Here is a 72,089-nt window from a genome sequence, read left to right as displayed (position 1 = left end):
GACTGCCAGGCAGAGAGGAGGAGTGAATTGTCCCTTGCTCAAGACTTTTATTCTATTCAGGCCTTCAGTGGATTGGATGTGGCCCACCTACACTGAGGAGGGCGATCTGCTTTGCTCAGTCTACTGACTCAAATGTTAATTTCATGCAGAAACACCCTCACGGGAACACAAAGAATAATGTTTAACCAAATATCTGGTACCCTTTGGACAGTTAAACTGACATATAAAATTAACCATCACAGTATATTCCAAGTATTGCTAAACTAAACTATGGGACATAGTTATACTAATGTCTGTCTGTCTGTCTGTCTGTCTGTCTATCTATCTATCTATCTATCTATCTATCTATCTATCTGCTATAAAATGGTTTATTTCAGATTCAAATTTAACTGGGCATTATTATTTTTATCTACTAAATCTGGCAACCCCAAATCTATAGGGAAACAAATTCAATTCACTGTCTAGATATTTGGACTATGTGTCATCTGGCTAAATTAATTTCATTTTCATATATTAATAGATGCTTGGCTTTTGTGTAAAGTGCTTCCTTCCTTTCTTCCCTTGCTTGTAAGTGTTTGGCTGATACAAAGATTTTTCTTGCCATCCCTCCAACCCTCAAGGACCCAACGGCCAGAAGTTCTGGGTAATTCATTTATTTACTTTCCATGGAGAGGGCATTGATAAAAGGGGTCAAAATGTGTGCCTTGGCTTTCAAACAGCTCAAAGTGTAAAAAAGCTAAAAATGACAAAACTAACTCATTCCTTGACACACTTTCCAATCCGAGAGTCACACAGCTCTGGCCGTAAGGAACCATGCTAGAAAACCTACTCTTAGGGAACATGCTCATAATTTTTCATAACAAATAATAATGTGGACAAAAGAAACAGATACCCTCCCATATAGCAAATCAAATCCACAAATGCTGGGGTTTGAGGTATAAGATGCCCGTAGACTTGGTCAAGAAGAAATCAGTAAAAATAGAAGGAATTTGTGCAACAATAAAAAGTTGCAATTTAAAAAGGCAACAGGGGGCTTGATGTCATTTTTAGTCTGATATACCTACACGGAAACTTTACCAATCCATGTTAGCTGGAGGTTAGATCTCCAGCTAAAGTTTCATGTTGAGTTCTTTTTTTTTTTTTTTTTTTTTTGAGACAGAGTCTTGCTCTGTCGCCCAGGCTGGGGTGCAGTGGCCGGATCTCAGCTCACTGCAAGCTCCGCCTCCCGGGTTCACGCCGTTCTCCTGCCTCAGCCACCCGAGTAGCTGAGACTACAGGTGCCCACTAGTAACTGACTTCTTATAGCACAACTACATAATTAATGATAATACAAACATTAATGACACATATTTATTTTACATTTATTGGGTACAAGTGTGTTAGAATTCCTGGGGTGCTCATGAAGATTCCCTTTTTTCTTTTCTTTTTTTTTTCTGATAGAGTCTTGCTCTGTAGCCCAGGCTGGAGTGTAATGGGACGATCTCAGCTCAGTGCAACCTCTGCCTCCCAGGTTCAAGCGATTCTTCTGCCCCAACCTTCTGAGTAGCTGAACCCCATGGGTTCCCACCACCATGCCCAGATAATTTTTTTTAGTAGAGACGGGGTTTCACGATGTCGGCCAGGCTGGTCTTGAACTCCTGACCTCAAGTGATCCACCTGTCTCGGCTTCCCAATACGGTGGGATTACAGGTGTGAGTCACCGCGCCCAGAAGAAGATTCCCCCTTTCTAAAAGTGACCCCAGAACTCAGGAGTGGGCTGTGCATAGACTGAGTCACCCAATCCCCTGGCCATAGCTGATGGGTCTAGAGGCAGACACCTGACCCACACTGGACCCATTAGAGCACTTCTCTAAGATTTTTATTGTATTTATTTTTTTTCTCTAATTTTTTTTTTTTTTTTTTTTGAGACGGAGTCTTGCTCTGTCACCCAGGCTGGAGTGCAGTGGCCGGATCTTAGCTCACTGCAAGCTCCGCCTCCCGGGTTTACGCCATTCTCCGGCCTCAGCCTCCCGAGTAGCTGGGACTACAGGCGCCCGCCACCTCGCCCGGCTAGTTTTTTGTATTTCTTAATAGAGACGGGGTTTCACCGTGTTAGCCAGGATGGTCTCGATCTCCTGACCTCGTGATCCGCCCGTCTCGGCCTCCCAAAGTGCTGGGATTACAGGCTTGAGCCACCGCGCCCGGCCTTTCTCTAATATTTTAAAAGAGGAACTAAGAGAACACAGTCTATATTCTTTGGGGCTAGAAACCTGGTATGTGTGACCTGGGGGTCCTCAAGCTACATGGGAGGATCCTAGCTGCAGCAGAATGACTCCACATGCAGAAATAGTGATAGAGCAGGAACATGTGTCCTGTTGAATTTCAGCCTCTGGCTCCAGGCTTCTCTGAGGCCCAGCAGTCCCTGTACTTCCTACTGCTGTGTGTGAGCAACTGTGTGTGTTTATCTAATGTACTCTTTTTTCTTTTTTGCCTTTGTTAGAAAAGCACCGTGGGCTGGGCATGGTGGCTGACGCCTATAATCTCAGCTCTTTGGGAAGCCAAGGTGAAAGGATCACTTGAGGCCAGGAGTTTAAGACCAGCCTGGACAACATAGGGAGCCCTCAACTCTACAGAAAAGAAAAAAAAATGGCCAGGTATGGGGGCATGTGCCTGTAGTCCCCAGTACTTGGGAGGCTGAGGTGGGAGGATCTCTTGGGCCCAGGAAGTCAAGGTGGCAGTGAGCTATGACCGTGCCATTGCATTCCAGTCTGTGTAACAGAGTAAGACCCTGTTTCAGAGAAAAAAAAAAAAAAGTTAATGAATTAATTAAAAATAAAAATAGAAACATATTGAATAGACTAGCATTGTGGCTCATATACTGTGCTGCTGCTATGGGGTCTGTACAGATGTGTAGAATGGGTCCTGGCTCTTAAGGAACTAACCGTCCTGTGCGTTAACTGGAGGATAAGGTGCAAGGTTATAAATGCTGCAAGAGCATTCAAGAGCTATAAGAAAACGAAAGTGGGAGCAGTCCCTTCTAGCAAGAGGGTTTAGGGACAACTTCTTGTCCAACATGGGTTTTGCGCTTGCCTCTGAGGTAAGATAAGATTTGATCATGTGGCAATTGGGAGAGAAGTCTCTGGAGCTAGAGAAAATAATACAAGCAAAGATTTAGTGGCAGACAAAATGGGGTATGTGGGGAAAACAGACATGCTGGCAGGTCAAGGCATTTAGATTTTGTTTGGTGGCCAGGAGACATCTGAAGATTTCCTTCCTTCCTTTCCTTCCTTCCTTGACAGAATCTCGCTCTGCTGCCCAGGCTGGAGTGCAGCGGTGCAATCATAGCTCACTGCAGCCTTAAACCCCTGGGCACAAGTGATCCTCTTGCCTCAGCCTCCCAAGTAGCTGGGACTACAGGCATGCACCACCATGCCCAGCTAATTAAAAAAAAAAAATTATTTTGGGGAGGGGCAGAGATGGGGTCTCACTATGTTGCCCATCTGGCCTTGAACTCCTGGCCTCGAGTGATCTTCCCCTTGGCCTCCCAGAGCACTGGGACTATAGGTGTGAGCCATCATGCCTGGCCTACCTGAAGATTTTTAAGCAAGGGAGGAATGTGGTCTTTGAGATAATAAATCCAACAGTGCACTGGAGCGAGGAGAGAATGGGGTCATGCGGTCAGGAGGTTATGACGGTGTTCCAGGCTGAAAATAAATATTCTAACCAAGAGAAGGCTGGCAGGGAGATAGAAAATGAGGCAAACCCTTACTTCAGATAATCACAATATTTTCAGTGAAGACAGATATCTGAGGAGAAGAGGGCAGAAATGGGCTGGGAACTCAGAGCAATGTGAAGGAGCCAGAGATGCCTAAGCACTGCCATGAGTTATTGAAACTTTCATGGAAGTTAAAATAGGCCAGGCACAGTGGCTCATGCCTGTAATCCCAGCACTTTGGGAGGCCAAGGTGGGCAGATCACTTGAGGTCCATAGTTCGAGACCACCCTGGCCTCGAAACACAAAATTAGCGGGGTGCAGTGGCGGGCACCTGTTGTCCCAGTTACTCAAGTTGAGGCGGGAGAATCGCTTGAACCCCAGAGGCAGAGTTTGCAGTGAGCCGAGATCGCACCACTGCACTCCAGCCTGGGTGACAGAGCAAGACTCTGTCTCAAAAATAAAATGAAATAATTAAATAAGAACTGGAAGTAAACCCAGCCACCAGGAAGGAACCTCTGTCGGTGAGCTCCCAGCAGAGGAGACAAAGTAGAAGGGGCAGGTTACCTAGAGTGGGGTCCACATAAGGTTTGGGAAGGAGAAAGTGTGAAAGATGAAGCAGGGAGGCAGGAGGGAGAGCCTTACAGAAACGAGGGAGGCAGGGGTGGAGGTTGGGACTCACCAGGGAAGGGCGGGATGGCTCAGAGGCGGAAGTCTCTAGGCTGGGTGAGCGCACAAATAAAGACTGGAGACATAGAGGAAATAGTGAGAGGGGAGTGATGAGATCTCTGGTTAAGCAAGAGGAAGACAGCGTGAGACAGTGCAGGGCAGAGGAGAATTTCAGGAATTTAGAGCGTGGGGCTGGAGCAGCTCTGCCTGGTCATCTGTTTGTGTCTTGATGATGTGGAATGAGTGGAGATAAAGGTCTCTAGACCTGTGGAGGCTGAAGAACTGCAAGGAAAGGAAATGAATGGATGTTTCTAGAATGGAGAGGGGAAAGACCGAGACCTCTGAAGAAGATCCTAGAGCATGTTGAGCAGGAAGGATTGGGAAAGGAGAGTGAACAGAATGGTGTGGACATCCATGGAGGCTGCTGAGAGTTGATGAAAGAAATAGTTGGAAAAAGGGACGGGGACTCAGAACAAGGAGAGGCCCCTAGGAAGGTGGAGAGCGAGAGGAATGTCATGCCAGGGGAGGAGGGAGCTATTGTCCAGCACATAAAGTAGATTTTGATTAAAGTGAAGTGTTATAGAAAGGAACAGGGATGGTTTACTTCCCAGGATAAACCGAGGAGAGCTCAGACTGAGCTGAGAGAAGCAAGAATACAGACAAAAATGAGTGCAATTGATCATTTTCCACGGTAAGTTTAATGAAGTGAGGGGTGGGTCAGAACTCACACAAGTGATGAGGACACAGAGATATATGACGATGGTTTCTCCCCAAATTCTCTTTAAAAGATTGTTTCTGGGCAGCTGAGTTGACTCATGCCTGTAATCCTAATACTTTGGGAGGATTGCTTAGGAGTTTGAGACCAGCCTGGGCAACATGGCAAAACCCTGTCTCTACAAAAAAAAATACCAAATTAGCCAGGTTTGGTGGTGCTTGCCTGTAGTCTCAGTTATTTGGGAGGCTGAGGCAAGAGGATCACTTGAGCCCAGGAGTTCAAGACCACAGTGAGCTGATAGTGTCACTGCACTGCAGCCTGGGTGACAGAGCAGGACCCTGTCTCAAAAATTGTTTTTTAATTAAAAAAATAATAAAACAGGCCAGGCGCGATGGTTCATGCCTGTTATCCTAACACTTTAGGAGGCCAACACAGGCAGATTGCCTGAGCTCAGGAGTTCGAGACCAGCCTGGGCAACATGGTAAAACCCCATCTCTACTAAAATACAAAAAATGAGCTGGGCATGGTGGCACACACCTGTAGTCCCAGCTGCTCGGGAGGCTGAGGCAGGAGAATTGCTTGAACCCAGGAGGCAGAGACTGCAGTGAGCCGAGTTGGTGCCACTGCACTCCAGCCTGGGTGACAGAGCAAGACTCTGTCTCCAAAATAATAATAATAATAATAAAAAAACCTTGTTTCCAAGTATAGTATCTCCCCTCCCATCTTGCATCCTTTGTTTGGCAAATCATGTGTGTGTGTGCATGTGTGTGTGTGCTTATGCATATGTGTGCACATACCTGTGTGTGTTCATGTGAGGTCACAAAGGCTCACCTGACTTTTTGACCTTTGGTGTTTGGGTATAGAGGGCCTGTGTCCCCTTTTTCCATCACTGCAGTGGACAGTTGAGTATTAAAGACTCCGAAGTAAATAAATCCCTTCCCTAACTCTCTTACTCCCTCTTCTGGAATGGGGAAAAAGACAAAGGGATGCCAGGACCTACTGTGAGTTGAAAGTGGAAGCAAAGGTTATCTGAGGGTGGTGTTCTGAGATAAGCCTGTTTTCCACTGGGGGCGTGTCTTTCCCAAAGCCTCAACATCTGAAGATTGTCACCTCTTTTGTTTTTTCCTTGCCTTGAGGGTATATGGTAACCCTGCTAAGCTCATTCGCAACCTCACGTGGCAGCACTTTGGGGGCCCTGGCACCCCAGCTCCAGTGCCCGGATGCAAGGAGTCCTGTTTGGTGAGGCTGGAGTCTTACATAGAACAGAATTAGGTACGGGTTCCAGAACTGCACCCAGAGTCCACGAAGGTGCCCACTCTTCAGATCTCTGGGCATTCGCCACCTGTGCTCCTAACGGGGCACAAGCAGGTGCCATAATTAGAGTCATCAGCTCACTTCCTGGAAACTCGGTGTCCTTCCTTGGATTGCACTGTGGCGGCCACACACCCCATCTGTGATGATTCACGTTAGCACAGTGGCCGGTGCAGAATTTAGCAGGTGGGCAATATTATTATTACAGATTCAATAAGTTTCCATGGGAAGCAGGAGGAACGCAGTATGTGTGGGGTCACTCAGTCCTTGGGCAGAACAAGAACAGAACAGAGACCAGGAGGGCCAGGCGTGGGGGCTCATGCCTATAATCCCAGCACTTTGGGAGACCGAGGTGGGTGGATTGCCTGAGCTCAGGAGTTCTAGACCAGCCTCGGCAACATGGTGAAACCCCACCTTTACTAAAAATACAAAAAATTTGCCAGGCATGGTGGCGCACACATGTAGTCCCAGCTACTTGGGAGGCTGAGACATGAGAATCGCTTGAACCAAGTGGAAGGAGGTTGCAGTGAGCCGAGATCATGCCACTGCACTCCAGCCTGGGGGAAGAGCAAGACTCCACCTCACCAAAAAAAAACCATAGACCAGGAGTACCAGAGCAGCCAGGAGAGCTTGAGTCCTTGGGGAGGAAGGGGAGCTTCACAAAGCTGGACAAAGTCCGCAGGTTTGCTCTGGACACGCAGCACTTCTATAACGAGGTCCTCCGGGCCTTGCTTTTCTTCCCTTTTCTTTTTTTTTCTTTTTTTTTTTTTTTTTGAGACAAGGTCTCGCTTTGTAACCCAGGCTGGAGTGCAGTTGCACAATCACGGCTCACTGCTACCTCCACCTCCCAGGTTCAAGTGATTCTCCTGCCTCAGCCTCCCAAGTAGCTGGGATTACAGGCATGCCACAATGCCCAGCTAATTTTTTTTTTTTTTTTTTGTATTTTTAGTAGAGACAGGGTTTCACCGTGTTGGCCAGGCTGGTGTGGAACTCCTGACCTCAGGTGATCCACCCACCTCCCAAAGTGCTGGGATTACAGGCATGAGCCACCACGCCCAGCCTGCTTTTCAAAGTGTTGTTTGCGCCAAGCCCTGGCATCCTCTCGGAGCTGATTAGAAATGCTGACTCCCAGACCGGGAGCTGGTCCCGGCTACTCGGGAGGCTGAGGCAGGAGAATGGCTTGAACCCAGGAGGCAGAGGTTGCAGTGAGCTGAGATTACACCATTGCCCTCCAACCTGGGCAAGAGAGTGAGACGCCAACTCAAAAACAAAACAAAACAAAACAAACAAACAAACAGAAAAAGCTGACTCCCAGGCCCCAGCCAGCCCTCCTGAATCAGAATCTGCGTTTTAAACAAGGTGTACATTGGAGTTTGAGAAGCTTTGCTTTTGGGAGCTATGGAAGCCTACAGCAGACTTCCAACAAAGGTGAGAAGAAACGTGCAATTCTCCTGCTGCTTCCGGGGAGTTAGTAAGAGGAGGTGATAGTCAAAAAGAAACCTCTGGGCTGGCTGCCACTACTTGGAAACATTTCATAGACCGCTGTCTGGTAAGGCCACTAATATGGCAAAAGAGTGGGACTGACCCTTTAGAACACCTTTACTAGTGACCAGTGATTGGAGGCCTCAGACAAAACAGAGAAACACTTTAGGGAAGCAAATTAATGTCCTAGCCCAGGTCTGCCCTGAATAGGCACATGTTTGCAAAGTGCCTAGTGCTGCACTCATGAGTGTGTGTGCGTGTGTGTGCGTGTGTGAACAGTCCTCCCCCTAACATGCACGGCCAGAGACAATGTCTGCTTTCTTTTATAAACAGAAGCCATGTGTCTGCATAAAAGAGGAATACTATTTTATTAAGATCTCACTTGAGAATACAAAAACTTCTCTTTTTCTTTTTTTTTTTTTTTTTTGAGACGGAGTCTCGCTGTGTCACCCAGGCTGGAGTGCAGTGGCGCGATCTCGGCTCACTGCAAGCTCCGCCTCCCGGGTTTACGCCATTCTCCTGCCTCAGCCTCCGAGTAGCTGGGACTACAGGCGCCCGCCACCACGCCCGGCTAGTTTTTTGTATTTTTAGTAGAGACGGGGTTTCACCATGTTAGCCAGGATGGTCTCGATCTCCTGACTTCGTGATCCACCCGCCTCGGCCTCCCAAAGTACTGGGATTACAGGCTTGAGCCACCGTGCCCGGCCTAAAAACTTCTCTCTTAAAGAAAAAGCCATTTCCAAAAATCAAGAATTTCTTTTTTTTTTTTTTTTTTTGAGACAGTCTCGGTCTGTCGCCCAGGCTGGAGTGCAGTGGCACCATCGCGGCTCACTGCAACCTCCACCTCCTGGGTTCAAGTGATTCTCCTGCCTCAGCCTCCCAAGTAGCTGGGATTACACGCCTGGCTAATTTTTCGTATTTTTAGTAGAGATGGGGTTTTGCCATGTTGACCAGGCTGGTCTTGAACTCCTGACTTCAGGTGATCTGCCCGCCTCGGCCTCCCAAAGTGCTAGGATCACAGGCGTGAACCACCGCGCCCTGCCAAGAATTTCTTCTTACTGTGAAATATGACTGCTTCCTCTGAATTCATCTCTCTCTTTCTCTTTGCCCTTTCCCCAATAGACTTCCTTTCTCTCTCTCTCTCTCTTTTTTTTTTTTTTTTTAACAGAGAACATGAGTTTCTAGTTGACAAAATCTGTGCTCAGCTCCTTCACTGAACATTGCTCTGAGCCAACACATGTCAGCGAGAGGACGTGGTGACACAAACCTGTGGTTGCACCCAGAAACAAACAAGGTGGGGACAGCAGCCCCAGTTCTCCAGAATGACCTCTTCCCTCGGAATCCCACTCCAGGAAGAGAGTCCAGCAGGCGCCCCTGAGCTTGGGGCTGGTCCTGTGCGCTGTCAGCAGAGACCCCTGTCCATCAGCACTCTGCATGGGTCTGTCCTGCTTCAGTGGGGAACGTTCCTCAGATAGAGAACTGAGTGCAATGCAGGGATGCCATCGGAGTTGGCCAGGAACAGCCTGGCTTTGTCATATGGGGGGGGCACGGATGGGCATGCAGTGCTCAGGGTGGACACCACACACAAAGGTTAACACTGAGCTCAGAGGAACAAATCGCGGGGAGAGAATGTGCCAGTGGTGCTTTCTCCAAGACACCTCTGACCTGGAAATGCAAACCACCGCTGATTCCCCCGCCCAGCTCCTCTGTCAGAATGACCCCGTGGGGTTGCAGATGACTTAACAGTTATATTTAGCAAGTCATGGGAGGGATGGGCCAGTTCCAGCCAGCTAGCCTGCCTTCGGAGGCCCTGGATTCCTTTGTCCTTCCCCTCTGCCTCCCCTCCTAGTTCTTCCCACTGGCCGGCTCTTAACCCCTTCATGGCTTGAGGACTCCCCTCAAATATGGGCAAAGCAGATAGAATGTAAGGGAGGCCACCCGAGTACCCCGGCCCCCAAACTTCTCACTCAGCTGCCTGGAATTCTGCTTTACAAACTCCCTTTCTTCAGTCCCAAACTTTTTTTTTCTTTTTTTTCATCATTAAGTGTTTCCTAATAAAATTATGCAAGTACCCTTGGGAAGGGGATGACTCAAGCTTCTCTTTGATCAGCTCACAGACTCCGCAGAATGGGCACAGTCGGGGCTTTGGAGGGGACAGGATTGACTTACAGAGAAAATGGAAGATGGTTACGCCCCCCAGATCAGTAAAACAAAGCAAGTGATGCAAAAGGGCAAAAGGCACGGAACAAGACACAGAGGAGTTGTCTCTGGCTGGTTCTGCCAGCCCTGAATGAAACTGACAGAATAATGGAAAACCTACGTATTGATTTAATCAAAATCTGTGAGAGGAGGAGTGTAGGTGGGAGCTGGTGTAGACGAAACACTCTAGATCTTCATCTTCCATACGAGAAAGATATTGAAAACTGAAATACTGAGAGAGCTTGAAATATTCAGACAACTGGATATGCTTGTATTTTAAAAATAAGGAGTAAGGCGGGGCATGGTGACTCATGCCTGTAATCCCAGCACTTTGGGAGGCCAAGGCAGGTAGATCACTTGAGGTCAGGAATTTGAGACCAGCCTGGCCAACATGGAGAAACTCTGTCTCCACTAAAAATACAAAAATTAGCTGGGTGTGGTGAAGGGCGCCTGTAATCCCAGCTACTCAGAAAGCTGAGGCACCAGAATCACTTGAGCCCAGGAGGCGGGAGGCGGAGGTTGCAGTGAGCTGAGATCGCACCACTGCACTCCAGCCTGGGCCACCGAGTGAGATTCTGACTCAAAGGAGAAGAAAAAAGACACTGAGTTTGGGGGTGGCTTTTTATGCAGCATTATTGTGGCAATGGCTAACTGACATACTGCCTGACCGCACAGCTATGTTCTTGAATGCTGCCATATTGTCAATATGAAATTGGAAGGGGAATAAAAGAAAAATAAAAATAAACGTAAAAATAGAAAAGATTTTTTTTCTTAAAGGAGCAAATAGCAGGAAAAAAACAAAAAGGAGGAGAATTAGAAGTGAAGAGGAATGCACTAGGAACCCTTTTTCTTTACAATTCTAGGAGTATTTAGCTTCGAAACTATTTTAAAAAGAATTAAAAAGAGGTCAATGCCTCTTATTTCAGATTTCTACATAGAGTTCTCAGCTGGGTTTTCCTTGTTTTTTTTTTTTTTTTTTTTTTTTTTGAGACGGAGTCTCGCCCTGTTGCCCAGGCTGGAGTACAGTGGTGCGATCTCGGCTCACTACAACCTCCACCTACCAGGTTCCAGCGATTCTCCTGCCTCAGCGTCCCTCAGCTGGGTTTTTCTAAAGCCTGTGCCATTCAGAGGCCCAGCACTTTGCTGAATAAGTTGAACGAGATCCACCACACCCTTGAGAGGACAGCAGAAAGCACTGCCAGGGTCTTTCCCAAGAAGCAGGACTCATAAAGCTGGTCTTTTTTGTGATGAACCCAGTAGCTTTAAGCAGAGAACCAGCTTTGTGAAATGTATTTAAAAAACAAAAAAAAAGTAGGACCAAGAAGACAGAATTCTTTGTCCTGGTTTGGTTTGAAAGGGGGCAAACCTGGGTGAATCCACAGGTCTTGAAGCCGCAGGTTTGTCTGTGTGGGGGGTTGCGGGGAAGAACTTGTAAACGGGCAATTCCAGTGGAAGAATTTGCACACCCTTTACCTCCCAGGGCTTTATAGTTTCCACGCTCGCTGATCTGTTGTGCAGAGAAACCACACAAACAGATAGATCTGGCCTTCCTGTAATTCCTGTCCTTGTGACTGTACTCTTAGGGGGCTCAGCCTGCCATATGCAGTGGGCACTGCTTAGCTGATGTTCAGATGGCAGGGTCCATGCCAGATAGGAGCCCCAGTGCAGCATGGCCCCTTTCCACAGGTGTCTGGGAATCTGGGCTCCTATAGCGCCTGTCCCATGGGTAAGCCGGGCTGGACGGTGGAAACCCACTTCCCTGGTTTCTGTGTGTAGTTTTCTTCTCTTCATTGCATCAAAACCTGGAACTCAGCTGCTAGCATTCCTAAACTATAACTCAGACATCACCATTTCACAGTGGCATTGTACCCAACTCACAGGCGTAATGCCTGGGAGAAAAATGGACTGAAATGCAGTGTATGGGTGGGATTTGCAAAATGAGATCATGCAAAGCACTTAAAGCCTTTCCCCATGTAGTCAGCACTCAGCATTAAAATAAAGCAACACAATAGCATGCAGCTGTAATCCCAGCTACTCGGGAGGCTAAGTCCAGGAGTTCGAGACCAGCCTGGGCAACATATCGAGACCACGTCTGTAAATAAATTGCCAGGTGCGATGGCTTGTGCCTGAATAATGAATATTAGTCATAACTATAATAATTATTATCACCTACTTTGATCAGGAAATATGCTAGGAACTGAGATAAATTTACATGTATTCTCCTACCAAAGTACAAACTTTTCATTTTTAAATTAAAAAATAGTTTAATAAAACCATTGTTGGATGATAAATCTCTGAATTCCAGCTTTGTAATAGTATGTGTAAAACAAAACAGTGAATCCTACTCAGCAGGTTTGAAGGGAGACTTGCATTCTTTTCTTTTTCTTTCTTTCTTTCAAGACAAGGTTTTGCTCTGTCATCTAGGCCGGAGTGCTGTGGTGTGATCATAGCTCACTGCAGCCTCAAACCCCTGGGCTCAAGCAATCCTCCCATTTTGGCCTCCCAAAGTGTTGGGATTAAAAGCATGAGCCATTATGTCCAGCCAACTTGCTAACTTTCTACAACTTTTTCAGTCTTTGCCCTCCAGCTAATTAGATGTGATCATTGCCAGTCTTTTAAGACAATACAATATTGTACTGGTGAACTTACTGCACTTTTTATAATTATTCCCCCAAGTGCTGGATATTTAGGTGGTTTCTTACTTTTCTTACTATTTAGAATACTGGATGAGCATCTTTGTTCAAAAGCTCTTTTCTATCTTTAAAATTATTTCCTTACTTTAGAGTCACAATCACGGAAATGTTAAAGGGGAATGAAGATTTTTAAAGGCTCTTGAATTTCATTCCTTAAGAATTTGAAAGTTCCCATTTTATTGAACTCTTGCTAGCATCAAATATTTTCATTTAAAAAATAATTTTAGGCCAGGCATGGTGGCTCACGCCTGAAATACCAGCACTTTGGGAGGCTGAGGCGGGTGGATCACTTGAGGTCAGGAGTTCGAGACCAGCCTGGCCAACATGGCAAAACCCCTCTCTACTAAAAATAATGAAAATTAGCCAGATGTGGTGGCACATGCCTGTAATCCCAGCTACTCAGGAGGCTGAGGCAAGAGAATTGCTTGAACCCAGGAGCCGGAGGTTGCAGTGAGCTGAGATCATGCCACTGCACCCCAGCCTGGGTGACAGAGTGAAACCCTGTCTCAAACAAACAAACAAAAAATAATTTTAATTACTTAAAATACTTAAATGGCATTTTCTTTCAGCTTGTACTTCCTGGATTACTAGCGAGATTGAACCTTGTCTTACTTGCCTGCTAATTAGTAGGATGTCTGTGTTTGCGATTTTTCTTCTGGTCATATCCTTAAGGCAATTATGCATATTTAGGACCAAATGTGATAAATATAAATACCGAATATCCTGATTATCAAAAAAATCACACTTTAATTACTTGGAGTTTGTTGCAATTTTTTAACTCCTGGGAGAAAGTGGTAAACTGTAAACTATAATCTAACAACATGAATGAAGCTCATGGAAATGACGTGGAGGCAAAGAAGCCAGACAAAGAAGTGCACATGCTGTAGGGTTTCGTTCAGATGAGCTCCAAGGACAGGCCAAACAAATATCCGTGACAGAGCTCCAGGCAGTAGCTCCCGAATGAGGGCATTGATTGGGGGGTGGGGGTGGGGGTGGGGCAAAAGGAAGCAGTTTGGGAGGCTGGAAATATTGTACGTCTTGATCTATATATACATGTATACACACACATGCACACTCACATACATATTTTTAAGTCCCCCTAAGATGAGAACATTTTACATTTTACTGGGTCTCTATTCTCTCTGTATGTGCATATGTATGTATGACATGTACATGAACATATACATAAACTTTTTCTCTCGTAAACTTACTTTAATAGCTTCCATGAGGCTTCCTAGGGTCAAAACTCTGAGGATCCAACGATGGCCCAGGGGTTGTCAGTTCCACTGCAGAGTCTGGGGAAGAGGCAGCAGAGTGTCCCCCTCCCCCAGCTCCATGTGAGAAACCAAGAGAACAAAAGTCCATTGTGAACACAGAGGGGAAAAAATGCTAGATTTCACCAGGCTCTGAACTAGGAAGTATTATAAGGTCTACAAGACTCCAGTACTGGAAGACTACAGATAATATGGCCCAAGATCTGGAGCTATTGTTAAGTCAGAAGAGACCAGAAATGGTAGGGAAGAGAGTTAGGCAGCTGTGCTGACATTTTGTCAGAAACCAAGATGTTTATGAAAGATCTCAGGTTGGTCTTCAAGGACACCTCCTGAAAAGAAACAAACGATACCCTGACACTCCTCTGAGATGTGAGAATTAATGTTTAGAAGGTGACCCTGTGTCCCTGCAAGACTGCACTAGAAGAAAAGATCCATCTGGCTGGATCTAGACAGGGAACGTAATATAAATACATTAAAGCGTTTTCATTGATAAGTATTGACTCGGATTAACCTGAGTGTTCTGTTGGCAAGGCAGCCAGAAGGCACCCCTCCATAGGCATTTGGATTACCAAGCTCTGTGTCTACACTCCCTTATCCATCATTAGTGTCACATTCAGCAGATGCTTCACACCTGAGCCTCCTTACCTCCATGTAAAATGAGGGGTTTGGACTACATGACCTCTCAGGTTTTCTCAATCCCTTACTGTATTAGTCAGTTCTGACACTGCTCTAAAGATACTACCTGAGGCCAGGCATGCTGGCTCATGCCTGTAATCCCAGCACTTTGGGAGGCCGAGGTGGGCGGATCACTTGAGATCAGAAGTTCGAGACCAGCCTGGCCAACATGGTGAAACTCTGTCTCTACTACAAATACAAAAATTAGCCAGGTGTGGTGGCAGTCACCTGTTATCCCAGCTACTTGTGAGGCTGAGGTAGGAGAATCGCTTAAACCTGGGAGGCAGAGGTTGCAGTGAGCCAAGATTGTGCCACTACACTCCAGCCTGGGCAACAGAGTGAGACTCTGTCTCAAAAAAAAAAACAAAAACAAAATGAAGATACTACCCAAGACTGGGTAATGTATAAAGGAAAGAAGTTTAATTGACTCCAGTTCCACATGACTGGGGAGGCCTCAGGAAACTTACAATCATGGTAGAAGGCAAAGGGGAAGCAGACCTTCTTCACAAGGCTACAGTAGGAGAGAGAAGTGCATTTGTCAGCAGAGAAGAAACTACCATTTATAAAACCATCGGATCTCATGAGAATTCACTCAATATCACGAGAACAGCATGGGGGAAACCGCCCTCATAATCCAATCACTTTCCACCTGGTCTCTCTCAAAACACCTGGGGATTACAATTCAAAATGAGATTTGGGTGGGGCCACAAAGCAAAACCATATCACTTACCATTCTATTATTTTATGCAACACAAAGACCAGGATGTGGTGTGTCAGGGACTGCAGTGTGTTTTACAGCTGTGATCCAGGACCACTTGAGCCCAGGAGGTTAAGGTTGCAGTGAGCCATGAATGCACCATTGCACTCCAGTCTGGGTGACAGAGCCAGACTTTGTCTCAAAAAAAAGAGGTTGGGGGGAGCAAAAGACTCCTCTACTTTCAGATTCCCCTAAATATACATGAGATTCTATTGTTCTCACTTCCCAGGTTTTGATCATGAAAGTATAGCAGGGTGCAAGGACCCCATTAAGAGATAGGCAGCATCTTACTCCTTTGTTGCCTAGCTCTCTTCCCCTAGCCTAGAAAACCATTATCCGGCCTCCCCGGGTATAGGGTATCTATTCCCTCTTCAGCCTGTTTATGACCTTAATTTTATGATTCCTTAATGATTTCCTTTTGACACTTAAAACCAAGCTCTTGGAACTAAAAACCACTTTTACCATAAAAAATCTTTCAATTAAGAATGGGGATTTCTATTCATTATCCATGGAATACATGCACCCCAGGAATGGGTCACTGATTTAGTTTCCTAAGGCTGCTGTAACAAATCACCACAAATTTAGTGACTTCAAACAACACACAGTTATTATCTTGCAGTTCTGGAGGTTAAAAGGCCAACACAGGTCTCTCTGCGCTAAAGTCACAGAGCCAGCTGGGCTGTGTTTCCTCTGGAGGCGCTGGGGGAGAATCCTCTTCCTTGACTTTTGCATCCTCTAGAGGTCGTCTGCATTCCTTGGCTCCGGGCCCCTTTCTCTGTCTCCAAAGCCAGTAGCATACAGCCGTGTCTCACACACTCTGCCATCCCTCTGGTTCTTTCTCTTCTGCCTCCCACTTCTAAGGACCCTTATGAAGGCTGTGGGCTCACCAAGATGATCCAGGATAATCTCCTCATCTCAAGATCAGCTGATGTGCAAGTTTAATTCAATCTGTAACTTTCCCTGTCCTCTGTCATGCAGCCAAATGTGTTCATGGATTCTAGAAATTGGGACATGAGTATCTTTGGAAGGAGACATAATTCTGCATACCAAAGTGATACCCAACTTTAGCTGATTGGCACAATCCATACCTCCGGCTACGGTCACTGGTGTAAAGTCACAGACTTAGAGCCGGAGCCCGGTAAAGATTCGCTGGCATAGTCACGGGCATGTAGCCTAACCCACTTCAATCAGAGTGAATGTGAACTCTAGCTGAGAGTGTGGGGGCAGAACCACGTTCCTTCTTTCTCTAGACCTGAGCTGTCCAGGACAGTAGCAAACAGCCACATGAGGCTATTGAGCACTTAAAATGTGGGCACTGTGGGCCAGGCATGGTAGCTCACCCCTGTAATCTCAGGACTTTGGGAGGCTGAGGTGGGCAGATCACCTGAGGTCAGGAGTTCGAGATCAGCCTGGTCAACATGGTGAAACCTCGTCTCTACTAAAAAAATAATAATACAGAAATGAACCAGGCTTAGTGGTGGGCACTTGTAATCCCAGTTACTTGGGAGACTGAGGCAGGAGAATCGCTTGAATCTGGGAGGCAAAGATTGTAGTGGGCCGAGATCATGCCACTACACTCCAACCTGGGTGACAGAGCGAGACTCCATCTCAAAAAAAAAAAAAAAAAAAAAAAGTGAGCAGCGTGAATCAAGATGGCCTGTGGGCATAAAACACATACCTAATTTTTTGGAGGGGGAGGGGACAGTGCTTTGCTCTGCCAGCTAGGCTGGAGTACAATGGCATGATCACAGCTCACTGCATCCTCAGTTTCTCAGGCTCAAGTGAATCTCTTGCCTCAACCTCCTGAGTAGCTGGAGCTACAGGCATGCATCACCATGCCTTTCTAATTTATTGTATTATTTGCTGTAGAGATGCAGTCTCACTCTGTAGTCTCAAACTCCTGGGCTAAAGCAATCCTCCTGCCTCGGCCTCCCAAATTGCTGGGATTATAGGTGTGAGCCACTGTGCCTGGCCCACACTGAATTTTGAAGACTTGGTACAAAAGAAAAGGAATGTAAAATATCTCATTAATTTTTATATTGATTATACATTGAAATAATATTTTATATACATTGGGTTAAATAAAAGGTATTTTTAGGATTAATTTTACCTTCTTACTTTTTTTTTCCTCCTGAGACAGAATCTCTCTCACCCAGGCTGGAGCGCAGTGGCACGATCCCGGCTCACTGCAACCTCTGCCTCCTGGGCTCAAGTGATTCTCCTGCCTCAGCCTCTTCAGTAACTGGGATTACATCTTCTTACTTTTCAAGAATGTGACTATTAGAAAATTTAACATCACACACAGGGCTTATGCTATGGTTTGAATGTGCCCCCTCCAAAACTCAGGTGTTACCAATGTGATAGTATTAAGAGTTGGGCTCTTTAAGAAGTGATCAGGGGTCGGGCACTGTGGCTCCCACCTGTAATCCCAGCACTTTGGAAGGCTGAGGTGGGCGGATCACTTGAGGTCAGGAGTTCAAGACCCGCCTGGCCAACATGGCAAAACTGTACCTCTACTGAAAAAATACAAAACAATTAGCCAGGTGTGGTGGCACATGCCTGTAAGCCCAGCTACTGCAGAGGCTGAAGCAGGAGAATTGCTTGAACCCAGGAGGCGGAGGTTGCAGTGAGCCGAGATTGTATCACTATACTCCAGCCTGGGCAACAGCGAGACTCTGTCTCAAAAAAGAAAAAAAAAAAAAAAGTGATTAGGCCAGAAAGTCTCCTTATTTGTGGGATTAAGGCCCTTTTAAAAGAAGCTTCACCCTCCTTTAAGAGGAGGGTTTAGTTAGCTCGTTAGCTTGCTCTGTTCTGCCTCTGCCTGATGAGGACTCCGTGTTCCTCCCCTTTGGAGAAGGCCATCTTCACTATACAACGGAACCTAGCAGCGCCTTGATCTGAGACCTCCCAGCCTCCAGAACTGTCAGAAAATAAAGTTCTGCTCTTTATCAATTTCCCAGTCTGTGGTACTGTGTTACAGCAGCCACAAGATGGATGAAGACAGCTTACACTGTGTTTCTCTGGAGGGCACTGTTCTAGATGGTGTAGTGAATAGATATGAAGTGTGGAGCTACTATAGCAATTATTTTTATCCATATGTGGGAAGTCAGTTTAGGATGAAGGTGAGACCAAAGAAGGCAGAGAGAAAAAGAAATCAGCTTCCTTAAATTAAAAAAAAAAAAAAATATATATATATATTTTTTTAGGCTGGTCGTGGTGGCTCACACTTATAATCCCAGCACTTTGGGAGCTGAGGCAGGCAGAACTGAGGTCAGGAGATCGAGACCAGCCTGACCAACATGGAGAAACCCCATCTCTACTAAAACTACAAAATTAGCCAGGTGGGTGGCACATGCCTGTAATCCCAGCTACTCAGGAGGCTGAGGCAGGAGAATCGCTTGAACTTGGGAGGCGGAGGTTGCGGTGAGCCGAGATAGTGCCATTGCACTCTAGCCTGGGCATAAAGAGAGAAACTCCATCTCAAAAAAAAAAAAAAATTATTTTAGAGAGACAGAGTCTTGCTCTGCCACCCAGGCTGGAGTGCGGTGGTGCCATCATAGCTTGCCGTAGCCTTGAACCCCAGCCCCAGACATAGACAAACCATCTCCAGAGCGCTTGGCTAGAGATTCCCTTTCCTAGGGAATCATAGGTTGTTCTGATAAACACCTAATTAGAAAGCTTTCTGCTTTTCTTTCTCTATAATCAGAGGAAAGCAGTAGGTGCCTGGTCCACATGGGGGCTCAAAGATAGTTGTTTCTGTCTGCCTATCCATGGTTCTGTCTCTGCCATCAAGTAACTGGGATGCTCACATTGAGTCCAGTCATTTCAGCAAAAGTCTCTCGCTGCTCTGTTCCCTTCTTTACATCCTGTACGTGTACCTGCCTTAGACATCCAGTTTTTCTATTTATGCCCACTGCTTTGAGATGACACAAGTTGGGGGGAAAGCTGGGTTTTACAGTCAACTCAGCTGTTTTCCTGTACATCACCTTCTCAGATAAAAAACACTTCACTTCTGGGTGCGGTGGCTCACGTCTTTAATCCCAGCACTTTGGGAGGCCGAGGTGGGTGGATCACTTGAGGCCAGGAGTTCAAGACCAGCCTGGCCAACATGGTGAAACCCCGTCTCTACTAAAAATACAAAATTAGCTGGGCATGGTGGTGTATGCCTGTAATCCCAGCTACTCGGGAGGCTAAGGCAAAAGAATCGCTTGAACCTGGGAGGCAGAGGCTGCAGCGAGCTGAGATCGTGCCACTGCACTCCAGCCTGGGTGACAGAGCGAGACTCTGTCTCAAAAAAAAAAAAAAAAAAGAAAAAAAAAAAAAGCATACCCCTAATTATGGTTCCTAACCACAGGAGTTATAGGGGCTGGGAAGTTCCAAGGAAGAACTATGAAACAAGATGTGAAATAGGATTTTTCCCATCAGGCTGGAATTGTGGCTGAGGCTGACAGCTGAGGACAAGAGTTGCTGATACCATGAGAAGTTGCTAATAACTGGGAACTAGAAGCATTCCTCACAGCTTACCAAGAAGCGGAAGAACGGGCTCTGCTACCATCACCCTCCTCACTGTGGATTCTATTAGAGAACACTGGGGTGGGGCTCTGGGCTCATAATGAGGGGAGAATCTCTCCCCATCCACCAAGGAAAGAAATGCTTCCCTTTCATGAACCCCAGTGAAGATAGGGTTCTTCTCAGAGAATAGCTTACAGGAAATGAGGGTGCCCACAGAGGCTGTTATTGGGCACCTCATTTCCCGGTTGGACATTGACTTAAGTCACAGATTTACTTGCTGACAGCCGCTGTGCTGGTGTGAGCAGGAACAAGGGAGTTGGGAAGAGGTGGCTGGACTCCGGGAAGGGGTAGGGAAGGGGTAGGCAAGGAGCAGCCGCAGTCCCAGCACTGGGAAGGGAAGGTAGCACCGCCACCCCCCATACAGCATCAGTTTTGTTGGGGGTGGCTTTGTGGTGCCAACTCAGCTGGGCTGAACTAGGCTCCTGTCATTCCCTTTCTTATACGTTTCTGGTTAGGGTTGGCCACAGGAGGAATTTGCATGAGATTTGGATCATGGAAGCTCAGCAGCACCTGTGTTTTTGTCTCAGAAAGTCCAGGTAGGTCAGGTTTTAGCAGACGCCATGGGTCCATTGTTGGTGTGGGAAGCAATCTGGCCTAAAGCCCCAGCTCCCACAGGATCACTTCCTTCAGCTTTTCTGAATCCTGGGCCTGGTACAACTATGGCTCTGGGCAAGACAGCAACCTCTCCTGCAGATAGTCTGTGGGCCCGGAGTTGGAGGCTCTGAGATGGGAAGGGGCTGACGTGGATGCCAGTGAGACACAGACAGAGGTCCAGCTGCCTGCCTCTCTCCCAATTTGTGTTCCCCTTTCCTTCCCATCCCCTGCCCTGTGACTTTGAGCTTGGCACCAGGCACAGGAGAAACAGCTGGACTGAGACTGCTTTATGGCTCTCTCGAGTTGAATCCCTACAAGAAATACCTTGTTCTATCTGCATCACACTTAGCAGTTCTGCTTCTTGGACTCAGTGCTGATTGATACCTCCAGATTACATGGAGAAACTTGGTACGGTAAAAAGAACACAGTCAGATACATGTTCTAATTTCATTGTTTGGCTGGGTGTGGTGGCTCATGCCTGTAATCCCAGCACTTTGGGAGGCCAAGGCAGAGAATCACTTGTGTCCAGGAGTTCAAGGCCAGCCTGGGCAACATAGTGAGATCCCATCTTCACAAAACTTTTTTTTTTTTTTGAGACAGAGTCTTGCTCTGTCACCCAGGCTGGAGTGCAAATGTGCAATCTTGGCTCACTGCAACCTCCACCTCTCGGGTTCAAGTGATTCTCCTACCTCAGCCTCCCAAGCAGCTGGGATTACAGGCATGTGCCACCATGCCCAGCTAGTTTTGTTTTTGTATTTTTATTAGAGATGGGGTTTCGCCATGTTGTCCAGGCTGGTCTCGAATTCCTAACCTCAGGTGATCCACCCGCCTTGGCCTCCCAAAGTGCTGGGATTGCAGGCGTGAGCCGCCACGCCCAGCTCACAAAACATTTTTTAAAATTAGCTGAGTGTGCTGACATGTGCCTATAGTCCCAGCCACTTGGGAGGCTAAGGCAGAAGAATAGCTTGAGCCCGGAAGGTTAAGGCTGCAGTGAGCCAAAATCATACCACCGCACTCAGCCTGCACAACAGAGTGAGATGCTAAGAAGAAAAGAGAGAAAGAAACAATTTCATCCATTCATCTTTTCAGCTAATTTGCTGTGTGACCTTGGGCATGTCACTTTGCCCACCGAGTTCCAGTTTCATCACTGGTTTAAATAAAGGAGGGTTGGATTAGGTGGTCTGTAAAGATGTTCCCGGATTTACACATATAAGCAGACACATGATATTCCATTTTATATTTAAGAGTTTCTGAACTCTTGAAAAGCAGTTGTGAAAATTATACCCTAACAACACTATTGCCTACTGGCTAATTCCAAACTTTGTAACAATTCTCCCACTGCTCAGTTATGGTCAACACTTTTTCAGGTGTGGGCAAAACTCACGATTCCTCATTCTCTGGGAACTGCCACCAGGTGCACTGGGGTAGGGCCCTGGCAGCCATGCTGATATTACGGGGTACTCTCTGCGAACACCTGCTCCAAGGTGGCCTCAGGTCCTTTCCCCTGGGAAATTGAGAATTGGGACTGGGAAGCTGCTCAGTTTTTCCAGGCTGGTGCCTCAACCTCTGGGAACAGTGAGGTGGCCAGAGAAGCAGAGAGAGTGGCTAAACTGAGAAAGACAAAAGAATGAAGCACATGCTTCAGAGAAAAGCAAAGAGAAGAGCTAGAGAGAAAAAAAAAATTCTACCCGTTTCTATCTGCATTCCTGCCCCTTGTTTCCTTGCCAGGATCTGATTTTATTTCTTCCTTTCTGTTTATGTGAGCCCGGGTTCACCTGTATTACTTGTCTCTAAAGAACTTTGATAAGCCAATAGGAAGATCTATTTTTCTTGATAAAAACTGGTTAACATTTTGGGGGAAACAGGGTGTTACTCTGCTCCCTAGGCTGGAGCACAGTGGTGCAATCACAGCTCACTGCAGCCTCGACCTCCCGGGGTTCAGGAAATTCTTCCACCTCAGCCTTCTGAGTAGCAGAGACGACAGGTGTGTGCCACCACGTCTGGCCAATTTTCAAATTTTTTGTAGAAACGGGGTTACCCAGGCTGGCCTCAAACTCCTGGGCTCAAGTGATCCACCCACTTTGGCCTCCCAAAGTACTAGGATTACAGGTGTGAGCCACCTCGCCCTGTCGCATTTTATTTATTTATTTATTTGAGACAGGGTCTTACTCTGTCACCCAGGCTGGAACGCAGTGGCATGATCTCAGCTTACTGCAACCTCCGCCTCCTGTGTTCAAGTGATTCTTGTGCCTTAGCCTCCCAAGTAGCTGGGATTACAGGTGCGTGCCACCATGCCCAGTTCATTTTTTTTTTTTTTTTTTTTTTGTATTTTTAGTAGTGGCAGGGTTTCACCATGTTGGCCCAGCTGGTCTTGAACTCCTGACCTCAAATGATCTGCTCATCTCAGCCTCCCAAAGTGCTGGGATTACAGGCTTGAGCCACCATGCCTGGCCTCTGATTTTTTATTATTGCGCTTCTTCATTTAAAACAGGAATTTTGGTTTTGAAAAAATAGCCTAGCTCTGTTAAAAAGTGGACATTCTTGGGCTGCTGATAATATTATATTTGATAGCAATAGTAACCATGACTTCTATTGTCAGTCTCAATCTCTCTTTCTGTGGCAAACAAGAATTAACCTTCCAACTGAACACTCTCACACAAAAGTTTACTGAGTTGCCAATGGTCCCATATTGGCGCACTGGGCCTGGCTTGTAAAGGTAGGGTTCAAGTCCCACTTCTGCCATATACTATGTGTGTGCCCTTGGAAAACTGTGCAAACTCTGACCCGCAAATATGTCATCTATTTGTGTTAGTCCATTTTGCATTGCTCTAAAGGGGAATAACTGAGGTTGGGTAACGTATGAAGAAAAGAGGTTTATTTGGCTCACGCTTCTGCGGGCTGTACAAGCACGGTGCCAGCATGTGCTTCTGGTGGGGGCCTCAGGTGTCTGTACTCATGGTGAAAGGTGAAGGGGGAGCAAGCATAGGGAGCAAGAGAGAAAGGAGAAGGTGCCAAGCTCTTTATTTTTATTTTTTCCTTGAGATGGAGTTTCGCTCTTGCTGCCCAGGCTGGAGTGCAACAGTGTGATCTCAGCTCACCGAAACCTCCATCTCCTGGGTTCAAGCAATTCTCTTGTCTCAGCCTCCCAAGTAGTTGGGATCACAGGCATGTGCCACCACATCTGGCTAATTTTGTATTTTTAGTAGAGATGGGTTTCACTATGTTGGCCAGGCTGGTCTCAGACTCCCGACCTCAGATGATCTGCCCACCTCAGCCTCTCAAAGTGCTGGGATTACAGGCATGAGCCACTGCACGCAGCCTGGTGCCAGGATCTTTTAAGCAACCAGCTCACACGTGAACTGATAGAGTGAGCACTCACTCATCACTGCAAGGACAGCCCCAAGACATTCATGAGGGATCTTCCCCCATGATCCCAACACCTCCCACCAGGCCCCACCTCCAACACTGGGGATCACATTTCAACATGAGATTTGAAGGGGACAGACGTCAAGCTATCTCACTATTAAACAGGGACAATGCTTTCCACACACAGTTATTGTGACATTTACATGAATTGCTATATGCAAAAAGTGTTTTATAAACCATAAAGCTCTTTACACACATGAATTCTGGATACTGAATATTTGAGTGTGTTGAAATATAGTAGAAAAAAACCACAAACAATAGGAGGAAGAGAAAGGAATTATTGTCAGACAATGGACTTCCAAGTGGAGGGCCAAAACCCCAATGGAAAATTCCTTTTTTTCCCCCAATTAATCTAAAATTAGAGTAACAGAAATAACATAGAAATGAGCTCTTCAAGTCTACACTAAGGTAGAACTTCTTTACCAAGAATGTTTTTTAAACATTTTCTTATATTTTTGTGGGTACATAGGTGTATATGTTTATGGCGTACATGAGATGTTTTCATACAGTGTGCAATGTGAAATAATCACATCAGACAGAATGAGGTATCCATTCCCTCAAGCATTTATCCTTTGTGTTACAAACAATCCAATTACACTCTTAGTTATTTTAAATTGTACAATTAAGTCACCCTGTTGTGTCTACCAAGAATGTTGTTCTCTACAAGAATGTGGTTCTTTCCCACAAGCCAATTTTGTGAACATGGGCTTGAACAGAAACTCTAATATAGAGACTGAAAAACGTGCTTTTTGTTTTTCCTTTTTTTTTTTTTTTTTTGAGACAGAGTCTCATTCTGTCACCCAGGCTGGAGTACAATGGTGCAGTCTTGGCTAACTGCAACCCCCATCTCCTGGGTTCAAGCAATTCCCCTGCCTCAGCCTCCCAAGTAGCTGGGATCACAGGTGTGCACCACCACACCCAGCTAACTTTTGTATTTTTAGTAGAGGTGGGGTTTCATCATGTTGGCCAGGCTGGTCTCAAACTCCTGACCTCAGGTGATCCACCTGCCTCAGCCTCCCAAAGTGCCAGGATTACAGGCATGAGCCACCATGCCTGGCCCTCAAAAACATGTTTTTATAACTTTAGCTCAATGAGATGTGGCATGTCATCTATATATACAAACACTTCTGTGAATGTTTATAATTCCCCATATAGCACATAGACCTATTTACATAGAATCGTAAGGATTTCAAAGTGAGAGCCTCACCAGGGAATCCACTGGGAATTCTGACATGTCCAGGTGTGGCTGCAGAGCCACGATGTGAGATCACCCAGGATCTATTTACATGAAGACCTGAGATGCCGCAAGTATGAGACAATCGTGGGAAATGCTGAGACAGAGAGTGGATTCCCCCAAGAATAAGCTCACCTGCCTTTGGGGAAACAGGGAGATCCGTTACCCGCTCTTTGCTCCTGACCAGTGTGCCTGAGAGGAAGAGGGACTAGACACACAGTACCCTGGGTCTGGAGCCATAGTTTAAGGTGCAAGGAGGTCTAGTTTCCCACGGCACCAATATGCTGCATTGGTGTCACCCAGATGCCCTCAGTATCCCTCTCTTGTGACCAAGAACTAAGCTATGCGGGCCAAGTAAGACAGTGTAAGGAGATGCGGGTGGAAGTCATTGCCTCCCTGCTTCAATATGGTGTCTGTCTATTAAAAATCAATAAGGGGGCCGGGCGCGGTGGCTCAAGCCTGTAATCCCAGCACTTTGGGAGGCCAAGACGGGTGGATCACAAGGTCAGGAGATCGAGACCATCCTGGCTAACACGGCGAAACCCCGTCTCTACTAAAAACACAAAAAATTAGCCGGGCGAGGTGGCGGCGCCTGTGGTCCCAGCTACTCGGGAGGCTGAGGCAGGAGAATGGCGTGAACCCGGGAGGCGGAGCTTGCAGTGAGCTGAGATCTGGCCACTGCACTCCAGCCTGGGCGACAGAGCGAGACTCTGTCTCAAAAAAAAAAAAAAAAAAAAAAAAAATCAATAAGGGGCCAGGCACGATGGCTCATGCCTGTAATCCCAGCACTTTGGGAGGCTGAGGTAGGCAGATCACCTGAGGTCAGGAGTTTGAGACCAGCCTGGCCAACATGGTGAAACCTCATCTCTACTAAAAATACAAAAATTAGCTGGGTGTGGTGGGATATGCCTGTACTCCCAGCTACTCGGGAGGCTGAGACAGGAGAATCGCTTGAACCCAGGAGGCGGAGGTTGCAGTGAGCCAAGATCGTGCCAATGCACTCCAGCCTGGAGGACAGAGGGAGACTCTGTCTCAAAAAAAAAAAAAAAAAAAAGCCAGTAAGGCTCATGAAAACAAGAGATGTATTGCGGGCAGCACCTATCTACCATGACATGGACCAGCTCACCTCTCCAGCTCACATCCCTCATCACCCGTCACTCTGTTTATCTGTCCCATGCCTGTGGCAAGTTTCTCTCCATCCAGAAATGAAGCTGTTTGCACCCTCTATAAAAACTCCTGTGACTCAACTCAAATGCAGATGTCTGTATTCTCTATGTCACCGCATCCTGGTGTGCCATGAACCCCTCACAAAGATGATGCAGCCTTAACAGGGCAGAGAGAGTGATCTTTTATTTAATTTTAATTTTTGTAGAGAAGGGATCTTGCTATGTTGCCCAGGTTGGCCTCTAACTCCTGGCCTCAAGCAATCCTCCTGCCTTGGTCTTTCACAGTGCTAAAATTGCAGGCATGAACCACCACACCCAGCCAGAGCAATCCTTTAAAGTGTGTCACGTCACGTCTCTGCCCAAAACACTCTACTGCTCCCCGTCCTACTCAGAGGAGAAGCCCCAGCCACCTCCTTGTCTTCATCTCTCTTTACTTCTACCTTCAGCATCACATCCGGGTTTTATGGAGCCCGAAGCTTATAAAATGGAGAGCTTTTTAAGAGGCATCATCCAAAATAATGTATGAACTTGAATATTTATTAGAGTAAGAAAATAAACCAGAACAGATGAAAAGTCTCCCTGTATTCATCAGGGTTCTCCAGAGAGACAGAACCAATAGGGCAGATATGCAGTGTAGATAAATAAGAGGGATTTATTAGGGGAATTTGCTGACATGATTATAGAGGCTGAAAAGTCCCATGACAGGTGTCTGTAAGCTGGAGACCTTGGAATGCTGGTAACATGGCTCAGTGCAAGTCCTCAGCACCTCAGAACCCAAGGGGCCACTGTAAGTCCTGAAGCCAGAAAGCCTGAGGTCCAAGGGCAGGAGCAAGGGAGTGTATCCCAGCTCCAGGAAAGAGAGCAACCAATTTTCCCTTTCTCTGTTTTTGTTCTGTCCAAGCCTCTAGCCAATTGGATGGCATCTGCCCACATTGAGGGTGGATCTTCTCCACTGAGTCCATTCAGGCTAACGCCAAACTCCTCTGGAAACACCCTCAAAGACACACACCCAAATAATGGAGTATTAGTCTGTTTTCACGCCACTGATAAAGACATACCCCAAACTGGGCAATTTACAAAAGAGGTTTAATGACTTACAGTTCCACGTGTCTGGGGAGGCCTCACAATCATGGTGGAAGGCAAGGAGGAGCAAGTCACATCTTATGTGGATCACAGCAGGCAAATAGAGAGATTGTGCAGAGAAACTCCCATCTTCAAAACCATCAGATCTCATGAGACCCATTCACTATCATGAGAACAGCACAGGAAAGACCTGCCCCTATGATTCAATCATCTCCCACCAGCTCCATCCTACAACACGTGGGAATTATGGGAGCTACAAGATGAGATTCGGGTGGAAACACAGAGCCAAACCATATCAAATGCTTTACCAGTTCTTGAGGCATTCCTCAATTTAGCTAGGTTGACACTTAAAATTAACCATCACACTCCCAACTCAACTTCCTCTTAGTTGGATCCAGAAAATGTCAAATGCCAAATGACCAACACCATCCAACTCAGGGGATGTGCAACAAAGGGGAAGTGGTAGTGGAAGGAGACAGCAGTCCCAATCATTTGCGGTTGAAATATCTTATTTCTGCAAAGTTTGCAAAATGTATGACCACAGGAGCGCATTGCTAGGGCTCTCTCAGGACTTGGAGGGCACCGTGCAAGTGAGGTGTCCTGAAACGTTGCAGTGAATCCACCTCTACTTCCTTTTCTATTTTCTCTTCTCTCTAGCCATGTTGGCTTCCTCTGCAGGAAAATTCCAAGTCTGTTCCCTTTCCAAGGCTTTGCTTTTGCTGATCTCTCAGCCTGCAATTATTTTCCCTGAGATATCTGAATGGTTCCCTTCCTCATTCCCTTCTGGTCCCTGCTCAAATATCACTGTGTCAGAGAGTCCTTCCCAGACATCCTACATGAAAAATTACCCCCACCACTCTCCACCCTTCTTGCCCTGACACATTCCTCCCCCTGGTACATGTCAGCACCTGATAGGACTTCTAGCTATTTGCTGTCTGTTTTTCCTCACTAGAATGTGAGGCAGGCAGAGACTTAACTGTTTGACTCATTAATTTATCTCCAGCACCTATAACAATGCCCGGTCTCTAGTAGATGATTGGTAAATACTCATTGAATCAATAAACGTAAATGTTTTATTTGTTGCAGGTGTTACTTTGCAAATACTTATTGAGTCAATAAACGTAAACGTTTTATTTGTTGCAGGTGTTACTTTGCAAATACTTATTGACAGGCCTTGGTTGGACGGTATAATTCTGGGGAGCAGGGGACTTATTTCTCCTTTCATTTATTAATTCACCAAATCTGAGCACCTCATGTTAGGCAGTGGATAGGCAATGATAACAAAAATGGTCCTGACCCCAACGTCAGGGAATCTGCAGCATATACTACAAAAAGTAGATTTTGGCTGAGCGCAGTGGCTCACGTCTGTAATCCCAGTACTTTGGGAGGCTGAGGCAGGCGGATCACTTGAGGCCAGGAGTTCGACACCAGCCTGGCCAACATGGTAAAACCCCATCTCTACTAAAAGTACAAACATTAGCCAGGCGTGGTAGTGCACACCTGTAATCCCAGCTACTCAGGGGGCCTGAGGCAGGAGAATTGCTTGAACCCAGGAGGCGGAGGCTGTAGTGAGCCAAGATGGCTCCACTGTACTCCAGCCTGGGTGGCAGAGTTGAGACTTTGCCTCAAAAAAATAGATTTTCATACAAATGTTCATGGGAGGTGGGGTATGTTGAAGATAGAGTCTGGAAGCACTGTGGGAAGCATGAGATCTTAGCAAGAGCAATCACAGCTAACATTTGTTTTGCACTTCCTATGTGTCAGGCACTGTTACCTGAAAGCAACAGCACTGTGAGGTGGATGACACTACGATCCTCATTTACAGATGAGGAAAGGAGGCACAGGGAGGTTACACACCTCACCCAGGGCCACGCAAATAGTACCTGGCAGAAACAGGATGTGAACACAGGCAACTTGCCTCCAGAGCCACGCTCTTAGCATTCGGCTATAGAAGGTTTAAGAACCACCCCATCTCCCTCACCTTGCAGATGAAGATCACAACTTTTCTTTCTTCTATCTCCAGCATCCGACGCATGTATGTCAGCGGGGTTGAGCTGACACTCCAACCCTCTGCAGAGCTTACAAGCTCTGGTACTGCCTCCTCCATGCTATTCAGTTACCCATGGCCTTGATATTTGTCATAATCACTAATACTAGTTCAGTAGTTAATCGGTTCACAAAGCATTCTCACATGCCTTACGTATTAGTCTGTTTTCACACTGCTAATAAAGACATACCCAAGACTGGGCAATTTACAAAAGCAAGAGGTTTAATGACTTACAGTTCCACATGGCTGGGGAAGCCTCAAAATCATGGCAGAAGGCAAGCAGAAGCAAGTCATATCTTATGTGGATGGCAGCAGCAAAGAAGTTGGTCAGGGAAACTCCCCCTTATAATACCATCAGATCTCGTGAGACTTATTTGCTTTCGCGAGAACAGCACGGGAAAGACCTACCCCCATGATTCAATTACCTCCCACCAGGTCCCTCCCACAACACGTGGGAGTTCAAGATGAGATCTGGGTGAGGATACAGCCAAACCATATCACCTTATCACACTTAATCTTCATAGTCATACTAATTGGTAGGTATCATGATGCCCATTTTACATGAGAAGAAATTGAGAGGATGGGAGAAGGACATTGCCAAGGATGTTGCTTTAGAAGGAGTGGGACCTGGCCGGGTGCAGTGGCTCACGCCTGTAATACCAGCACTTTGGGAGACCAAGGCAGTCAGATCGCCTGAGGTCAGGAGTTCAAGACCAGCCTGGCCAACATGGTGAAACCCCGTCTCTACTAAAAATACAAAAAATTAGCTGGGCGCTGTGGCGGGTGTCTGTAATCCCAGCTACTCGAGAGGCTGAAGCAGGAGAATTGCTTGAACCCCGGAGGCAGAGGTTGCAGTGAGCCAAGGTTGTGCCACTGCACTCCAGCATGGGCAACAACAGTGAGACTCCATCTCAAAAACAAAAACAAAAACAAAAACACAAAACAAAACAGAAGAAGAAGAAGGAGTGGGACCTTTGGAGTAGCCTCTTTGGGATTTCTGGTCACAGACTTGGACTTTACTAGCGCTGAAGTCTTGAGCAAGTTCCTGTGCCAGGGACAGATGGGCAATGCAGGGGTTTTTTCTGAAGCCCAGCCTTGTTACTTTAAGCAGGTTTCTCACCCTTGGCACTCCTGACATTTGTAGGGGGCTATCCTGTGTGCTGTAGGACATATATCAGCATCCCTGGCTTCTACCCACTAGATGCCAATAGCACCCCTCTTCCAGTTCTAACAACTAGAAATGTCTCCAGACATTGGCAAATGTCCCCTAAGGATAAAATTGCTCCTGATTGAGAATCACTGCCTTAAAGACAGGCCAGGGAGGCCAAGAGTCATTGAAGCTCCTCCCTGAGGATGTGGGCATATATCCAGATAGAGCCACTGCGTCTTCCCAGCCCTACAGCCGATCAAAGTCTTCCCGATCTGCCAGACAGGAATCTACACTTTGCATTTAGCAAGTGTCTTATTATTTAATACTATAATTTTTGTTTGTTTCGTTTTGTTTTTGAGACAGAGTCGTACTCTATAGTCCAGGCAGGTGTGCAGTGGTATGATCTTGGCTCACTGCTATCTTTACCTTCAAGCGATTCTCGTGCCTCGGCCTCCCAAGTAGCTGGGATTACAGGTGTGCGCCACCATGCCCAGCTAATTTTTGTGTTTTTAGTAGAGATAGGGTTTTACCATGTTGGCCAGGCTGGTCTCAAACTCCTGACCTCAGGTGATCCGCCCACCTCGGCCTCCTAAAGTGCTGGGATTACAGGCATGAACCACCACGCCTGATCTTAACATTAGAAATCTTTATACTGGGTTCTGCCACAGTTCACCTCACCACGTGTTGCCAGTATGCAGTGATGAGCCTTTCACTGTAGCTGGGAGCGAGGTGAGGGGCGGACCCAGGACGGAGTTTACAGAGCCAGCAACAGGCTAAAGGTCTGGCTGATCAGGTGGTTCCAGGGATCACCTGGCCGCATAGGCTGGTGGATTGGGCCCTAGCAAAGCCCTGTGTGCCTGCTTGAATATTTAATTTAGAGACCTGGGTTCTAGCCATATTTTAGCCATCTGGCTCTGGTATGGCCTTCATGAATCCTAGTTTGCTCCCCACTAACTTAGGGTCAACTGTACCTGCCTTGTTCAGCTGAGATGAAGCAGGCAGAGGCTCTTTTAAACTGTGTTGCATGTCAGCTATTAATACACAAAGCATCTGCCCTTTTCCTACAGGCCCACTGACTGTTGCCAGAAACTGTACCATCAGGACATTTCCTGGGGGCTCAGGCATGGTCCGGAACTAATCTGGAATCTGTACTAGCTTCCTGGAGCTCTGGCCCAGCCTTTCTGAATTTGCTCCCATTCAGGCCTGCCTGTATCAGCTGGCTTGTCTACCTACCTACAGGTTTCCCAGGAACGAAGTCCATGTGAGCTGCAGACCATCTGGAAGAGGGCCAGTAAAATCTGGAACAAGGACTGGCTCCTGGAGTCTCCTGCCAGCCACAAACTGCCCTGGTGACTGGAAGACTGTAGGTAGCCCTTACCAGCTTTACTTTAAACAGCAGCTGGGGAAACTAAGGGAATGATGCTGTCCACTTGTGAATTAGCACACGTGGCATGGACTTTATAGTATTGCCTGTGGTTTCTGTAACACTGAATTAATGAGAAATAGTTTAGCTGGGTGCAGCAGCTCATGCCTATAATCCTAGCACTTTGGGAGGCCAAGGTAGATGGATCGCTTGAGCCCAGGAGTTCAAGATCAGCCTGGGCAACATGGTGAAACCCTGTCTCTAGGAAAAATACAAAAATTAGGCATGGTAGCCTGTGCCTGTAGTCCCACTTACCTAGGACGCTGAGGTGGGAGGATGTCTTGAGGTCGGGAGGTCAAGGCTGTAGTTAGCTGAGATCACACCACTGCACTCCAGCCTGGGCAACGGAGCAAGACCCTGTCTCAGAAAAATTTTTTAAAAGGTAAGAAATGGTTTGAAATACACCTCTCTTCTTTCTATATTTTATATGGATGTTAAATTCCCACTTTAAATCTGTGTTTTTAGAAATAGTCAAAAAAAAATCTGCCCTTTCTGATGAAGGTTCATATTTTTTAACATAGAAAACATCAACATTTCCTAAATATACCATTTACAAATAGCTGGAGATGCCGCATTCAGTGTGCAAATTTCTGTTAAATTTTTGTTTGTTTTTTATTACTATTATTTTTTGTAAAGACAGGGTTTTGCCATGTTGCCCAGGCTGGTCTCAAATTCCTGAGCTCAAGCGATCTGCACACCTCGGCCTCCCAAAGTGCTGGGAATTTCTGTTACATTTTTAAAGTTAATTTTTAAATTTAATGTTTGCTTCTTTCCTATCTGCCACTGTGCACAGTATCACCAGAGTCAGAACCCTCTGTAGTTCAATATCTCCAGCGACAAAACCTGTCAACTCCAGTGGTTTTCAACAAAGTTTCTTCAAGGAAATTTCCTTCCAATTGTAGAAAAAATTTAAATTCTTGACATCAATGCTGAAAGGGGTAGACCAAGCAAGTGGAAAAAAGGCTATGGGGTGTGAAACTTCCCTGTGGACTTTCAAAATTGTTGATTAAAAAAAGAAGAAAAAACCAACAAAACAAAAAAACAAGCAGAATTGGTTGAAATAGAAATTTTCTAAATTAAAAATTGACAAAGATATTAAAAGCACAAGTCAATTTTAAGCTAGTTTTGTTAAGAAGTTTTGACTTTTGTTGTTGTTGTAGTTGTAGATACAGGATCTCAATATGTTGCCTAGGCTGGGCTTAAACTTCTGGCCTCAAGTGGTCTTTTTGCTTTGACCTCCCAAATGCTGGGATTACAGGTATAAGCCACCATATCTGGCCTCACCTATTTGTTTAACCAAAATGTCTGCTTCCATGAACTACTTCTTGTTCTTCAAATAATACTTGGTCCATTTTCTGCTGCTGTAACAGAATACCACAGACTGGGTGGTTTACAAAGAACAAAAATTTATTTGGCTCATGTTTCTGGAGACTGGAAAGTCTAAAAGCATGGCACTGGCATCTGGTGAGGGCCATCCCATGGTGAAAAGCAGAAGGCAAAATTGAGCACGTGAGACAGAGAATAGGGGCCAAACTTATCTTTTTATCAGAAGTCTACTCCTGAGATAACTTACCCACTCCCATGATAACACCATTAATCCATTCATGATCTAATCACCCTGTAAAGGTGTCACCTCTAAATACTGTTACAATGGCAATTAATTTTCTCTTTTAAAAAAATAGAGACAGGTCTTGCTATACTACCCACACAGATCTCAAACTCCTGGGTTCAAGCAATCCTCCTGTCTCAGCTTCCAATGTGTTGAAATGACAGGAGTGAGCCACTGCGTCCAGCTGGCAATTAATTTTCAACATGAGTTTTGGCAGGGACATTCAAACCATAGCAAATACACAATTCATTGCTCATTCCATTTAATGCTTTACTCCCTAGTTATTTATTGATTCTCCTCAGGGTCCCTGGCAAACAGTGGAAAACTTCATCTTTGGCCTCCTTGACCTCTGCTAATTCATTCATTTAACAGACATTTGTTGAGAACCTGCTGTACCTCAGACAATATACAAGCAATGTGAATCCAGACCAGGAAGAGCTCATAATAAACGGTGAACCACAAATAGTACACAGGTAAGAGCTATGACTGATAATTACGTATGAAATATTGTGTGACTACAGCTGAGAAACCATAGAACTTCCAGTGACAGCATGAGCCAGCTTGGCTAATGAAGTGACAATTGAGGTATTTTAAAATCACTTTAGCCCATATCATATGGCTCACTCATCTTCTCCACTACATGCAAAAGAAAATAAAACCTATTGTGTTTTCCATTCAAATGAAAACAGGTTGAAGTTCTCTCCTGAGTTGTCATCTTTTTTCTACCTTGTTTTCCCAGAAGACTGTGATATGGTGAGAGGTCACAGAATTTGGAATCAAAATTAGAATTTTCTGCCACTTAATTGCTATGACCTTTGGACAAGTTACTTGACTTCTGTGGATCTTAGAGTCTTAGTCTGTTAAAACAGGAGTCCCCAATCCCTGGGCCGTGGACTGGTGCTGGTCCCCAACCCCTGGGCCATGGACTGGTGCCGGTCCATGGCCTGTTAAGAACTGGGCCACACAGCAAGAGGGAAGTGGCAAGCAAGAGAAGCTTCATCTGTATTTACAGCTGCTCCCCATGACATCACTGCCTGAGCTCCATCCACCTGTCAGATCGGTGGTGGCATTAGATTCTCATAGAAACATGAACCCTATTGTGAACTGCACATGGAAGGGATCTAGTGAGTATGAGTATCTAATGAGTATCTAATGAGTATCTTATGAGTATCTAATGCTGGATGAGTATGAGTATCTAATGCTGGATGATCTGTCACTGTCTCCCCTCATCCCCAGATGGGACTGTCTAGTTGCAGGAAAGCAAGCTCAGGGCTCCCACTGATTCTACATTATGGTGAGTTGTATAATTATTATATGTTCCAAAGTAATAATATTATAAATAAAGTACACAATAAATGTAATGCGGTTGAATCATCCTGAAACCATCCTTGCCACCCCCGGTCCATGGAAAAATTGTCTTCCATGAAATGGATCCCTGGTGCCAAAAATGTTGGGGACTGCTGGGTTAAAAGAGATGACAGATGCCGGGCACGGTGGCTCACACCTGTAATCCCAGCACTTTGGGAGGCCGAGGCGGGCAGATCACAAGGTTGGGAGATCGAGACCATCCTGGCTAACACGGTGAAACCCCATCTCTACTAAAAATACCAAAAAAAAAAAAAAAAAAGCCAGGTGTGGTAGCGGGTGCCTGTAGTCCTAGCTACTCAGGAGGCTGAGGCCAGAGAATGGCGTGAACCTGGGAGGCGGAGCTTGCAGTGAGCCAAGATCGCGCCACTGCACTCCAGCCTGGGTGACAGAGCAAGAATGTGTCTCAAAAAAAAAAAAAAAAAAGACAATAGGCTGGGTGTGGTGACTCACACCTGTAATCCCAGCACTTTGGGAGGCCAGGGCAGCGGGGATCACTTGAGGCCATGAGTTCGAGACCAGTCTGGCTGACATGGTGAAACCCTATCTCTACCAAAAATACAAAAATTAGCTGGGCGTGGTGGTGCACGCCTGTAATTCTAGCTACTCAGGAGGCTGAAGCAGGAGAATCACTTGAACCCAGGAGGTTATAGGTTGCAGTGAGCTAAGATCGTGTCACTGTACTCCAACCTGGGCAACAGAGCAAGACTTCGTCTAAAAAAAAAAAAAAAGAAATAGCAACTATGTAGCAGGCTGCTGTCAGTATTAGCAATAATGTATACAAAATTATATACTGTTGTACTCATGGCTCCCATTGAATCAGACCTACTGATATTCCTGGTATTCATACCCTTGGGTAGCCTCCTCCCATATTGACTCTGGGCTTGGTCATATGACTTGTTGGCTAATGAGACATAACTGTGACCCAAGCAGAGGCTCAATAAATATTTGCACATTCAGCCTGACCAACACGGTGAAACCCCGTCTCTACTAAAAATGCAAAAATTAGCTGGGCATGGTGGCGGGTGCCTCAAGTCCCAGCTACTTGGGAGGCTGAGGCAGGAGAATCGCTTGAACCCAGGAGACAGAGGTTGCAGTGAGCCAAGATCGTGCCACTGCACTCCAGCCTGGGCGACAGAGCCAGACTCTGTCTCAAAAAAAGAAAAAAAAAATTGTGCACATTGAGGCTTACACTCTTGGAACTCAGATGCCATGTAAAGAAATTTGGGCTACCCTACGTAAAGAGAGAGGCCCCAATCTTCCAGCTGTCCCCACCAAGTGAGGCCCTCTGGGACCTTCCAGTTCCAGCCAACCCACCAGCTGAACACAGCTTCTTCAGTGAGCCCAGGAAAGCAAGCTCAGGGCTCCCACTGATTCTACATTATGGTGAGTTGAACCACGCAGCCAGACCACAAAATCATGAGAAATTACTGTTTCGTTTCAAGCCACTACATTTTAGCATGACTCGTTAAGCAAGAATATATAATGGATTTTATATATTATAAAAGTATTTTAAAAATACTTTTAAAAATACTCCCATATACCTACTATGAGCCGAACACTATGCTAGGCTTTAGGGAGACAGCAGTGAACAAGACCAACAAGGGCCTCCCTCTCATGGAGCTCACATTCTAGTGGGGAAGAAAGACCAGAAAAATCAAACGACTGTGCTTTGTTTTGTGTACTATAAAGGACAAGGTTTATGAGCTGAAGCAGAGAATAACAGGGAACAGCAGTTGCTTTTGATAAGGTAATCAGGGAAAACCTCTCTGAGACTAAATTCAAGCAGAAACTTACAACATGAGAAGAAAGCAGTCAGGCAAAGAGTAATAGACTAGGTCCTCAATAAATCACAGCTATAACTAGTAACATAAAATTATTGATATTTATTATTTGTATACTTGGTACACAGAAGACATATATATATATATAAAATCTTCATCTATACATAAAATCCATATATCTATATACTTCATATATCTATATATATAGATATATATAGTTCCCTGCCCTTTCCCTTCCCCTGTGTCATCAGTCAGGGTCCAATTAGAAAAACAGAAATCACAGAAGAGATTGTATTATCCTGTTCTCACACTGCTATAAATAAATACCTGAGACTGGGTAATTTATAAAGGAAAGAGGTTTAATTGACTCACCGTTCCACAGTGCTGGGGAGGCCTCAGGAAACTTACTATCATGGCGGAAGGCGAAGGGGAGGCAAGGACCTTTTTCACAGGGCGGCAGGAGAGAGAAGGGAGAGTGCAGGACAAAAACTGCCACTTTTGAAAACCATCAGATCTTATGGGACTCACTCACTGTCGCTAGAACAGCATAATCTAATCACTTCCCTTCCCCAACACGTGGGGATTACAGGGCCCTTCCTTGACGTGTGGGGATTACAATTTGAGATTTCGAGATGAGATTTGGGTAGGGACACAGATCCAAACCTTATCAGGGATTTAATATAGAGGATTTGTTTCAGGTGTCAGAAAGCTGAACGAGCAGAAAGCAATACTGAGGTATCCTAGAGGGCTACAGAGAGCAACTAATTCTTGTAGTGCTGGAATAACTAAAGGGAAGAGGTTGGGAGTCACCACTGCCTAGAAACTCGGAGGAGCGTCTATGAAGAGAAAGCATCACTCAGCTGCTATTGATATTTCTGAGAGGGCTCAATGAGGTTGGTTCTCAAGGAGCACCTAAAGTAGCTGGAAGCTGGAGCCAACTATTTGTAAAGTGAAGTGTTGTTTTGGGGGTAACACTGGCTGAAAGAGCAAGTTGGAAGAAAGTCCCTTCTTCTTTTCTGTTACCTTCCAATTTTCCTCTAGTGCCCACTATTGACAGAGCTTTGCAGAAATGCAGCTAGCAAAGAAATCTGTTAAAGGAACAGTGCAGCATCCCAGACACAGCATAAAAGAGAGGAGCATGCACAGGCAGATTTGGAGCTGAGAAACAGCAGGCAAAGGGCTAAGAATGTCCAGGTTACTTTTCCTAACTCCTGTTTTTCCAGCATCTGATCCAGTATACCATTTGTTCTGACTCTCTGTTGTTATTTTTAAGAAGGAATTTTTGTTTTAAAAAAGTTTCTGAATAAAACTGGTTTTGGCCAGGTGCAGTGGCTTACACCTGTAATCCCAGCACTTTTGGAGGCTGGGGCAGGTGGATCATTTGGTTCAGGAGTTCCAGACCACCCTGACCAACATGGTGATACCCCATCTCTATTAAAAATACCAAAAAAAAAAAAATTAGCTAGGCACAGTGGCGCATGCCTGTAATCCCAGCTACTTGGAAGGCTGAGGCAGGAGAATCGCTTGAACCCGGGAGGTGGAAGGTGCGGTGAGCCGAGATCGCACCACTGCGCTCCAGGCTCTGTCTCAAAAAAACAAACAAAACAAAACAAAAAAACCTATTTTATATATACTAATGTAATAAAATGACGATCAAGTATGTATTAGGTTGGTGCAAAAGTAATTGCAGTTTTTGCCATTGAAGGTAATGGCAAATATGCCCTTCATCAGAACACGATGGCAGGAACTTCTATCCTTGCCTGTCTCAGTAGAAATGAATGGGTGAGTGACTGGATGAATGCGACTTACAAGATCTGTCTTTCCAATGGCCGGGGGACATTTGGTCCCCACACTAAGGCTCTTGGACATCTACACAGGACAGTCCTATTTTTGGTGTCCTTTCCTTTCTGAAAATAAAGTTATGCTTTGTAGAATGAAAAAAAAAAAAAGTGATGGCAAAAACCACAATTACTTTTGCACCAACCTAATATATAAACTACCTACAGCAGCCACTAAAACCTAATCAAAGAGATATACTTAAAAACACTATAATTTAAAAAAAAAGGAAATCTGAAAAATGTTCAAATAACCCACAGGAAGAGAGAAAAAAAAAAATCCATAAAGACAAAAGCAGGGGAGAACCAACAGAAAACAAAACAGGAGACGTACACCAATATATTAATAATATCATTAGCTGCTACAGCCCCTGCCTTGAGTGCATGGCACTCCAGCCTGCATGAATGCTCCCCACAGCTGCCACCACCCATTGGAATGGCCAACAGGGTACCTGCATGTGGCCTGAGCCAGGAGGTGCAGCAGAAAATTGAGAATCCATATGACGCAGACCTGGAGCAGATCAATGGATCACCACCCAGTGCCAAAAGCATGTGGGCTGGCCCCAGCCTGGATACGAGAACTTCCAGAATTTCCTCAAGGAGGGCACAGAGCTATGTCAGCTCATTAACGCACTGCGCCCCGAGGGGCAGGCCCCAGTAAAGAAGACCCGGGCCTCCACCATGGCCTTAAAGCAGATGGAGCAGATTATCTCAGTGCCTGCAAGCAGCTGAGCACTACGGCATTAACACCACCGACATCTTCCAAACTGTGCACCCCCGGGGAGGAAAGGACATGCCCTGTGTACAGTAGATCCTGATGAACCTAGGTGGGCTGCCAGTAGCCCAGGACGATGGGCTGTTCTCTGGGGCTCCCATATGGTTCCCTAAGAAACCCAAGGAGAATCCTTGGAACTTCTCAGACAACCACCTACAAGAGGGCAGGAACATGATTGGGGTACAGATGGGCACCAACCGCGGGGTATCTCAGGCTGGCACGATCGGCTATGGGATGTCACGCTAGATCCTCTGATCTGAGGACTAAGCTCTGATTTTTTTTTTTTTTTAATCTTGCCCAAATTCCTATCTGGGGAGTCATGCCCTACAAACCACAAATTCTCATCAGATGGGTTTTATTTAACCCTGTATATTGTGACTTACTTTCCAATCTGACTCTGGAATAACATTATGAGACAAGGAAGGAAATCAAAATATTTTACCCCAAGACATGTTTCTCTGCCATATCTTCATATGGCCCTGCAAAGCTGTCCTTTTGGGGGGAAATTTTGCATCTGTAAATAATCTCTATCAACATAGCTAGATCTTTTTTTTTTTTTTTTCCCCCAGGCCCTCCCAATCCTAAAGAAATTGAAAGTTTTGCACCTTTTGTTTTTGAGATGGAGTCTCGCTCTGTCACCCAGGCTGGAGTGCAGTGGCATGATCTCGGGTCACTGCAACCTCTGCCTCCCAGGTTCAAGTGATTCTCCTGCCTCAGCCTCCCAAGTAGCTGGGATTACAGGCACGTGACATCATGCCTATGTCTCTGTATTTTTAGTAGAGATGGGGAAACTCAGTCTCAGGTAACCTCCGCCTCACAGGTTCAAGTGATTGTCACTTGATTCTTGTGCCTCAGTCACCCAAGTAGCTGGAATTACAGGTGCCCGCCACCATGCCAGGCTAGTTTTTGTATTTTTAGTAGAGACAGGGTTTCACCATGTTGGCCAGGTTGGTCTCGAACTCCTGACCTCAAGTGATCCGCCTGCCTCAGCCTCCCAAAGTGCTGGGATTACAGGCATCGGCCACTGCGCCAGGCCTGGCATCGGAGTTTTTAAGGACAACTTACCGGGAGCGGGGAAGCCAGTGAGCTGTGAGTGCCGATCGGTCCGGTCAGAGATGAAATCATAGGGAGTTGACATTGTCATCTTGTGCTGAGTCAGTTCCTAGGTGGAGGCCACGAGATCGGATGAGCCAGTTTATGGATCTGGGTGGTGCCAGCTGATCCATCAAGTGCAGGGTCTGCAAAATATCTCAAGCACTGATTTTAGGAGCAGTTTAGGGAGGGTCAGACTCTTGTAGCCTCCAGCTGCAGGACTCCTAAACCATAATTTCTAATCTCGTGGCTAATTTGTTCGTCCTATAAAGGCAGTCTAGTCCCCAGGCAAGAAGGAGGTTTGTTTTGGGAAAAGGCTGTTATCATCTTTGTTTTAAGCTATAAACTAAGTTCCTCTCAAAGTTAGTTCAGCCTTGGCCCAGGAAGGAACAAGGACAGCTTAAAGGTAGAACCAGTATGGAGTCGGTTAGGTTAGATCTCTTTCACTGTCTCAGTTATAATTTTGCAAAGGCAGTTTTACTTCTCCCACAGCTGTGGCTACAGGGACTTAATTTATAGGGAGGGGCCTGTGGCAGCTGCTACCCCAGCCGCTGCTGCACCGTGCTCACCACACATCTAGGGTAGCCTTCCCTGGTAGAGGTCCTCCTGGCTTCTCATTTTCCATTCCCCTCACTGTGGCTAGGGAGTGGGGGTGACAGAACAGAGGAAGGAGGGCTGCCTACCGTGGTCTGGGGCTTGAGGAATAAAGAACCCCAGGCCAGGTGCAGTGGCTCACGCCTGTAATCCCAGCACTTTGGGAGGCTGAGGTGGGCGGATTACCTGAGGTCAGGAGTACAAGACCAGCCTGGTCAACATGGTGAAATCCCGTCTCTACTAAAAAAATACAAACCTTAGCCAGGCATGGTAGCAGCGTCTGTAATCCCAGCTACTTGAGAGGCTGAGGCAAGACTGCAGCCTGGGCAACAAGAGTGAAACTCCACTCAAAAATACAAAAAATAAAAAATAAAGTGAGTCTCCCCTAGACAGCATATAGTTTGATCATGTGTTTTTTATCCTTCTCTCAATATTACCCTTTGATTGAAGTGTTTAATCAATTTATATTTAATGTAATTATTGTAGGATTTTTATCTGCCATTTTGCTATTTGTTTTCTATGTCTTATGGCATTTTATTGTTCCTCTATTCCTTTATTACTGCCCTCTTTTGTGTTAGATATTTTCTCATGTACCATTTTAATTCTCTTGTCATTTATTTTTTCTTTCCTTTTTTTTTTTTTTTTTTTTGACAGAGTCTTGCTCTGTCGCCCAGGCTGGAGTGCAAGATCACAATCTCAGCTTACCGCAACCTCCGCCTCAAGGTTCAAGTGATTCTCCTGCCTCAACCTCCTTAGTAGCTAGGATTACAGGCGTGTGCCACCAGGCCTGACTAATTTTTGTATTTTTGGGGTTTCCGTTTCACTATGGGGTTTCAGTTTCACTATGTTGGTCTCAAACTCCTGACCTCATGATCCACCCGCCTCAGCCTCCCACCTTTCTTTTTTTCTAGAGATGGGATCTTGCTATGTTGCCCAGGTTAAACTTGAACTCCTGGGCGCAAACAATCCTCCCACCTCAGCCTTCCAAGTAGCTGGGACTATAAGTGTTTTTTCACCACACTCAGCTCTTATCATTTCTCTTACTATATTTTCTATTTATGTTCTCTGTTGCCCTTGTGATTACAGTTAACATCTTAAGTTATAACCATCTACTTTAAATTAATACCAACTTAATTTCAATAATATATAAGAGCTTTGTTCCTATATAGTTCTATTACTTCACCACTAGTTTGTGTTATTACAGTCATACAAAATAAGCCCAATACAGTTTTATAATTATTGCTTATTCAGTTATCTTTTAAATCAGGTAGAAGAAGGAAAGACTTATACACACACAAAAATCATTTATGTCTTTTACATTTACCTATATAGGAGGTACCATTACTAGTGCTTTATTCCTTTGTGTGGGTCAGAATTACCGTCTATTTCCTTTTATTTGTTCAAGGTCTCAGTCACCCAGGCTGGAGTGCAGTGGTGTAATCATAGTTCACTGCAACTTCAAACTCTAGTGCTCAAGTGATCACCCTGCCTCATCCTTCCAAAGTGTTGAGATTACGGGCATGAGCCACCATGCCTGACCCACAGTTTTCTGTGTTTAACCAGTGAATGTCTTTATTTCTCCTTCACCTTTAAAGGATAGCTTTACTGGATATAGAATTTTTGACTGACAGTACTTTTTAATTTCGGCACTTCATATGTCACCCCAGTGACTTCTGATCTCCATGATTTCTGATGAGAGATTCTCTGTTAATCTTATTGAGGCCTTACTGTATGTGACAAGGCACTTCTCTCTTGCTGCTTTCAAGATTTTTTGTCCTTGCCTTCAGCAGTTGGATTAGGATGTTTTTAGGTGTTGATCTCTTTGAGTTTATCTTACTTGGAGTTTGGTGAGGTTCTGGATGTGTATATTAACGTTTTTCATCAAATTTGTGAAGTTGTAGGTCATTATTATTTGACATATGAATTATGCCCCATTCTCTCTCTCCTCTCTTCTGGGACTCCCATTATATATAGGCTGATATGCTTGATGGTGGCTCAAGGATCTGAGTCTCTTGTTTATTTTTATCCATTTATTTTCCTTCTATTCCTCAGATTGGATGATCTCAGTTGACCTGTCTTCAAGTTTGCTGTTGTACCCCTCTAATGAATTTTTTATTTCAGGTTTTGTACTTTTCAACTTCAGAATTTCTATCTGGTTCTTTTTTTTAATATAATTTCTATATGATAATTGATGTATATATGGTGCACATTGTTCTTATGCTTTCCTTTAGTTCTTTAAACATATTAGTTCTTTGAACATATTTTTAACAGCTGATTTAAAGTCTTTGTCTAGTAAGTGTAATGTCTGGGGTCCCTAAAGGACACCGAAAGTTTACTGGCACCATATGACCTTTTTTGACCTAGTCTTTTATTTTGTTTAGGTAGTCACACAAGTCCACCCAATTTCAAGTGGGGAGTGGCAAGGCTCTGGAAGAGTAGATGGGACCAGAAATGCTTGTGTGACCATTTGTGGAAAATATAATCTGCCACATTTACTGTTTTGGAAAATCAAGTCACTAATGGCAGCGCTGCTTATAGTAGTCAAGTCACCAGTTCAATACACTTGTCTCAGCCTGCATTAGTACCATAAAGCACACATATGAAGATTTTTTTTTTTTTTTTGGAGACAGAGTTTCACTCCTATTGCCCAGGCTGGAGTAAAATGGTGCAATCTCAGCTCACTGCAACCTCCCCCTCCTGGGTTCAAGTGATTCTCCTGCCTCAGCCTCCCAAGTCGCTGGGATTACAGATGACCACCATCACGCCCAGCTAATTTTTGTTATTTTTAGTAGAGATGGGATTTTGCCATGTTGGCCAGGCCGGTCTCAAATTCCTGACCTCAGGTGATCCACCCGCCTCAGCCTCCCAAAGTGCTGGGATTACAGGCTTGAGCCACTGCGCCCAGCTGAAGATGATTTTTAAGATGTGAGCCTTAAGCTACTTCTTGGGTCTTCTGGAGTTGTAGTGGCCAAACATTTTTATATTAAAGTACCTTTCATAAATTAGCTTTATTTTATTTATCTTTTATATAACAATTATGACATTACATTTATTTTCTGCATTAAATAATCATTAAATTTTATAACTTTTTATTGAAGTATAACATATATGCTGAAGTACCCAAATCTTCAGTGTATAGCTCAAGAAATTTTTTCAAAGTAATAGTACTTATTTATTATCTCACAGTTTCTATTGGTCAGGAATTCAAGAGCAGCTGAGTTGGTGGTTCTGGCTCAGAGTCGCTCATTAGGTTGGAGTCGTATGTCGGCTGGGACTGCAGTTATCTGCAGGCCTCACTGGGGCTGGAGGATTCACTTTCAGTGTGGTTCACATGGCTGGCAAGTTGGTGCTGGCTGGTGGTTGGGGGCCTCAGATCCTTTCTCCATGGGGCTCTCCCTGGGTTTCTCTGAGTGTCCTGACAATATGGTGGATGGATTCCCAGAGAGCAAATAATCCCAGGTACCAAGGTGGAATTGGCAATACCATTTATGATCTAGCCTTCAAAGCCACATGCCATCATTTCTACCATATTTTATTGGCCACACAGAGCCAACTCTGATTCACTGTGGGAGGGGACTACACAAGGGCATGAATACCAGGAGGCTGGGATTACTGGGGGACGGCTACTACATTGCCCCATAGATGGATTCTGTTCTGGATTCCATAGGCACATCAGTGTCTTGCATCGCCTTCTTTTTTTTTTTTTTTTGAGATGGAGTTTCACTCTTGTCGCCCAGGCTAGAGTGCAATGGTGCGGTCTTGGTTCATGTGAATCACTTCTTAACTTCCTGTGTTTTGAATGTTGCATTTGTATTTTCCAACAATCACCCTTGGCTCCTCAAGGCTGTGCCCTCCTTAGTATCTTTGAGTCCTGAGAACACTGTTTGTTACTAGCCAAGCAATAATTCCCATTGCCAAAGCTCCAAGGCTCAGCTGCCTGTTTGTCTGGAGGTTTTCAAATAGACAAGGACGTGTTAATGACCTAGTACGTTATCTGTTAAGTTTTGGCAGGCAGCATGGAAATGTGACTTTTTAAATACGAAAAATAAAATTGTAATTGTATTCTTTTTATTTATTTATTTATTTATTTTGAGACGGAGTCTCGCTCTGTCGCCCAGGCTGGAGTGCAGTGGCCGGATCTCAGCTCACTGCAAGCTCCGCCTCCTGGGTCTACGCCATTCTCCTGCCTCAGCCTCCCAAGTAGCTGGGACTACAGGCGCCTGCCACCTCGCCCGGCTAGTTTTTTGTATTTTTTCAGTAGAGACGGGGTTTCACTGTGTTAGCCAGGATGGTCTCGATCTCCTGACCTCGTGATCCGCCCATCTCGGCCTCCCAAAGTGCTGGTATTACAGGTTTGAGCCACCGCGCCCGGCTGTAATTGTATTCTTAAACAACCACAATTACTTACTAATGGTATGTGTGCCTGTTGCGCAGTGCACAGTTCCTCAAACCATGGAATCAAATTAGACATTGCCATTCATATTTCCTGTTCCACATCGATATTTACACACTACTTGCTTTTTTTAATAACGGGAAATATTTTTAATTTAAAAAATTTTAAATTAAACATTTTTAAATAAAAGGAAACAGTGATGAACACTTTGTTTTCTATTTTGCACCGTCACTAACAATATTCCAAAGAATGTCTCATACAAATATCCTTGTTCATATGTGGGAGTGTTTCACAATAGCTTATTAGAACTGGAATTTCTGGCTCATAGAACATTTGCATTTCCAATCTTACTAGGTAATTCTGAGTTGTTCTCCATAGTAATTTACTCATTTATGCTCCTCAAATGTTTAAGAATTTCCCTTTTCTCCATTCCTGCCAAGTTGAGTATTATTAAACTTCTCCATGTCTGCCAATCTGATGGGTATGAATTGCATCTCATTTTTTAAAAAATTAGGGTAAAATACAGGTAACATAACATTTACCTGCATCTCATTTTTTCCAATCTTAAACACAGTTTTATTTAAGACATTGCATTTTCCACTTACAATACAGTGCTTTTAAAGTGCAATGTTATTTCCTTCCCTTGTGCACGTGTTCCATATTTAAGTATTGAGAATGCCCAGTAATTTACTATAGCAGCTGAACTTTAAAGCTGCCATAGAATTTGCTACAAATTTAAGTCCTTCCATGTTTTCACTGTGTTGAACGATGCTACATCTTTTCTTGGGTTGGCTTCCTTGTCAATGGTGGGCCCTGAGGAAGCACCAGCAGAGGGAGGAGCTCCCCCACCAGGGAATCCCGCAGGCATTCCTCCTGGTGTGCCTCTTGCACTCTGGAACAGCTTGGTAATGATGGGGTTGCAGACTGTCTCCAGCTCTTTCTGCTGATGTTCACATTCTTACTTCACTGCAGTCTGACTCTGTTGATAATGTCATTACATTTGTCAAGAATCTTCTGTTTGTCTGCATGGTTAATCTTGCCTCGAAGAGTAACGATGCTTCAACAGTGCTTTCATGTTGAATGCATCAACAGTGCTTTCATGTTGAATGCATCAACAGTGCTTTCATGTTGAATGCATGGGACTCAAGTGAATTCTTGGATGGCACCTTGTCCCTCTGCTTCTTATCTTCAGCTTTGCACTTCTCAGCTTCCTGGACCACAACTCAGTATCTTCGTTGTCCAAATGGCTTTTGTCATTAGTGACAGTAATCTTGTTCTCTTTTTCTGTACTCTTGTCCACAGCAGAGACATTGAGGATGCCATCGGCATCAGTGTCAAAAGTGACTTCGATCTGAGGAACAGTGGAGTGCAGGAAGTAGGCCTGTGAGTTCAAACTTGCCAATCCATAGAGACAGAAAGTAGACTGATGTTCTCTAGAGGGAGGAATAGGTGAATGGAGAACGATGGCTAGTGGATATGGAATTTCTTTTCAGGTTGATCAAACTATTATAATATTTTTGTGGTGGTTGTTTGTTTGTTTTTGAGACAGAGTTTTGCTCTTGTTGCCCAGGCTGGGGTGCAGTGGCATGATCTCAGCTCACTGAAACCTCTGTTTCTGCCTCCCACGTTCAAGCAATTCTCCTGCGTCAGCCTCCCGAGTAGCTGGAACTACAGTTGCCCACCACCATGCCTGGCTGATTTTCATATTTTTGATAGACACGGGGTTTCACCATGATGACCAGGCTGGTCTTGAACTCCTGATCTGAAGTGATCCGCTGGCCTTAGCCTCCCAAAGTGCTGGGATTACAGGTATGAGCCACCACGCCCAGCCAAACTATTATAATATTAGAAAACAGTGATAGTTGTGTATCACTGCATATATACCAAAACATGTCAAATTGTATACTTTAAAAGAATGACGTTTATTGTATTTACGAATATCTCAATAAATTTGTGATAAAATAAGATGAAAATGCATCTCAAAATTCTTCCCCTTATGTTTCTTTTACATATCACACTTAGAAATGGAAATTTCCAGTAAAAAAACCCATTTAGAGACCTTGTGATGTGGTTTGGATGTTTTCTATCTCTAAACGTCATGTTGAAATTTGATTCCCAGAGGTGAAGCTGGGACCTGGTGGGAGCTGATTTGGTCATGAGGGTGGATCCCTCATGAATGACTTAGCACCATTCCCTTGGCGATGAGTGAGTTCTTGCTCAGTTAGTTGATGTGAGATCTGGTTGTTTAAAAGAGTCTGGGATCCTCCTCTTCACTCTATGGCCATGTGATACACTGCTCCCCTTCAACTTCCACCATGATTGTAAGCTCCCTAAGGCTCATGCCATAAACGAGATGTTTGCATCACGCTTCCTGTACAGCCTGCAGAACCATGAGCCAAAATAAACATCTTTTCTTCATTAAAAAAAAATTTAAAAAGCCCCAAAACTTGCCAAACAGGCTGTAATCCTTGGTCATGGAATGCTCATCTTTATAAACCTGAATAAGCACACCAGGCTGGTTGTAAGCAGTGAAATTCTGTGTCTGCTTGGTAAAAATGGTAGCATTACACTTAATGAGGACAGTTGTGACTCCGTCAGCAGTTTCAATACCAAGGGAAAGAGGAGTGACATCCAACAGAAGCAAATCTGGAACATCTTCAGACTTGTCTCCAGGTAGGGGGCTGCCTGGATAGCTGTGCCATAAGCAACAGCTTCATCAGGGTTGATGCTCCTATTCAGTTCTTTTCCATTGAAGAAGTCTTGGAGAAGCTTCTGAAGGTTAGGGATATGAGTAGAACCACCAACCAGGACAATATCATGAATCTGTGACTTGTTGAGTTTGGTGTCTCAAAGGGCTTTCTCTACGGGGTCCACAGTGCCATGGAACAAATCAGTCCTTCAGGTCAATTCTTCAAATCAGGCATTGGTAATGGAGGTATAGAAGTCGATTGCTTCATAGACAGAATCAATCTCGATACTGGCCTGGGTGCTGGAAGAGAGAGTTATACTTACCACAGTCACAAACCATACGAAAGTGTGAGATAGCTCTTTTGTTCTCACTGACATCCTTCTTTTTTATTTATTTATTTTTTTTTAATTTTTTTTTTTTTTTTTTTTGAGACGGAGTCTTGCTCTGTTTCCCAGCCTGGAGTACAGTGGTGTGATCTCGGTTCACTGCAAGCTCCGCCTCCTGGGTTCAAGCGATTCTCTTGCCTCAGCCTCCCGAGTAGCTGGGACTACAGGCGCATGCCACCACACCTGGCTAATTTTTGTATTTTTAGTAGAGATGGGGTTTCACCATGTTGGTCAGGCTGGTCTCAAACCCCTGACCTTGTGATCTGCCCGCCTCGGCCTCCCAAAGTGCTGGGATTACAGGTGGGAGCCACGACGCTCAGCCTCACTGACATCCTTCTTATGCTTGCCCTTGAACTCAGCAATAAGATAGTTGACTATTAGGTTGTCAAAGTCTTCTCCACCCAAGTGAGTTCTCCAGGTGTAAATTTTTTTTTTTTTTTTTTTTTTTTTTTTTTTTTTTTTGAGATGGAGTCTTATTCTGTTGCCCAGGCTGGAGTGCAGTGGCATGACCTTGGCTCACTGCAAACTCCGCCTCCTGGGTTCAAGTGATTCTCCTGTCTCAGCCTACCAAGTAGCTGGGATTACAGGTGCACACCACCACACCTGGCTAATTTTTGTATTTTAGTAGAGATGGGGTTTCACCACTTTGGCCAGGCTGGTCTTGAACTCCTGACCTCAAGTGATCTGCCCACCTCGGCCTCCCAAAGTGCCAGGATTATAGGCATGAGCCACCATGCCTGGCATTCCAGCTGTAGATTTGACTTCAAAGATCCCATTCTCAATAGTGAGGACTGACACATCAAAAGTGCCACCTCCCAATCAGAATTATGCTGATTCAAAGATCAGCATAATTATTTCAGCTCCAACCTTTTCTGTCTAAGCCATAAGCAATAGCACCTGCAGTTGTCTCATCGAGAATTCTAAGTACATTGAGACCAGCAATAGTTCCAGCATCTTTGGTAGCCTGACGCTGAGAGTTGTTAAAGTCAGCTGGCACTGTGACCATAGCATTGGTAACTGTTTTCCCAAGATCAGTTTCTGCAATGTCCTTCATCTTTGTCAGAACCACAGAGGACATCTCTGGGTAGAAGCTTTTTGTCTCTCCCCTGTATCCTCCTTGGATCTTGGGCGTGCCAGCATCACTCACCACCATGAAGGGCCAATGCTTTACATCACACTGGACAACAGCATCATGAGATCTGCATCCAATCAGACATTTGGCACTGAACACTTGTGTTGCTGGGGTCCACTGCAACTTGATTCTTTGTGGTATCACCAACCAATCATTTGGTGTCTGTAAAGGCAACATAGCTTGGAGTAGTTCAACTTCCCTGATCATTGGCAATTGCCTCTACTTTTCCGTGTTGGAAAACACCCACACAAAAGTAGGTGGTGCCAAGATCAGTACCAACTGTAGGTCCCTTAGACATGGTTGCTGGTGTGTAGGTCCAGCTCGGACAGCGAAAAAAGACACAGGAACCCCAAGATATGCAGGCACGTTCCATGAGCTGCATCTTTTTTTCTTTTTTCTTTTTTTGAGACGGAGCTTCACTCTTGTTGCCCAGACTGGAGTGCACTGTCGCTATCTTGGCTCACTGCAACTTCCGCCTCCCGGGTTCAAGTGATTCTCCTGGCTTAGCCTCCTAAGTAGCTGGGATTACAGGCACCCACCACCACGCCCAGGTAATTTTTTGTATTTTTAGTAGGAATGGGGTTTCACCATGTTGATAGGCTGGTCTCGAAATCTTGACCTTAAGTGATCCACCTGCCTCAGCCTCCCAAAATGTGAGCTGCCACACCCGGCCACATCTCATTTTTAATTCAGATTAAAAATTTTTTAATTAATTCAAATTAAAAATTTTCTGGAGATAATTGTAGATTCATATACAGCTGTAAAAACAAATACAGAGAGATCCCTTGTTCAAGCATTTTTTTTAGAGAGATGAGGGTCTTACTATGTTGCCCAGGCTGGACTTGGCAATAAAAAATAAAATAAAATGTATATATCACTGATGATTAATAAACACAGTGTATGTATCACATTTGTATACTATAAAAGTATATTTATATATTTAGGGGAGTTAGGGCTGATGAGACTGAGAACCGCTGTGTCTAGTTAGACTTCCTTAGGCTGGTAGGTTGGAGGCATCAGGAAATGTGTTTTTTATCCTTTGCTTATTTCCATTGTCTGTCCCAGTCTGTAGTCTCAGGCATTGTGCCTAGGGAGGCATTACATAAAAATGGAATGATTAAGTTGCTTATTTGTTTATTTATTTATTTTGAGACAGAGTCTCACTCTATCGACCAGGCTGGAGTGCAGTGGCATGATCTCACCTCACTGCAACCTCCGTCCCCCAGGCTCAAGCCATTCTCTCACCTCAGCCTCCCAGGCATGTACCATCATGCCCAGCTAATTTTTATATTTTTAGTAAAGACGGGGTTTTACCATTTTGTCCAGGCTGGTGTCGAACTCCTGACCTTAAGTGATCTGCCTGCCTCGGCTTCCCAAAGTGCTAGGATTACAGGCGTGAGCCACGGCGCCCAGCCAAATTGCCTTGTTTGAAAGTAATTGATGATAGTCTTAGAATTCGCCCAGCCCCACCCCTTGATGTGCTTTTTTTTTTTTTTTTTTTTTTTGGAGACAGCATCTCGCTCTGTTGTCCAGATTGGAGAGTGCAGTGGCGTGACCTCAGCTCACTGCAACCTCCACCTCCCAGGCTCAAGCGATCCTTCTGCCTCAGACTCCCAAGTTGCTGGGATGACAGGCACCTGCCACCACGCCCAGCTACTTTTTGTATTTTTAGTAGAGATAGGGTTTTACCATGTTTGCCATGCTGGACTTGAACCCTGACCTCAAATGATCCACTCTCCTTGGCCTCCCAACGTGCTGGGATTACAAGCGTGAACCACTGCGCCTGGCCTCGATGTCCTATTTCTTATTTATGTCCCCTTTTCTGTTTTTACTGGGAAAGGAGTAAGACAAACAGCATGGATTACCAAGAGGACGTCATCCTTGACCACCATGCAACAGGTAGACACCACAAGAACCCAGAGAGCAGGAAGTACAGGCAGACTGTGGCTGAGGACCAGGTCAGGAATTCTCTGTCTTGTGGTTCACCAGTGGCTGGTTCCTGTTGGTTACAGGAAGAAGAAGGGACTAAGAGTATCTGAGTATATGATATGCAATTTTATGCACAGGGAACTCTGTTGGGCACATTGTGTAGATATCATTTAATCTTCACAACAACCTCGTGAAACAGGTGTTACAATTCCCTTTCTCTAGATTAAAAGGGCGGGGCAAGGCACCCTGTCTCTACTAAAAATACGAAAATTAGCCACAGGAGGCGGTCAGGTAGGGAAGAGGACAGAGTGAGAAAAAAGAGTGCATCTAGTACCTTCCGGCCAACCATTATTTGAATAACTGAGCAGAAGAGGAAGGCTCTGCAGAGGTATGAGGAAGAGGCCAGGTCCACCGGAAGCCAAGGCATGGCAGCTAACATGATTCACCACTGCTGACAGGGAAAGAAGAGGATGGAAACACGTCTGCTGACATTAGCAACAGGAGCGTCTTGGGTGATGACGCTGATTGGGGTGAAGAATGAACAGGAAATGAGGCCATGGGACAGTGGGTATGGACCATTCTTTGGAGAAGTTTACTTGCAAAGGGGATACGAGTGGAGATGACGTGTTAAGGCTGTGTATGTGTGTTGTTTTGTTCTTACTGAACATGACTTGTGCATATTATGGAATCAGTAGAAAAGATCTGAAAGAGCTGGAGATTGAGACAGGAGAATGAAGGGATGATAGACAGTTCTATGTTCCTACCAAGGACTCTTGGCCAAGATGCAAGGCAAGAATGAGAGCCTCACCTTTGATGGGAGAAACAGCAACCCCTGCTATAACAAGAGGCAAGGAGAGGAAAAAGTGAGCCTTTCAGTTGGTGTTGGGAGGAAGAGGCAACTATTGGCTTAAACCCTTCAATTTTTCTGAATCTTAGCAGCTAGGTCAGCCTGAGAGTGAGAGGATCTGAGCAGAAGAGAGTGGGCTGAACACCATGCTTGCATGAGTAAGAAAGTGAGTCAGGCTAGGCACGGTGGCTCATACATGTAATCCCAGCACTTTGGGAGGCCAAGGCAGGAGGATCACCTGAGTTTGGGAGTTTGAGAACAGCCTGACCAACATGGAGAAACCTCGTCTCTACTAAAAATACAAAATTAGCCAGGTGTGGTGGCACATGCTTGTAATCCCAGCTACTCGGGAGGCTGAGGCAGGAGAATCGTTTGAACCCGGGAGGGTTGTGGTGAGCTGAGATTGCGCCATTGCACTCCAGCCTAGGCAACAAGAGCGAAACTCCGTCTCAAAAAAAAAAAAAAAAAAAAAAAAAGAAAGAAAGAAAAGAAAGAGAGTGGACTGGCAAAGCCTAATAGTGTTACCCTGAAGGTCTAGTGGACTATTTGTGGAAAGGAACCAACCTGACTAGGGTCAAAGTGAAATTTGCCTCGTATCCATGGATATAATCTGAAGAAAGGGCACTAGACGTGCACAGATGAACAAGAATCAGTCCTTGCTCTTCAGGGCTGGTAGTCCATTGGAAAATTTCAAGGACACAGGTTGTAGGATAAGGATTAGGTTTGGCTGGGAGTAAAGGAGGTCCCTCCCAAATAAAATAGTTTCTTTCTCTCTCAGAAATAATGTATGTAGTATTCCAGAGCTAGTATGGCACACCACTGTGTTGTGAACCAAGACTTCTGTCTTGTTGCTCTAACATGTATGGCTTCCACTCCCAGGATATCTCATGGTCCTAGGCAGCTGCCATAGCTCCAGCCATTACACTGCTATTCCAACCAAGAGAAATGTGGAAGAGAGAAAGAATTGGCAATGGGTGCATGCCAGCTATCTTTTATAGGGTTTCCTGGAAGCTGTCATCTCACTGGCCAGAACTTTATTATTTTTTTCTGAAATAGAGTCTCATTCTGTCACCCAGGCTGGAGTGCAGTGGCACAATCATGGCTGACTAAAGCCTCGACTTCCCAGGCTCAAGGATCCTCCCACTCCAGCCTCCTGAGCAGCTGGGACTACAGGCTGTGCCACCACACCCAGCTATTTCGTAATTTTTGCAGAGGCAAGGTTTTGCTCTGTTGCCCTGGCTGATCTCAGATTCCTGGGCTCAAGTGATCCTCCAGCCTTGGCCTCCCAAAGTGCTGGGACTACAGGTGTGAGTCACTGCGTCCAGCCCAGAACCGAATCATATTACCATACCTCGCAGTAAGGGAGCCTGGCAAATGTCAGCTTTATTCCATTTAGCAATGTGCCAAACATAACACTTGGGGGAGGGGGACTTAACTACCAAGGAAGTGGGAAGGAGCAGAAATTAGAGATCACTAACTGTCTCTTCCATATAGATAAATTAACAGATGAATGAGGCGAGGCACGGTGGCTCATGCCTGTAATGCCAACACTTTGGGAGGCCTAGGCAGGAGGATCCCTTGAGCCCAGGAATTAGAGACCAGGCTGGACAACATAGGGAGGCCTCGTCTCTACTAAAAACAATTTTTTTAATTAGCTGGGCATGGTGGCACATACCTATAGTCCCAGCTACTTGGGAGGCTGAGGTGGGAGGATTGTTTGAACCTCAGAGGTTGAGACTGCAGTCAGTTGTGATTGTGCCACTGCATTCTAGCCTGGATGACAGAGCAAGACCCCATCTCAACAACAACAACAACAACAACAACAACAACAACAACAACAACGAAACCCAACCAACTAACCAACAAACAGATGAGCACAGAGCAGTGATACAGGCTGAGAACCACGTACAGAAAACGGAGTCATCAGCTCAGCTTGAAGCGGTCAAGAAAAGCTACATGGAACTCAAATGGGGGTTCTTTGGGTGCCATTTACAGAAACCATCAGGCAGACAGTGAATTGTTCCTTCATTATCTATTCTCTCTTTCTTCCATAGAATAGGATTTCAGCTGTCCAACTAAGACCTATATTCCCAGACCGTCTTGCAGCTAGGTGGGGTTATTATTAAGTTTTGGCCAATGAGTTGTGAGCAGAAGTGGTGTATACCATTTCTGAGTCTTGCCCTTCTAAATCCCAAGCATATTCCTCCCTGGTATGTAGGTGTGGTGCTGGGAGCTAGCTTTGATCTTGCAGAGAAAAGCAATACTTTAAGACATGGACTGCTGGGAAACAGAGAGAAAAAGCCTGGTTCCCTGGATGTCCTAGTACCTCGGAGCCCCCAGCCTCCCTGGACTGCCTGCCTACAGATATAATAGGTAAACTATCCTGTTGGAGCTATATTTGGGAGTCTTTTGGGCAGCAGCAGCCGTTTAGCCTATGCTGTAAATAATTTATTACTCAAGCTATTTGAAGGAAAAAAGAAAAGAGGACAATAAAGGGGTACTACGCAACCCAAGCAGTGGAAAATGCTGCCCAGCCTTAGGGAGGAAAAGGAACTAGGAATTGGAGTCTGGGTGGAAACCCACATACACCTTTTCTGACTCTCATCCCTGCTTTGCTCTGCACACCTGCTTCGGTTGTCTGTCCCCTGCAGAACAGCTTTGTCTGATTCTGCACTTACACAGCTCTTAGGGCTGCCCCACCGTTTCCAGTGTATTTGTTATTGTTTTAGACACAGGTCAGCAGTAAGCAGTGGTTTCAATCCCACTTTCAGATTCCTGAGAGGAAGGATCAGATTTGCCTGTCCCGGGTCAGGTGTTCATCCGTGGAGCTGTCAGCTAACTATGAGCAAGACAGTGAGGGTCAAATACTATCAACTGGGGGCTGGGCGTGGTGGCTCGTGCCTGTAATCCCAGAACTTTGGGAGGCTAAGGTGGGCGGATCACCTGAGGTCAGGAATTCAAGACCAGCCTGGCCAACATGGTGAAACCCCCGTCTCTACTAAAAATACAAACATTAGCCAGGCGTGGTGGTGGGCAGCTGTAATCCCAGCTACCCAAGAGGCTGAGGTAGGATAATCGCTTGAACCCAGAAGACGGAGGTTGCAGTGAGCCGAGATGGTGTCACTGGACTCTAGCCTGGGCAACAGAGTGAGACTCCATCTCAAACAACAAAAACAACAAAAACACCTATCAGCTGGCTACCTGGACCCCAACCCATGGAGTGACAGAATTTTTGGACATGGTCATAGCTCTTGGACTGGGAAGGACCTCCTGATATGGTTTGGCTCTGTGTCCCCACCTAAATCTTCTCTCGAATTGTAATCCCCACGTATCGATGGAGGGACCTGGTGGTAGGTGACTGGATCATGGGGGCAGTTTCTCCTGTGCTATTCTCACGATAGTGAGTTCTCAAAAGATTTGATGGTTTATAAGTGGTAGTTCCCTGTGCTCTCTCTCCTGCTGCCTTGTGAAGAAGGTACTTGCTTCTCCTTCTCCTTCCACCTTGACTCTAAGTTTCCTGAGGTTTTCCCAGCCAGGTGGAACTGTGAGTCAATTAAAGCTCTTTTGCTTATAAATTACCAAGTCTCAGGTGGTATGTTTATAGCAGTGTGAGAACAGACTAATGCAACACCCAAAGCATCTACTCTGCAGGGAAAAATCCAACTTCCTTAGTTTGATGTGTAAGGCCTGGTGCAACCTGATTCCACCCCATTTTCTCTCTCACTTGCCTTCCCTACACACTTATCCACTCCCCACAATGAACATACCTTGTCTCCCACAAGACTACAGGTCTCTGCACATGCTGTTGACACTCTGGAATTTTCCTCCTTCTTTTCCGCTTGGTTAGCTTCTATGCATGCTTCAAGAGCCTACTCAAATGTTGCATTCTCTTGAGTAGACAACTTGATTCTAGGTTTCATTTTACTGGAATTTTATCAGCTCAATTGCCATTGTGATAACACTTGTCATCCCTGAGGAGGAAGTAATAGATGTCTCATTAACATGAAATGTGCACAGTAAACTGCTACAGGACGTTCTACTCACCAGAAATTTCTATGAACTGGCATTTCTAAACTATGCAATTGCAATTGATGGCAACACTAGAAGATACAAAGTTGTTTCACAAATCAATTAAAAATAAAGTGAGGTGTGAAAGTGAGAGATGCTTTCTGACCAGACTGCTAGTTGCCCCGTTTTTATTTTATTTTATGTTTTATTTGAGAGGGTCTTGCTCTGTCACCCAGGCTTGGGTGTAGTAGCGCCATCATACATAAAGTCCCAGCTTTAAACTCTTGGGCTCAAACAATCCTCTTGCCTCAGCCTCCTGAGTAGCTGGGACTACAGGCGTATACCACATGTCCAGCTAATTTGTCTATTTCTTTATTTTTGTAGAGACGGAGTCTTGCGATGTCGCCCAGGCTGCCTGACATTTCTAACTAGACTCATCACTGCCTAGCAAAAGGCTACATTTCCCAGCCTTCCTTGCAGCTATTTGTGGCCATAGGAGTAGGTCCATGCCCTAGAATGTGAATAGAAGTGCTAGGTGTGGCTTCTGTGTTTCTTGCTTAAAAGCAAAATTGCATGCCCTCCACTTTTTCTCTTCCACTTCTCCAGGGTGAAGCATGGATGAGGTTATGACTCAGCTTTGACCATGCGGCCAAAGACAACATCCTAGGAACTGTGAGGCAAGGGGATGGGAGGAAGCCATGGCCCTGACTGACCCGATGGAGCTGAGTATTCCGACCAGTCTGGACCACCCACCCCTGGTCTTTTGCTGGAGAAATAAATTAATTGTATCTTCTTTAAACCTCTGAGTAGCTTATCCAGTATCTTATTTACCTCTCATATGTATAATTATATCTTATAATTAAGATTAGCAGCTTAGCAGCTTAGCCAATGCTATGGATACGGATAATTTTATATATATAAATATTAAATAATTTTATATCTATATATGTATAAATAAATTTATATCTATATTATGTATAAATTTATAAATTATTTATACACAAATTTATACATAATATAAACATATTTTATATCTATATTATGTATACATTTATTTATACATAATGTAGATATAAAATTATATCTCATATAATTATATATAATATAAACATATACCTTATATATATAATTATCCATATCCATAGCATTGGCTATGAAATATATGTGTTTCATATATATTTAATATATAGCTGCTAATTAAGATTAGTAGTCTGGCCTCGATGGCTCACAACTGTAATCCCAGCACTTTGGGAGGTTGAGGAGGGTGGATGGCTTGAGCCCAGGAGTTCAAGACTAGCCTGGACAACATGGTGAGACGCCATCTCTATGAAAAATACAAAAATTAGCTGGGTGTGGTGGCCCGCACCTGTAATTCCAGCTACTCAGGAGGCTGAGGTGGAAGGATCATTTGAGCCTGGGAGGTTGAGGCTTCAGTGAGCTGTGATCGCACCACTGCACTCCAGTGTGGGTGACAGAGTGAGACTCAGTCTCCAAAAAAAAAAAAAAAAAAAAATTTAGCAGCTTAGCCATAGCAGCTTAGTCAATGCTATAAATATGAATTATATATATCATTTATATATAATTATATGCAATTAATATAAAAATATCATACATAATTATATATATGAAATATAAGTATATAATTATCCATACCCATAGCATTGGCTAAGCTGCTATGACAAATATACATACATATATACACATGTATAATGTGTATATCTATACATATATACTACATAATGTCTAATAGCATATATGTGTATACGTATGCACACATATTTGTTGTAGCAGCTTAGTCAATTTTTTTTTTTTTTGAGTTGGACTCTCGCTCTATTGCCCAGGCTGGAGTGCAATGGCATGATCTTCAGCTCACTGCAACCTCTGCCTCCTGGGTTCAAGCAATTATCCTGCCTCAGCCTCCCAAGTAGCTGGTATTACAGGTGTCCGCCACCACACCCAGCTAATTTTTATATTTTTAGTAGGGGTGGGGTTTCACCATATTGGCCAGTCTGGTCTCTTGGCCAGGCTGGTCTCGAACTCCTGACCTCATGATCTGCCTGCCTCAGCCTCCCACAGTGCTGGGATTACAGGCGTGAACCACCGCGCCCGGCTGCCAACGTTTTAACATAGCAGCTTAGCCCTTTCCTAGGCAGAGCAAGCCATGCAATTCTCTGGAACAGAGGTGAAATCTCTGTCATCTTTTCATTTCCAGCCCCCGGATAGCCCCTTACAAATAACGAATGTTCAATAAACCTCTGCTGATTGAATGTGTGCCTGAACTGACAAGAACTAAGGCAGTAAAACATGAGTTGGGCCAAATATGAAGGGCCTGGGATGTACCAGTTAGGAATTTGGACTTTGCTCTTGCCCACACACATTTTGGTGCCATCAAAGGTGTAGGGAAAAAGAACGTCACCTTTTTAGGCTTCTCTGAATAGTGTTGGCTGGGGTGACACCTGCTGGCAAATTGAAATACTGCAGCCTCAATCCGTCTCCGCCAGAGATCGAGGAAGCCGTTGTTAAATATTGTTAAGTTACAAATAGGAGGTGCTGAGGAAAATATGGTGAATAGCAATAGTTTGGAAATACTCTGGGCTAGTCATGGTAATGGGTGCCATAGTGGGGATGCAGAAACCTTTTGACGTAGTTCTGTGATGGTGAGTTTCAGAGTTTGGTTTTGTTTAGAGATGGTCTCTGTCCTTTGATCTTGATAAGCTGTAAAATGCCTCTCCCACCTTTTCCTCTTCCTGGAATTGATTCTTCGTTATCTATTTGCATAGCTTTTGATTTTTCTCATTTCTGCCAAAGGGGTTAATAACCATGACAATGTTATTTGAGTCAACTTGTGAATTTGATTAAAAACAATGCAAAAAAAGAACTACCACCCAAAAACCAACCAACAACGCCCCCCTCCGCCCCCGCAACACTTATGAAAACAGAGCAGTTGGGCTGGGTGCAGTGGCTTATGCCTGTAATCCCAGCACTTTGGGAGGCTGAGGTGAGAGGATCACTTGAGCCCAGGAGTTTGAGACCAGCCTGGGCAACATAATGAGACCCCATCTCTATTTTAAAAAGAAAAGAAAGAAAGAAAAAGAAAGCTGAGCAGTCTTCCCAGGTGAGACAGTGCATCAGTGCTCCTTGGCTGGGCCCACTGGGGGAGATTTTTCTCTCTTCTCATTTTTGAGAGACAACAAGATGTGCTATTCCTAAACACCAGTGTGATCACCCCTAAGGCCTGTGCAGCTGCTGCAATGATCATTTGCCCTTTTGCTTTGGCCTCCCGAAAACTTGGAGAGAATCCTAGTCGTCTTCCAGCAACTGTAGAAAACTGTGCTTTTCCCAGCCTGGGCAACATGGCAAAACCCCGTCTCTACTAAAATACAAAAAATTAGCAGGGTGTGGTGGTGCGTGTCTGTAATCCCAGCTACTCCGGATGCTGAGGCAGGAGAATCGCTTGAACCCGGGAAAGAGAGGTTGCAGTGAGCCAAGATCATGCCACTGCACTCCAGCCTGGAGACAGAGCGAGACTGCCTCAAAAAAAGAAAAAAAAAAAAAAAAAAAAAAAGACTGTGTTTTGCTCAGTGCTAAAGACATAACCTGGCTTTAAATTTTTTTCTTCTCTCATTTTGCCCAATCCATTTAGTATTTTTGTAAGCCATCTGAAATCCCGAATACATTAGGACCAAACACTAGAACAAGCGGCCCAAGTAGTGCCTTGGTGGTGGGGCTGGGGAGTCGTAGAAGTGAGGGGAAGAAGCCAGGCGCGGTGGCTCACACCTGTAGTCCTAGCACTTTGGGAGGCTCAGGCAGGTGGATCACCTGAGATCCAGAGTTCAAGACCAGCCTGACCAACATGGTAAAACCTCGTCTGTACTAAAAATACAAAAATTAGCCGTGCGTGGTGGTGGGCGTCTGTAATCCCAGCTACTCCGGAGGCTAAGGCAGTAGAATCCCTTGAACTCAGTGAGAGACAGGACTAGCTGGATTTCCTAGGCTGACTAAGAATCCCTAAGCCTAGCGGCGAAGGTGATGCTTCCACCTTTAAACACTGGGCTTGCAACTTAGCTCACACCCGACCAATCAGGTAGTAAAGAGAGCTCACTAAAATGCTAATTAGTAAAAACAGGAGGTAAAGAAATAGCCAATCATCTACTGCCTGAGAGCACAGTGGGAGGGACAATGATGGGAATATAAACCCAGGCATTGGAACCAGCAAGGGCTACCCTCTTTGGGTCCCCTCCCTTTGTATGGGAGCTCTGTTTTCACTCTATTACATCTTGCAACTGCACTCTCTTCTGGTCCGTGTTTGTTAGGGCTCAAGCTGAGCTTTTGCTCTCCGTCCACCACTGCCGTTTGCCACCATCACAGACCCCCCGCTGACTTCCATCCCTCCGGATCCGGCAGGATGTCCCTGGTGCTCCTGATCCAGCGAGGTGCCCATTGCCGCTCCCGATCAGGCTAAAGGCTTGCCATTGTTTCTGCATGGCTAAGTTCCTGGGTTCGTCCTAATCAAGCTGAACACTAGTCACTGGGTTCCACGGTTCTCTTCTGTGACCCCAGGGCTTCTAATAGAGCCATAACACTTACCGCATGGCTCAAGATTCCATTCCTTGGAATCCATGAGGCCAAGAACCCCAAGTCAGAGAACATGAGGCTTGCCACCATCTTGGAAGTGGGTTGCCGCCATTTTGGAAGTGGCCCACCACCATCTTGGAAGTGGGCTGCCGCCATTTTGGAAGTGTCCGGCCACCATCTTGGGAGCTCTGGGAGCAAGGACTCCCGGTAACACCAGGAGGCGGAGGTTGCAGTGAGCCAAGATCGTGCCATGCACTCCAGCCTGGGCAACAAGAGTGAAACTCCATCTCAAAAAAAAAAAAAAAAAAGAAAGAAGTGAGGGGAAGACAGATCTGAATGAGGGACGGAGGTTAGGAAAGGGCCCATACGTGGGGAAGTGGGGCTTGATTAAGCATTGAAGGGTGACACTGATGGCAAATAATGCAAGGTGGGCTCACTCCCATCAACTCTGGCACCCTTTTCTGATAACACTTCTCCTGGCCTCTTTAAATGACAAGGCCTGTCCCTTGAGTTCATTTTTAAAATACCTGGTGATAGCCTGGGCAACATAGCGAGACCCTGTCTCTACAAACAATGAAGAAATTAGCCAGGCATGGTGGCTCACACCTGTAATCCCAGCTACTCGGGAGGCTGAGGTGAGAGGATCACCTGAGCCCAGGAGTTTGAGGCTGGAGTGAGCTATGATTGCACCACTGCACTCCAGCTTGGTGGACAGAGCAAGACCCTGTCTCAAAAACAAAATCTCCCAGCTATAGATCCATGGCTTAGTCCTATGGGGAATGTGGCAGCCAACCTCTAAGATGGCACCCTGTGGAGAGTGGTAGCCTGCCTCTGGGTTGGCACCCTCCAAGGAGACACTCTCACCTCCTGGTTTTGTCTGTTTGTGTGTAGCTCCCTCCCTCACTGAGAAGGGCCAACCTGTGTAACTTCCCTGGTAACTGGCCACCTCTCCACCTCTGAGTTGATGAAACAGGACACCAGCATTTCCACTGTGGCTGTCATGCCATCCAGAAGCCCAGTTGAACCAATGTCTAAAATAAATACACTCAGCCCTGCTGAAAGTAAGAGGGGTACCCTTCGGTCGTGGTTTGTACAGAGATTTTTTGGGGCACACGATTCCTACAGTGAATGAAGTTACAAAGAGCAGGCAGCTGCCGCTAGAAGGGGCCAAAGGCTTCTGCCCACATGTTGAGATGTTTTCATAACCACGCATGTCTGTGCATTGAAGAGGGACCTGGAGCTTTCTGGGTCCTTGGTTCCAGCTGCTGGACAAGGCCAGGCTTTCAGACCCAGGCAGCAACAGAGGCTGGAATGAAGTCTTCAGACTCAATGTCCAGCTCCTGGCTGGGCGTGGTGGCTCACACCTGTAATCCCAGCACTTTGGGAGGCCAAGGCAGGCAGATCACCTGAGGCCAGGAGTTCGAGGCCAGCCTGGCCAACATGGTGAGACCCTGTCTCTACTAAAGAAAAAAAAAAAATGCAAAAATTAGCCAGGCATAGTAGCTGATTTAGTAATCCCAGATACTCGGGAGGCTGAGGCAGGAGAATCGCTTGCACCTGGGAGGCGGAGGTTGCAGTGAGCTGAGATCGTGCCACTGCACTCCAGCCTGGGCGACAGAGCAAGATTTCCTTAAAAAAAAAAAAAAAAAGGTCCAGCTCCTTTGCACAGTCACTGTCTGTTTTCTAGGCAGGCAGGTAGTCTACGGTTGCTGGGGTCCGATGCTGCTCCCTGGGCTCTAGAACCCTAAGATGGGCCAGGCCTTCAGTCCACCACTGGCTCTGTTAACTCCAAACCTGAACCCGTCCTTCCTCTCCCTCCCAACCGCAGCGAGAAGGTCATTACTGCATGTCCTCAACACCCCAATGCAGGGAAGTGTGGCAGAACCGAGTATAAATATTTAGAGTGGCAAATAGGAGGTCCTTGCTCTCTGGAGCCAAGCGTGTGTTTCTGTCCTACCACCAAGTGATCAGGGAGGTTGGATGGGACAGTAGGAGCTTGGGGCTAGCCAGGAGGTCTACCAAGGGCAAGGTGCAGTGAGACTACAGAGCTCAGAGGGCTGCGGCTCTGCCTCTGAACATAGTATTTACCTGGTTGGGTTTCAGTAGCTCCTGTTTCATCCTAATGGAGACTCAGAGGCTTGGGCTGATGATGGGAGAGAATTGATCTGAGTGTGAGGCTGCTGGTGTAGTGCGTGAGTATGTGTGTGTGTGTATGTGAGTGCATGTGTGGGTGTGTGCGTGTATCTGTGTCTGTGTGGCAGAAGGTGGTGTTTAAGCCCAGAAAAACTTCCCAGTACTTTATTGTTGAGGGAGAAGACTGAGAGAGGTTTATTTAAGCAGTTAGACCTAGCCCCACACACACAAAAAAAATGAGGCGGGAGGACTATTTTCCAGTGTCTGTGGTACCCCAGGACTGGACAAGATCTTTCCTGTTCATTACCAAAGTTCATTCAAATGATCCCAGGGGCGGGTGCATGAGAGGGCACAGGGCGCACCACAGAGGGGTCAGGCACTGATAAAAAAGGAAGGAAAGTTCCTAGAAATAGAGCTGAAATCAACTGCTCAGGAGGCGTGAGCAGGTTCAGGAGAGCTGGGTGGCTACCCAAGCTAGAGCACTGTGCACACTGGATGCCCAGGGAGAGGAAGGAGGTGGGGAGCAGCGGGGGAATAAGGGAAAGACAAAAGAGGAAGGTCAAGGTCAGAGCAGCCGACCCTGTATTCCCAGACTCCACGACACTACCTACCACGGGTGCCTGCCCTTCTCTAAAGAACATCAGGAGAGTAATCCCAGCACTTTGGGAGGCCGAGGCAGGCAGATCACTTGAGGTCAGGAGTTCAAGACCAGCCTGGCCAACATGCTGAAACCCCATCTCTACTAAAAATACAAAAGTTAGCCAGGCATAGTGGTGGGTGCCTGTAATCCCAGCTACTCGAGAGGCTGAGGTATGTGAATTGCTTAAACCCAGGAGACAGAGGCTGCAGTGAGCCAGTCGCACCACTGCACTCCAGCCTGGGCGACGAAGCGAGACTCCATCTCAAAAGAAAACACAAGAATTAGGAGAGAAATTGAACACAGATTCTATGTTGGACAATAATGTTGTACCAATATCAAACATCTTAGGCATAACACTGGTATTGTGGTCGTGTGGGAGAATGTCTTTGTTGTTTGGAGCACGGACTGAAATGTTTAGGGATGAAGTGTCTTGGTATGTGCAACTTTCAAGTAGGTCAGGAAAAAGAAAAGAAGAGAGACAAAAAGAATGAAAGCCAGTATGGCAGAATGTTAACGATGTAGAGGTCTAGGTCAAGGGTCCAGGGGGCTTCATGGTACTATATTTAAGTTCTTCTCTAGGCTCAAAATTTCAAAAAAAAAAAAAAAGTTAGGGGAAACAAATTACTGGTGCATGACAGCATGGATTAATCAACATGCTAATTAAAAAAGAAATCAGACAGCCAGGCGCAGTGGCTCATGCCTGTAACACCTGTAATCCCAACACTTTGGGAGGCTGAGGTGGGTGGATCATGAGGTCAGGAGTTTGAGACCAGCCTGGCCAACATGGTGAAACCCTGTCTCTACTAAACATATGAAAATTAGCCGGGCATGGTGGCAGGTGCCTATAATCCCAGCTATTTGGGAGGCTGAGGCAGTAGAATGGCTTGAACCTGAGAGGTGGAGGTTGCAGTGAGCGGAGATCATGCCACTGCACTCTAGCCTGGGCGACAGAGTGAGATTCCATCTCAAAAAAAAAAAGAAAAGAAATCAGACAAAAGATCAATTAATTTGAAATTCTAGAGCATGTAAAACTCTACAGTGGAAGATACTAGAACAGTTGTTGCCTCAGTGTGTGAGTGTGTGTGGCAAGGGCTGGGGAGTTGACTGGGAAGGAGCATGAGGACACTTTCCATATTTCTAAAGGGATTTAAGTCCTGGTGTGTAAAGCATTATTCAAAACTGGGCAGATGTATACCTAAGATATGAGCATTTCATGGTATGTAAAATTTATATCAAAAGGGAAAAATGATTTAAAAAGAGTTGGGGGCATCCGGGCGCAGTGGCTCATGCCTGTAATCCCATCACTTTGGGAGACCAAGGCGGGCAGATCACCTGAGGTCAGGAGTTCCAGACCAGCCTGGCCAACATGGTGAAAACGGGAGGCTGAGGCAGGAGAATCACTTGAACCCAGGAGGCGGAGGTTGCAGTGAGCTGAGATTGCACCATTGTACTCCAGCCTGGGCAACAAGAGTGAAACTCCACCTCAAAAAAAAAAAACTTTAGCCAGGCGTGGTGGCAGGTGCATCTAGTCCCAGCTACTCAGGAGGCTGAGGCAGAAGAATCGCTTGAACCCGAGAGGTGGAGGTTGCAGTGAGCCAAGATTGCGCCACTGCACTCCAGACTGGGTGACAGCAGGACTCTAACAAACAAACAAAAGAATTAGGGGGAAATGTTGAATTCCCCCTAATTCAACATTTGTCTGGGCATATTTTGAATGCTTCACTTTGAGGATTCAGAAAGAATACATTGTTGCTCAGGGTTTGGAAGTTCCCAGCCCCAGAGGTGGTTTCCCTGCATTCAGTCCCAGCCATGGATCCAATTATGAAGGTACACCCATGGCTTAGTTCTATGGAGAATGCGGCAGCCGGCCTCCAAGATGGCACCCTCCAAGGAGACCCTCTCACCTTTTGGTTTTGTCTGTGTTGTGTGTGTGTGTGTGTGTAGCCCCCTCTCCCACTGAATAGAGTCAACCTGCGTAACCAATAAGATACTATGTAAGTGATACTCTGTGTGTGTGTGTGTGTGACTCTGAAACTAGGTCATAAAAGACATTGCAGTGTCCGCCTTGCTCCCTCTCGGATACTTGCTCTGGGAAAAGCCAACCCTATGGAGGCATCCACCTAGCAAGGAACTGAGGCCTCCTGCCAACAGCCAGCACATCTGCCAGCTGGGTGAGCAATCCACCTTGGAAACGGCTCCTCCAGTCCCAGTCAATTTTTCACATGATTGCAATCCTCGCTGACATCTTGACCAAAACCTCCTGAGAGACCTCAAGTTGGAATTATCCTGCTAATTCAATCCCGAATTCCGTACCTGCAGAAACCCTGAGATAATAAATGTGTCTTTCTGTGTTAAGCCAGTAAGTTTGGAGGTTAAGCCACCAGAGATAACCATTACAGAAAGGGACATTGGGACCTCCGGAGGACGCCGAAGGAGGCTATGGGCAGGTGTGGTCCGCCTTCTTGTGGTGAACCCCAGAGGCTTTCTCCTCTGCCCACAGACCTCCCCTTCCCTCCTGGTTCTCATTCACAGCAGCCCAAGAAAAGACTGAGAAGTATTTTCCTTTGCTGTTCCGGCCCATTGTCATACTGAGTCACCAACCTCTTTCAAGACTCTGCTATCTCACACCACCCCCATCCCACCCTCGCGAGGGGAATTCAACCCTCTCTACACATTTGCCTCAGGACCTCATGGTACCCCACAGCACCTTAAAGACCATTACTTCTTGGACCTGAGAAGTTCCCAGGTGTCACACATTAAAAGTTATTGCCAACATCCCACTTACATTTTCCTCCCCACCTGGAGCCTCTCATCTACAGGGACTCTCTCCATCCACAATCAGTTTTTGTGGCAGACAGCATCTTCCTATAAAATAAAGTACAATTTTTTTTTTTTTTTAAGAAACAGGGTTTCACTCTGTCACCCAGGCTAGAGTGCAGTGGCACAACCACAGCTCACTGTGGACTTGAACTCCTGGGCTGAAGCAATTCTCCTGCCTCAGCCTCCTGAGTAGCAAGGACTACAGGTCCCTGCCACCACACCCAGCTACTTTTTAATTTTTTTTTTGTAGAGACAGGGTCTCACCCAGGTTGCTCTCGAACCCCTAGCCTCAAGCGATTCTCCTGTCTTAGCCTCCCAAAATGTTGGCATTACAGGCATGAACGACTGCACCCAGCCTAAACATGTTTTTATTATGAAGGTAATTCATGCTCATTTTAGCATTTCCATTAATTGGAAAATATAGCGATCACTGTTAAGGCTGTGTGCGTGTGTGTCAGCACACGTGTATTCCCAAAGCAAATCCACTATAAATAATTTAGGACTAAATGAAGCTCTGAAGTAATCTGCTTTGTCACAGCCAAAGCTTTAAAGCCAACATATTTTCAACCTGGAGGCTTTTTGTATTAAAGGTATATTCTGGCAAATGACTTAAATCTCTTAGAAAGAATATGGATACAGTTAAAAGTGGGGGGAAGTGGATCTTTGTGGTCCTTTCTCTGTCTGACCAGAAAGGAATGGCCAGCAGGTCGGGAGATCAAGAAGGACGTGACCCCCTACACCTGCACACCGCTTGGCCCTTTGCTCACGGCTTCGCACGTGGTCTCTGTGAATCCCCTCAGATGTCTGCTGACCCTGGCAGCCAGATCCACGGCCCTTCTATTCCACACAAGTGCCAGAGCTGTGCTCAGACCCAGGTCCCTCTGAGGCCACAGCCCATTGTATTTAGTTTGCAAGGGTTGCCGTAATGAAATATCACAAAGGGGCCGGGTGTGGTGACTCACCACTATAATCCTAGTAGTTTGGAAGGCAGAGGCGAGAGGATCACTTGAGGCCAGGAGTTTGAGACCAGCCTGGACGATATAGCGAGATCCCATCTCTACAAAAAATTTTACAAAGAGTTGGGCATGGTAGCGCTTACTGTAGTTCCAGCTACTTGGAAGGCTGAGAGATGGGAGGATCCCTTGAGTCCAGGAGGGTGCAGTGAGCTATAATTACACCATTGCATTCCAGCCTGGGTGACAGAGTGAGACGCTGTTTCTTTTTTTTTTTTTTTTTTCTTTTTGAGAGAGAGTTTCGCTCTTGTTGTCCAGGCTGGAGTGCAATGGCACAATCTCGGCTCACCGCAACCTCCTCCTCCCAGGTTCAAGCGATTTTCCCGCCTCAGCCTCCAGAGTAGCTGGGATTACAGGCATGCACCACCATGCCCGGCTAATTATGTATTTTTAGTAGAGACGGGGGTTTCTCCTTGTTGGTCAGGCTGGTCTCGAACTCCCAACCTCAGGTGATCCGCCCTCCTCAGCCTCCCAAAGTGCTGGGATTACAGGAGTGAGCCAATGCACCCAGCTGAGACCCTGTTTCAAATAAAAATAAAATCACAAAGAAAGTGGCTTAAAACAATAGAAATTTATTCTCTTGCAATTCTGGAGTCTAGAAGTTGAAAGTCAAGGTGTCAGCAGGGTTGGTTCCTTCTTAGGGGCCTGTATTTTTCTGTTCTCACACTGCTAATAAAGACATGCCTGAGATTGAATCATCTATAAAGGAAAGAGGTTTAATGGACTCACAGTTCTGCATGGCTGGGGAGACCTCACAATCATGGAGGAAGGTGAATGAGGAGCAAAGTCACATCTTACATGGTGGTAGACAAGAGAGCGTGTGCAGGGGAACCCCCCCTTTATAAAACCATCAAATTTCATGAGACTTATTTACTACCAAGAGAAGAGTATGGGGGAAACTGCCCCCATTATTCAATTATCTCCACCTGGCCCTGCCCTTGACACATGGGGATTATTATAATTCAAGGTGAGATTTGGGTGGGGACACAGCCAAATCATATCAGAGCTCTAAGGGAGAATCTGTTCCATGCCTCTCTTCCGGCTTCTGGCAGTGGCCACCATCCTTGGCTCTCCTTGGCTTGTAGACAAATGCATCACTCCAATCTCTGTCTCCATCGTCTCCATCTCCATTTGTGTGTATGTCTCTGTCTTCACATGGCCTTCTTATAAGGACACCAGTCACTGAATGTAGGGCCCACCCTAATCTAGTGTGGCTTCATTTTACCGAGTTACATATGCAAAGGCCCTAATTTGAAATAAGGTTGCATTCTGAGGTTCTGGATGAATACGGCTTTGAGGTGGGGTTGTTGGGGGCACTATTCTATCTAGTACATCAACGTTCAAACATTATACTTTTTAGCCATCAGCAATGACAGCACCTGGGAATCCCTAATGGATAAGTCCCTTTATTGTGAGCAATAAAGACAAGGGAAGAAGTAAAACAAAAAAAGAAAGTCTTTAAACTTGAACTCTGCTGAAATACACTTGACTGAAGTTTTGTGGAGGCCCCCGGAGAGCACGAATGAAGATTTTGCTGACTTCCCTATTGCCTTGGAGAAAACAGAGGAGTAGTTCCTTGCAGGGGGAAACCCTTTAAGACATGGATAATGAAAGCAAACCTCATGGAAACATAAGGCCTGGATCACAGCTAATTTAGTGCAATGAATATTATGCAACCTATAAAATTGTCTTTAAGAAGAGTTCTTAAGTACATGGGAAAATGCTTATGCTGTAATATTAAACAACAACAACAAAAAGCCAGCATTCAAAATTGTCTTTGCAACCTGAGCTTAACTATGCGTAAAGGGGAAACATTCCCAGAAAATAAGTCTGGTGCCAACTGAGACATGAGGAGATAGAAGCAGAGCACTGTTGCCTTTTATTTTATATGCTTTTGTATTGTTTGAATTTTGCCCCCAATAATAATGTAGTACTTTTTGATTTTTGCTTTATTATTATTATTTTTTTTTTTAAGAGAGAGGGTCTTGTTCTTTCACCCAGGCTGAAGTGCAGTGGTGTGATCATGGTTCGCTGCAACCTCCACCTCCTGGGCTTAAGCCATCCTCCCACCTCAGCCTGGCAAGTAGTGGGGAATACAGGCACCAGCCACCACGCCTGGCTAATGTTGTTGTTTTTTGTAGAGACAGGGTCTCGCTATGTTGCCCAGACTAATCTCAAACTCCTGTCCTCAAGCAGTCCTCCCACCTCAGCCCCCCAGAGTGCTGGGGTTACAGGTATGAGTCACCACACCTAGCCATAGTACTTTTTAAAAATAAGCTTTGTACTTAAGAATAGTTTTAGATTTACAGAAAAGTTACAAAGATAATAGAGTTCCCATATGGTAATCCAGTTTCCTCAATTGTTAACATTTTATATTTGTCACAAGTAATGAACCAACTTTGATACATTATTATTAACTAATGTCCATACTTAAATGGGGTTTCTCAAGTGTTTTTCTAATGTCCTTTCTCTGTTCCAGAATCCCATCCAGGATACCACATTATGTTTAGTGGTCATGTCCCCTTGTGACTGTGGCATTTTCTCAGACTTTCCTTGTTTTTGATGACCTTGACAGTTTTGAGGAATACTGGTCAGGTATTTTGTAGAATTTCCCTCAATTTGGATTTGTCTGCTGTTTTTCTCATAATTAGACTTGGGTTATGAATTTGGAGGAGAAAGACCACAGAAGTTAAGTGCCATTCACATTACATCATATCCAAGGATACATTACTTTTATAATGAAACATACGATGAAATATTAAACAAGGCCAGCATTCACAATTGAATATATAAGTTTTATAATGAAACATACAATGAAATATACAATGAAAAGGATATATTACATTTGTAATGAAATGTACAATGAAATATCATTTCTTTTTGTTAGTTTTTTTTTGCTTGTTTGTTTTGTTTTGTCTTTTTCTAGAGACAGGGTCTCGCTATGTTGCTCAGGCTGGTCTTGAACTCCTGGGCTCAAGTGATTCTCCCACCTCAGCCTCCCAAAGTGCTGGGATTACAGGCGCGAGCCACTGTGCCCAGCAAAACATATTCTTAAATAGGATTATGCCAAAAATCTGTTTGACTCTGGGTGGTGGATTACAAGGATTTTCTAAATATTTTCCTTTACAGTTTTCTATAAAAAGCATACAATATATTTTATAATTTAAAAAATTAGTTTAAAAAAGCCCACCGTAAATACTCAAGCTGCCTGGCTGTGGAGACGGGAGGGAGGGAGGGAAGCATCCCGGGGCCTCAGCCTGGCCTGCGTGGGAGCAGAAAGTGTCAGAGTGATGGGGAACACACCAGGACTTGGCTGCATGCTGGGAGCAGTCAAGATTACTTATGGCAGGACAGAAAGTAACAGCAACAAAAGGAGAGCGAGGGCCAGGGCTGGGGAGACAGCTCTAATGAGAACATTGAGATGCATTCCAGGCGAAAGGGTAACCCAAAAATGTAAGCAAGCCTAGAGCAGAGATTAGTTATAGCCAAATAAGTCAGGCAGAACTCAGAGGGTGCAGGCGGCTTCGGGGAGGGACAGGCCACCTCTGTGTCTCCAAATCCAGCAACCTGAGGCTTTGTATAAATACTGACTTTTTAGGGAAGACACAGAGGAGCCTCTCTCTTTTTCCACTGGAGGGATTAAGAAGAGTTTATTGATTTTCAAACAGGCTGTTTCGAATCAGGGCTTATTTTAGATCTAATAAGGCTCTTCTTTTTTTTTAATTGGGTACAGAGAAGGGAATTTAATGTCAATCTCTGGGTAAAGTATTTTTAATTACTTTGGACGATGTTACATTGAAACTAAGATTGTAGGTCACGCGCAAATCCCAGGGAACTGGTCCTACAAGGATATTCTACTAGAATTAGGGGAGCCTTGCACAAGGTGTCTCCCAGCTCTTGGTCCAGCATGAAAATGACTGCGCAGATGGGCTGGCATCCATAGATGGGGTAAATGATGATAACTTCCAGAGTAAATGAACTTTTTTTTTTTTTTTTTGATAGAGTCTTTCTCTGTTGCCTAGGCTGGAGTGCAGTGGCTTCATCTCGGCTCACTGCAATTTCCACCTCCCAGGTTCAAGTGATTCTCCTGCCTCAGCCTCCCGAGTCGCTGGGATTAGAGGCGTGCACTGCCACGCCTGGCTAAGTTTTGTATTTTAGTAGAGGTGGGGTTTTGCCATGTTGGCCAGGTTGGTCTCAAACTCCTGACCTCAGGTGATCCGCCTGCCTCAGCCTCCCAAAGTGCTGGGATTACAGGTGTGAGCCACCATGCCCAGCCTAAACAACTTTTTTCCCCCTTTAATTAATTAAT

The 72,089-nt window shown here is 45.4% G+C and overlaps 1 long non-coding RNA gene and 2 pseudogenes across 1 annotated transcript; 1 reads left to right on the top strand and 2 right to left on the bottom strand.

Moving 5' to 3' along the window:
• The first annotated feature begins 38,971 nt into the window (after positions 1-38,971).
• LOC102129507 (transgelin-2 pseudogene) lies at positions 38,972-39,784 on the top strand (annotated as a pseudogene).
• Positions 39,785-46,210: 6,426 nt separating this feature from the next.
• On the bottom strand, positions 46,211-50,320 carry LOC102129888 (heat shock cognate 71 kDa protein-like; annotated as a pseudogene).
• Positions 50,321-51,679: 1,359 nt separating this feature from the next.
• On the bottom strand, positions 51,680-61,495 carry LOC141406916 (uncharacterized). The gene is made up of 4 exons (XR_012417184.1): positions 61,187-61,495; positions 59,235-59,398; positions 56,359-56,562; positions 51,680-51,814 (listed from the first exon to the last, which is right to left on the bottom strand). It is a non-coding gene; the product is annotated as an uncharacterized lncRNA (long non-coding RNA).
• Positions 61,496-72,089: the final 10,594 nt, after the last annotated feature.

The sequence above is a fragment of the Macaca fascicularis genome, chromosome 8, assembly GCF_037993035.2.
Source record: "Macaca fascicularis isolate 582-1 chromosome 8, T2T-MFA8v1.1".
Classification (NCBI taxonomy): Eukaryota; Metazoa; Chordata; class Mammalia; order Primates; family Cercopithecidae; genus Macaca; species Macaca fascicularis.
The sequence above is the reverse complement of the archived record's forward strand: the minus strand, read 5'-3'. Positions and strand labels throughout refer to the sequence as shown.